General features: G+C 39.7%; 1 protein-coding gene across 1 annotated transcript; it reads right to left on the bottom strand.

Annotated features, from left to right (window-relative positions):
• Window positions 1-2,889: 2,889 nt before the first annotated feature.
• On the bottom strand, window positions 2,890-44,529 carry dusp3a (dual specificity phosphatase 3a). The gene is made up of 4 exons (XM_075457371.1): window positions 44,273-44,529; window positions 27,862-28,076; window positions 13,670-13,902; window positions 2,890-7,323 (listed from the first exon to the last, which is right to left on the bottom strand). Exons 2-4 carry the CDS (start codon window positions 28,056-28,058, stop codon window positions 7,094-7,096), a joined length of 660 nt encoding a protein of 219 aa, XP_075313486.1. The 5' UTR covers window positions 28,059-28,076; window positions 44,273-44,529; the 3' UTR covers window positions 2,890-7,093.
• Window positions 44,530-72,089: the final 27,560 nt, after the last annotated feature.

Below are 72,089 nucleotides of genomic sequence, written 5' to 3' on the forward strand. Positions count from 1 at the left end.
GACCGAGTTATAATCACCAGAAAAAAACGAATAATTCTGATCCAAAATGTGCAAACTACTATGAGTTGAACAGCAGGTGGCAGTGTTTATCTGTTGCTCAATGCATAAAAGAGCAGGAGTCAAGCCGTGAGAGACGTTTTCTTATATCGTTGCAGCTTTGCTTCAACACAGAAGTGCTTTTTGGTCATTTCAGTGGTGACGGAAAACGGCAACGTGGCTCGTTCGGAGTGTTTGTGGAGCAGGTCGGCGCAGGCTGTAAGTACGTGCCCTCATACTGAACCGAAGCCAAGAGTTTCACCCCGATGTGCCGGGTCACTTGTTGCACTTGTATTCAGAGGGAGGGCAGTATTGATGAGCAGATGCAAATATCTGGATGAGTGAAACCCCAAACCATCTGAACGATCTGAATGTTTTGTGCTGCAGAGCAGGTCACTTGGCACAGACTATTTTGGTTTATTGTGTAGTTGTGAGAGAGCGGCGTGGGTCTCTGTCCTCGTGGTGGTGTGGGGTTCATGACGGTGTGATGGGAAACTGAAGGATGACGCATGCATTCGGTCCTAGGTTTGACTTCCTGCGTCCGATTCATCTTCGACGAGAGGAGGAAGTGTTTGTACAAAAATTGAAACGAGCAGCTTTAAAGATCAGCTCGGATCCAAGCGACGGGGGTCAGAGCCGACCGGAACAGCTTGTGCACGAGCCACGACCGACATTACGTCTGCACTCGTGTTCTCACTCACCAGACTCTGAACTCGGCTTTAACTCCCTTGGAGAATATTACCTTATCTGGCTTTTCCTCCAGGCCAATAATGAGTCAGAGGCCACAGCAGCACTTGTACATTTCAGAGGATGTTTGGGAATCTAAATAATGGATTTTACGAGATAAGAGGCCTTTAAAATGGCTCCTCTGGATGCTTTAATTTACACTTCCAGGACTCGGGATGCCGTTGTTCTTTTTATTTATTGATCAGAAGAGTATTTTCTCAGTTATTTTTCAATAAAATTTCAGAAAACAAAGCATTGTAAGCGAGATACGATGCTCAGGTTCAGATATCACTTGAATGATAGTTCAAAAAGTCAAATAAAATGATCTATAAAACCAACACCCTGCAAGCAGAATACAGCCCGGTGTTACTTTCCAACATCTGCAGCTCTGATGCTGCGTTCCATTTGAACTCGGATGTCAAAATGTCTGAGTTCCTGGCAGGAAAAAAATCAGCTGGAACGGCGCCCCAAAGCTGGAAGTCATGACCTCAAAGTCCAACATGGCATCTCCACGCTTACAAATTTGTGACGGCTGCAGCAATAAACTGTTTATTAGCCAGTCTGTCTGTCTTTTAATCATGTGCACACCCACCATAACATCAGCTGCTCTCTTATCCCTGTCCTTTCTGTCCTCCCGGATGGGTTACAGGACATTTTAGGGGGAAAAAGCAGCAACGAGACACAAAAAAAAGGTCATGCTTAAATGTTTTAGGCTTCTGGGAACTGATTTTAGCTTCAGTCTGAAGGAGGTCGTTTACACCAACATATCCGCTTAAACTTAAGGTTCTTTTAAGTAGACACAAATATTCTGCCATGTCAATATAGAAGACCTGCTTTTGGACGTGTAAAATAAAACTTCAGCATATTCCTCAATTGTTTCGAGAGTGATAAAGTGACAAATAAAAATAAAAATGGGCCCTGTCCTGTTAAAATGCTTTTACCTTTAAACATCAGTAGTTCTACCAAAGGTGCTGACTGCCCAACTCTTGCTGAGCTCCTGAGGCAGATAGTTTTTTACTCAAGAAGCCGTAGTTTCATGTTATAATGTCAGTTTGAAAGGCAGAATAAGTTCCTCGCACCTGGAACGTGCTGATTTTATTTAGATTCCCATGTTAACGGACTAAAGCTTCCACACCAGCTGCGTGAGATGGGCAGAATATCAAATTCATTTATTCATGTGGTGGACAGAGGTGGGTAGTAACGAGTTACATTTACTTGAGTAAGTTTTTGAAAACATTATACTTCTAGAAGTAGTTTTAAATCACTATACTTTTTACTTTTCCTTGAGTAGATGTGTGCAGCAGAAATTGTCCTCTTACTCCGCTACATTAGGCTACAATGAGCTGGTTACTTTTCTTCTTACCTCTTTGGTATTCTACGCCTCATTATTTTTATCCCCCCGCGTACGCCTCATTTTAATGTTTTATTCTGACAGAGAGAGAGACTTCCGCCAAAGGCTCTACCACCTGACTGTGTTCCACCAATCAGACGTAGCCGTGCAGTCTGGTCACGTGACCGTACTCAATCTCAGCGGCGGGACGGGTTAGCTTTACAGTTTACAGTCGTAGCAAACAAAGAAAGAAACAGATGAAAAATGTCAGAATCAACGGTGGGAAACGAAGACACAGACGAGGCCTCATACTGAAAGCATGTTTACCTTACAAAGAGTGAGAAACAGCAGCTACATTATGTGTCTTCTGTGTCAACCAAAACAAACGCACATTTCAGCAGAAACTCAGCATCAAACTTGAGGAAACATGTAGCGCTAAGTTTCCTAAATTAGTTTTCCCCATGGATAGGTGAATGTTTGTTTTTTAGGTTACATATGTTTTAAACATTTCCTAAGGCTCTTTTATTTTTTATTGAAGTACTTGAATTTACCTGGATTATTTTAATTTAAGCTATTTTGTAATTAATTTATTAATTTTAATTTATTTTATCGATTGGATGAACTCTAATTTGCCTAAAGATGATTATTTTGTATTTTTGTCTGTCTGATTGAATGCTTGTGTTAACAAATAAATCAGACGTTACTCAACAGTTACTCAGTACTTGAGTAGTTTTTTCACCAAGCACTTTTTTACTCTTACTCAAGTAATTATTTGGATGACTACTTTTTATTTTTACTTGAGTACAATTTTTGGCTACTCTACCCACCTCTGGTGGTGGATCTGTGGGAGCAGAATAATCTGCAGGAGCTAAGATGGTTGCTGTCACTTCTGTCCATCTACTGTAAATGGAGAAGGTTTGAACAGTGGAAGCCACCTTTAGTTTGTGTTGCTTCTGGAGAGGATGTTTAAGCTCCTGCAGAAACAGCTCGTACAGACGGGGCCCTTCAGTCCCAACATGCTCAACAGCCTGCTTATTCCTGCACAGACAAACTGGCTAATAAATCTGCTCTGGATTAGAGCAGCCAATGAGTGAAAGCACTCAGTGAGTCACAAGGTAATTTACCAGAAACAACACACTGAAATGCAAAGCGTGGCATCGGGATCACCTCAGATCTCAGATGGTTCCAAACAGAAAACATCCAAGATGTTTTTAAAGTAACATTCAAACAGGTGATGGGATGAGTGCATGCTGTATGTCTGCAGTAAGTTTAAATGCAGGATAATCCGTGTGCATCTTATGCTGCCACCTGCATCTTGTTGTACTTCGTGAATTAATTACGACAGGAACTTAAACCTGTGCAAAAACACCAGAAAACACGATGAGTGCATGGGGTCTCAGCTGGGAAACAAACAAAAAAAAAAACGGCTTTCATAAGCTGGTTTTGCACAACTGTGATACAAAATATCACAATCACACAGAACATTTTTACATGCACATCATATCTGAGTATTAATGCACATGTAGTTCACTGTGAAAACAGAAAGAATGGAGGAGCTACTCACAAATATAACATGATATTCAGGGACACACTGACACTGATACCTACACGTTATAGACACATTGCTCGTACATTCATATATGTCAACACGTAAATATGTATATACGGTATACATATATATATTCAAATGTATACAGATATATCAAAGGAGGAATAAATAGTGCCTTTAATGAGGTGAGACAACCGAGTTTTAATCTTGATTCACACCAGCATGCCTCAGAGTTTTAGTTCTGGAGAAATATACAATCTGGAGTGTGAGCCGCTGAGGCTGAGCTGACTTTCTCACACTCTGAAAAACGTCTGGAGGAGATATGAAAAACACTCCATCCCTGTCCTTCCTCAAACAAATCTGACTTTATTATGTTAAATACGGCAATCGATAAAAATGTACTATTGAACTGAAGTCGTTATATGTAAACGTACGGCCTGGTTGGTTATACTAAATGTGATTACATTCTATATATCTGATAGTGTATTGACATATATTGCAATGCTTGTAGTGCATACAAACCAAAAAGCCTAAAAATGTGTGTGTGTGTGTGTGTGTGTGTGTGTGTGTGTGTGTGTGTGTGTGTGTGTGTGTGACGATCTGTTTGACACACACATTCAGGAGTGGGACGAGGGGTGACGTGCGTGGACCTGACAAACTGTGTTGATGAAACAGTGGGACTGGATCCTGGCTGAATGGCTGTCAGGGAATTGGCAGTGGACGACTCTCTGGCGTGATGACTGGAACTTTCTGTTGTAAGCAGGCGGCGTAGCTCTCTAGTTTGAGACTAAAGGCCTCTAGTTTAAGATCTGCTTTTGACGTCCCCCCGTTTGAACACGAAAACAAATTCTCTTTAACTGATGAGCACGCTCTCATGCGTATTATTTTGACTCCATTTTGGCCTTTTGTTGACACTAATCTGAAGTTGTGACTAAGTTTGAGCTGACCAACAGAACTGTAACAAAGCATATTAAAGGCAAAGTTCGCCAATATTTCAAATATACATATAGGATATATTTGCTGTGGCAGCTCCTAAACTGTCGAACAATCTGCCTCTCCACGTCAGACAGGCTTCCTCTCTGTCTGTTTTTAAATCCCATCTTAAAACACATCTCTTCACCTTGGCTTTCGACACGATGTGAGATGTTGAATGAATAATTTTTTTATTTTATTATTATTATTCTTGTTTTAAATTATATCACTGTTGTATCTTTTAATCTATTCTTGTATTTTTTTCTTTTATTTTTTTGTTTTTAGTTTTCTGTACAGCACTTTGGTCAACTGAGGTTGTTATAAAGTGCTTTATAAATAAAATTGGATTGGAGGAATATAGTGCTGTGGTGCCGTTCATCCATCCATCACCCGATGTCTGCCTTCTCCTGAACAAAACGGACCATTTTAAAAACTCAGAAAGAAATGTTTTAGTCCAGAAGTCACTCAAGACAGTGTCATCTGTGTAAGATCTTTGTGTTTGACAAAGGCCCGGGGGGTTGAAACGTCAGTATGGGCTATAAACTGAGACGGTTTGCAAGAGTTTTTCTTGACTTTTAACTTATTAAACCATGACAGCACACCTCTGCGAGCTACCAATTTCAATTTCAACCCGAAACTGAAGTGGATGTTTGCATCTGCTGGAGCCAGATGTGGAAATTGGTGGTTCTCATGACATAATAATGTCCCTGAAGGTGTTGTGGAGCCTTTCCTTTTTTTTGTAAACACAGGTATTAAAAACACATTAAAAACCATCAAATCCTCAAATTTATGTTTTTTTAAATGTTGTTACAATATCATTTCATCAGAAATATTACAATTAACTCCATCTGACTCCGAGGCTCAACAGTTGTGTACTGCCAGCTAACATTACGGTGGGTCTTTGTTTGATACAGAGTCATAATAATGGGGTATATTTTACCTGAAATATGACATAATTCAAACTTTTTAAAGATACCTCCCCCAGATATCTTAAAATTAGATCAACCAGACAAGAAACAAGTACATTTGTCTTGTTAAAAGCGATATATATAACATTTTGTCAGTTTTATGCTCGTCAGTGTTCATCAAAACTTAAAAACAAGTCATATTATCTTATTAGGATAATTAGGGACCAACGTGTAAGAAAGACGTCCTTTTAAGAGGAAACATCATATGTTGGTTTCATTTAAATGTTTCAGTTTTTGCAGTTCTGGACAGAAACACTTAGCAGTCGAGATGGATCAAAAGCACCACAGGGCCTAAATAAAAAGTGAATTTTAGGATTAAAATAAGTGAAAATGACCGATTCTAAAGGATAGCTTTGGAATCGAATTGTAAGTATGAACCATTTTATCAGTTCACGTCACTGTGTGCTTTCTTAAATCATCACAGGGATCATTTACAGGCCTGAACGTATACAAGTTTGACCTCTAACTCCCAAGCCGAAGCTGCAGATTGTGTTTGAATTTAGTTTATGCATCAAGCCTGAACTAAACCACATTAGGAAATGGATCTGGTCAAGAAACTAAACACTGCAAATCAGCTCATTTGTAATTGCAGAAGAAACTTTTCCTTGTTTCTAAAAAAGAGGACATCTGATACGGTATTCCCCTCAGATTACCTGCTGTGAAGTCTAACTGGGCTCACGATCCGATCCAGAAGCTAAATGCGGCTGCAACCCACGCAGCTCATTATTTATAATTAGCTCAACCCCTCGTTGTTCTTAATGTTTCCGTCACCGCTGCCGTTGTCAAACTAGAGGCCTGAACAGCTACACGGACCTACAGCTTGCATTTGGATGCGTTAGAGTGTGAGAAGTTTGTTTGTGCATTAAACATCTGCCCCGACAGGCAGGAGGGGGAAGAAATGAGTATTTTAAGGGCTGAATCTGGGCGTCTTTTTCAGTTTTCATGGAATGTTTGGGATTTTCCATAGAATATTTAGGAGCTTGCTTGGAATTCATGGAGCACTCCTGTTGGCGGCGACGTCACTGACATTCCGGCAGTGGAAAACTATGGAATGATTGTGCTATAATCTTCTATTTCATACAAATCTGGAAGGAAGTTTTTAAAAACAGGGGACAAGTTTCACCTTCTTAACTCGTGGCGGGACCTTGAAGGAATGCTTTAAGTAGCTGAGCTCAAATTTAGAGCTCGCCATACAGATGTGCAGCAAAAAATCTGCACGGTGTAGAGTTATAAAAAGAGACATGAGGCCGGGCGTGAGGTTGTTGGTATTGGAGATCACACTCTTAAGGACAGTGACTTCTGTGGACTATTAGAAAGAAAACAAGTGTGTGTGTGCACATGAGGAATAGTTAAGTATGCAGATAATTGCATGTATGTTTCAGAATACCCCCGATGTGTTGAATGGGTGCTGGTTGGGTCAGGGTGGGGTCGGCCTCCCAGAGCAGCTAAAGCCTGTGAAAGGCGGGAGGAGACAGGGCAGAGGGTCCCTCGATATTTGCACCCGTCCTGCTTTTATTTGGACTTTAGTTTGCCCACCTCCCCATTCAGCTTGCCTTCCTTTGCCAGCTTCTCGTTTAGTTGGCACAGTTGGCGAAGGAAGCCGTCATTGGGACCGATTTCTCTCTTATTTCGCACAGTGGCCATCGCCAGCCGGGCGTCCATTTTATGGCGCAGCATGAGGTAGGCAACAACCATGGTAGGGGAGCGGCTGTAGCCTTCTCTGCAGTGTACGTACACCTTACCTGGAAGACAAAGAACAAGACGAGAGCCATTGGTGTTAGGCTGGCTCCACAGTAAAGTACCCCCAACGTTAGATGGCGTTACAACAATATACGGTAAGTGTTCTAGGTTTAAGCAGAAAGGATTGCATGAGCAACTAGATGAGGACAAAACGCAATATCTGTGTTTTATAGGAAAATGTCACCAAGAACACTTATAATTCACAGAAAGATTTTGTTTTTCTGGTTGAAAACGTAGCTGTGGTTGTTTGCTCTGTATGACAAAATAATACAACATACCTGTATTTGGGTTTTGGGTCAACCAAACACAGCATTTCAGCACAAACACCTCACACCAGCTGTCAAGCACGGTGGTGGAGGGCTGATGATCTGGGCTTGTTCTGCAGCCACAGGACCTGGGCACCTGCTACAATGTGGTTCTTTTAACTTGATTCGTCATTCACTGCTTCTCTGTTTTGGCTTAGTTTATGTTAAATATAAGACTCTGTGTAATCTGTAATCTGCTGTTTGCCTGAGGTTGCAGTCACCCAATTTTAAGACCAAGTTAGAACCAGATTTTTATTGTTGTATATATATGTTGTTTATGCATTTGGCAGAAGCTTTTATCCAAAGCAACTTACACTCATATCCCAGGTAGGCAGGGAGCGTAAGGGGTTCTTGCCTAAGGACCCCTACTGGAGGTAAAACCTTTCATGCAAGGGGGTCAGGATTCGAAACCCCGATCCCCCACATGAAAGGCGGCAATCTTAGAGATTAGATGTCACTGCCAAAATGTTAGCTTGGGATGGATTTCTGAGTACTGCACAGAAATGGCTGCAGCGTATTGAATTTAGAGCGATATAATAAGACAATCATAGCAACATTCATGCTGTTAGGACCTTGATTGTGCTTGTAATCATAGCACTAGCAAACAAAGATAAGATCCCTCTGCTAGCTGCTACAATGATGAAATCATCGGATGAGGAATGAGAGGAATGCAACCCAACAATGTTGCCCTACCCTCTGTGTTGCCCTACCCTCTGAGACAGAATGTAGGGGCAGGAGGTTATTTAAATTCATCATAGTCTGAGTCTACCTGATTTATTGATCATTTATCAGACTGAAGATTATGTAAGTTAGAATTTATGACCCATCGGTAACCTAAAAGTGTGTATTGATGAGTCCATGGTGCTGAAGTACCAGATAACTTTGTAATTACACCTTTCTATCTCAGTCCCAACCTTACGTCCAACCTCTAAGAAATGACTATTGGACTGTTTCCTGCAGACAGGTTGGGGACATTGGGAACCATCCATCTGAAGCATCAGAGTTCATATTTAAAACGAGCAACTTCTTTATCGTGGCAGTTTTATGCTCCTCTGCTGAGGAACAAAAGCAGCGAGGTGGAAGAAAACCGAGGCCAGAAAGAGGAAACAAATTAATAAAGAAAACATATGTTGTGCCTAAAGATGCTGAGCGAAGCAGCTTCTCTGCCAGGAGATGCAAATAAAGGACCTGACCTCTGCTGCAGACTCGGCAAAGTCAGCCCCCCTCACTGCACACACACATGCTACAGCCTAGCCACACCCACACAAAGCAGAATAAAAGTGTGTGTCTGCGTGTGGTAGACAACATGATCACCGTAATTCCTGTGTATCCTGATGCTTCCCTGTTTAATTTACACGCTCATTACAGCAAGCTGAAAACCCCCAGGAGGGATTTCAGAGTAGCCGACGAGCCGGGCTCAGGTCAGAACTGCAGATTCTGCACTTTCTTTGAAACCTAACACCTCTGTGTCCCTCTCCTAGTTTATCCCCAACATCTACTATCCTTCCCTCCAAATATATATATCTATACATCGACTAAGAACGAACCTCTGCCAATGACACAACCTCTTCAATACCTAATCACCCAGCCTGCCGTGGCTCAATGTTGAGTCCAATGAATCCTCTTGTTAGACACGCAGGATCTTTGGCTCACAGCTTTATTCGTATTTCTCCCTCTTTCTCCTCTTTTTTCCATCCACTTACTGTGGCTACATCCACTTTAATGCTCGATTGTGCATTCAGAATAGATATTACCGTCACGTCCATGGGGTTTTGTGCCATGTTTTTAGTTCCTGTTTAGTTTTATCATGTTTTAGGTTGTTTATGTTTTGGTTTTTTAATTTCATGTTTTAGCCATGTCTTGTATTTAGTTTACCATTGTCTTCCCCACAGTTTATCTGTGATATGTTCAGAGAATATAAACCCAGCAGAGCTCTTAGATCCAAGGACTCAGGTCAGCTGGTCCAGTCCAGAGTCCAGACTAAACATGGAGAAGCAGCATTTAGCTGTTCTGCTGCAAACAAGTGGAACAAACTGCCAGTGGAGATTAAAGTTTCACCAAATGTAGAAATTTTAAAATCCAGGTTAAAAACATTTCTTTTCTCATGTGTCTATGCATGAAATATCTTTTAACTTATCTAGACTGTTGCTTGATTTTAAATTCATTTAAATGATTTTATTTGCTCTCTTTATATTATTTTATGTATTTTTAATGCTTCTTGCACTCCCTGCTGCAATGCTTTTATTTTATGTAAAGCACTTTGAACTGTTTGTACACGAAATGTGCTATACAAATAAATTTGATTTGATTTGATTTGATTTATGTTAGCTCATTAGTTGTCACTCACATCACCTGTTTGTTATTGTCACCAGCTGCACTCAGTCACCTATCACTCCCAGGCTGTGTTCGAAACCGCATACTACAGACTACATACTACATACTAAATACTACATACTTGCATACTGATCGATCAGACAGTATGCAGAGCGTTTTCCCACAATGCATTTCGTTCCTGCCCGAGCCGAAATCAGCCGGCCTGAAGCTGATTTCGCTTAAGCTCTAAACTCTGTAAACTTTAGCAACATTTGAAACATTTTCAGGTGAGAAAGTAGTCGTTTAGATCGCCAACGTGTTGAAAACCTGACAAAATACCGGCTATTTACAATTTTGTTCCCACGAATTCGGCGCTACTAAAGCTAGCCGCAGTGAGCAGCGCACTTCTGGTTATTTTCACAGAATAAAATACCCGTTGCCTTTTATCACAGGGAAAGCCATTACGATACAATTGGTGCTTTTGTTTTGAAAACCGGAAATGAACCTACCCTCGTTGTAGCTAGCTTGAAACTGCCGTTTTGACAGGAAATGACGATCGGCGACGTCACATTACGTTGCATCTTGGGTAGTTTTAGTATGAGTAGTAACCTCATGATGCATACCCAACATTTCGGCGAATCTAGTATGCATCCGGGAAAAAAGTCAGTACGAGTCGTAGGAGTAGTAGGAGAAGTATGCTGTTTCGAACACAGCCAAGGACTTATCACAATGGCCGGTGTTAAGTTGGTCAAGGACAGTACTTCCTCCCTCTCTTAAATGTTCAATGTATTTGTCCTTTTTATTGTTGCTGGGAACTTAGTACTCCTAGTATGCATCCGGGAACTTCTCAATTACTCAAACTCGCATACTAACTCAAAAAGTTAGTATGAGTAGTGGGAGTAGTAGGAGAAGTATACGGTTTCGAACACAGTCCCAGTTCCCTATTTAGTTTCCAGGTTTCCTCATTGTGTTTCCCAGATCCTACACATCAGTATCATTCATGCCACGCCAAGTTAAGTATATTATGTCAAGTCAAGTTCTTTGTTTTTTCTCAGTCATAGTCATGTTCATGTATTTATTCCACAGTTTAGTCATGTTATCCGGCTCAGCCGCGCCTTTTGTTTTGTCTTAAGTTGATAATAAACCCAGTTTTCCTTTTTACATCTCTGACTTTATGGTCCATATCTCTGCTGTTACCTTTAAGATGAAAGTACAGTGCAGACATGATGTCGCAACTTAAAATAAGCTGCTTATTACAGCTTTGCTTCAAGCGTGCTGAACCTTTCAGCCACTGGCAGATTTAAGTTTTAGTTATCGCCGATTACTTTAAAGGAGCCAGCTTGTAAATAAGAGCACTTAACACACTGCAGCCCCCCTGTCTTTCGTAGGAACAATGCATCAGTGCAGCTCCTCATTAAAATCCCGGCCGTGACCTTTTCAGAGCTCACAGCCGAGTCACAAAATGCCACAGATGATGTTGCGCAGAGTGTTTGCGATGTCGAGCTGCAGCAACACCAGACACAAAGCAGAGATCAAACACCTTCTTCTGCTCGTCAATCTTTCATCCCCTTCCCTCCGCTGCTCGCCCCGACTGTAGCTCCTTACCGGTGATTTATCAGTGATGGTGCACGTTTTGTCACACTGCCTGGGTATTAAGGTGCCTTCGTGTGTCAAAGATGACAATAAATCCTGGACGTGAGGGTTCAGCACACTAATTGAACATCCTTCACATGTGGGGACTAAATTTCGTCGCAGCTTTGGGAAGAGATGTTGGGATGGAGGACGGCTGCAGCCTCCTGGGATTAAATGTTTCTTCAGTTCTGCTTTCTTTTTTTAAACTCTTTATTTATAGTACAAAACATTGAACAATTACACTTTCAAGGTCCGGGGGTGGTCAGTATTTTCGAAAGTCAGAATATCATACACAACACGTTAAAACAGTCTCACTCATTGCCCAAATAAGCCATTTCTGGAGTCGGATTGAGTAAGTCATTTGCTCCAGGACATGCAGTTTGTTTTATACTATCAACAAAAGTATCTGTAGTGGGGGCATTTTTCTGGAGCCAACATTTTGTGATGGCTTTTTTACTTGCTGCCAACAAGACCCTAAGAAGGTAATTATCAGCTTTACTCAATCCATCTGGAATATTTCCAAGATAGAGAGTCAGGAATGATACATTGATATTGAAAGACAGAACCTTTGAAATGATATTTGCCACTTCCCTCCAGAAAATCTGCAGTTAGAAAATATTTGTTAGAAGGAAGCACACCTGACCTAGTAGCTGTAGCAAATATAAGACTCAGCTCCCTGGTGATTCTGGCATTTTGCTTCTTTTTTTTATGAGCTCCTACTGCAGTACTTGTTTTTGTTCTCCAACACAACCTAAAAAGTGTCCCAGCACCGGTTTAATTCAGCTAATATCTACTGCAAGGGTGCAACACAGGGACTCGATCTGATAACGTAATATGGAGCAGGGCTCAGGAGTGTGTCCGATTTAGTCTGATGATCTTCATTTTGAGATCCATAGTGATGAAGAGAGGGCGTTATTAAGACACGTCTGTTAGACGAGCAGCAGGAGAGGAGAGCTTGTTTTCATGTCTCAAACTTCTGAAGCCAGACAAACACCACGCTGCCCTTTGATATTCTCTACATTTGAAGGGTTTTGTTAGAGTTTCTGTGCATTTGGAACCAATAAAAAAGTTTGTTTTTTGTATCAAACAGTGTTAAATATCAGTCATTTTGGCTATACCCACATTAATACATATTTGCTGCTCCATCATTGGTCTATTTTCCACTGACTGAGGGTCAAACTGTAAGAAAAAGCCATCTCTTTACATAAAGAAACCCATAAATTTGATGACCAATTCAGAAAAGTAGGCCTTGCATCATTCAGACACTTGAGGGAACGATAACAACCAACGCAAAAGCCTCATTGATGTCAAGTTAAAGGGATAGTTCGCCTCTTTTGACATGAAGCTGTATGACATCCTGTCACGCCCATGAGATTTTCCCCATGTTTTAGGTTGTTTTATGTCTCGGTTTTTGAGTTCATGTCTTGTATTTAGTTTACCATTGTCTTCCCCACAGTTTCTGTTTGCTCATTAGTTTCACTCATGTCACCTGTTTGTCATTGTCCCCAGCTGCACTCAGTCACCTATCACTCCCAGTTCCCGATTTAGTTTCCAGGTTCCCATGTCTTTTTGTGAGATCTTTTCCTTGATTTTCACCCCTTCATGCCACGAAGCCACAAAGCTAAAGTTAAGTGTTTTGTTTTGTTTTTGTCATGGTCCTGTTCATGTTTTGATTTCACAGTTTAAGTCTTGTTATCTGGCTCAGCAGCGCCTTTTGTTTTGTCTTAAGTTAATAATAAACCCAGTTTTCCTTTTTACATCTCTGAGTCCGCATCCGTGTCCTGCCACCCACCCCGCCTGACACATCCAATATTAGCAATATCATTTATGACATGATATTTTGGATTAACAAACTTAAAAAGTGTCTAAAAAGGGTCCCCGGAGGGTTAATTGAATTAATTGAAGCAGGACCCAAAAGCCAGATGTTGGTGGGTGTCAGTGGGTTTTCTGACTGGTGTGAAAACCGGGCTGAAGTCAGATGATGATTCTCTGAGAGTTCACAGCAGAAAAAGTCCTGGTTCAGCTCATTTTTAATGTTTACAGACTAACCATGAAGGCAGCTCTAGATGAGGATAAAAAACAAACAAAACAAACCCACCTTTGTTGTTATTGTGTGCTAGTGCTTTATCGATAAAATCAGCCCCCTCCTCAAAGAAGGCACTGAGGTTGAACTTTGCCGTATCGTTGGCCTGGATGCCGTGGTACGTGATGCCCGTGCCGGTGTAGAACTCCACGCTCGTGTTGACGTGCATGAAGGAGGTTCCCTCCGCCACGTTCAGGATGTGCGTCACTCCAAGTTTCTGCAGACGCATCGTGTTCTGGGCAACAAACCTGAGTACGAGAGGGGGGGATAGAAGATTACGACTGAAAAATACATCAAAATAAATCACTTAGTGGGTCGCTGATGCCTGTAAGAAGCCTGCTGCGGACCTTAAGGAGCCAAACGGGATGCTTTTTCTCTCCAAACCCACAGTGCTTCTGTTTGGGGGGGGTAATATAAAACTTCTTTGCTTTCTTACGGCACAAAACAATGCAGCAGAACTGCGAATCCGAGACAAATAACAGCTCTAATACAAACACACGAGGAAAAGGAGGACGTCAGCACATTTCACTGACAACAACGATGCAGAAATATCACATTTCTGGATACAAAGTGATAGTGAGTATCTGCAGGGAGTCGTGGATGCAGCTCTGCATAATGCTCAAACAAGCAGGAAATCCCAAACTGCCAAGCCTATCAGCAGCTTCAAGTCCCTCCATGCACGTTTTTCTCAATTCACAAACCGGCTGATTGTTTATTAAATGATTTAACCAAATAAATGAAAGAGAAAGCAGCGTCTCTCGTGAGTTTAAAACAGAAGCTACATGTTCGTAGCTCAGCATACCCACATAAAAGCTGCGTAACATTTGCACTTTGCCTGTTACGATGTGCCAGATATCTTCAGTTAGATCTTTATTTGCATCTTTTATTCGTTGCTATAAGACAGAAAAGCTGCAATGAGAGAATGTTTGGCATTTTAGCTCAATTAATCATTCTTTTCAGCCTTAATTTCACACACACACACACATCTGTTTCTATAATTAACTGGAGTTCATTTTTAAGGCCAAGTGATCCATTATAAATAGGTTTTCTAAACAAATATATTTTGGTGTTTCACCTTCCCGGCTCACTGGGACGGTGAGCGGCGGCTTCATTTACGTGAAACATTGTGCAGATTTTATCTGGGGTTGTTGAACATTCTTACGCATCAGCACGAGGAAGAGCCTCTTTACTCAACTGTCCTTTTCAACAAAGCCAGCTCTATAAATGACTCGTGTCCTTTTGTGTAATTAGTCTCCTCGTCTCCTCTCTCTTCTGTCCTCCGGCCCGCGACACAAAAATCAATCGCAGCTAAATATTTTGAAAACAATCTCACTTCCTGAAACGCTTCCTAAAGATAGAGGATGGAGGAAGTGAGGATGCACCTGCGTATCCTTTAAAGTTAAGTCAAAGCAAACATAAATACACAGTCAGGCTTTGCCACATCATGTGTAATTTAATGCCGCTTTAATGCCTCTTTACCTCCTGCACTCGCATCGCTGGTGGGAGGAATAAGGCTGAGAATATCCTTCCTTTTTTACGACGCATCTGTGGGCTTTTCACAGCTCCCTCATATATCCGGCGTTTGTTGAGCACATCTTCAGAAATCAACACAACGGGCACACAAGAGACAATAAAAAGGTGACCGGTAGAAGCAAGGAAGGGGGAAAGCTCCATGCTTACATGCTTGAAATACACAAGCCCTTTGCTGTGAGTCTGGTATTTAACCTGGTGGGGAAATCCTCCTCTAACAGTCATCGTGCTCAAAAAATGTGAACAATTTACGCTGACAGCAGAGCAGGATCCCTGCATGACCTCACGTATGTTTCACGGCCAGAGACGAACAATTAGGACTAGAAGAAGGCATAAAGGTTGTAGAAATTGAGAAATGGGATAACGGTGTTGGGACCAGTCTTTACGCCTTGCAGTGGTCGACAGACTAAATTGTCTCGACTGTTAACGCACGCATCCGTCTATGTCAACTGGTAGATCAACGCTTTTTATTGTGTTTTTATATAGGATGTATTTTAGAGTGTTATTTTATCTGTGACCTGAAGATTGTTTTGTGGAGATTGTGTTGCACGATGTGTGGTGGACGTTTTGCATGCAATTGACATTTTAATGCTGGACTTTTCTTCACTGAGCTGAAAGCAATTTATCTGACCACACCCTCGCCCCGTCTCACTGGCTTGGGGAGGTGAACGGTGGTGATGAGGGATTTTATCCCAGGACGGCGGCGAGGTGGCGAGGACAAGGGCTATGTTCGAAACCACATACTGCATACTCATCGATCAGACAGTATGCAGAGCGTTTACCCACAATGCATCTCGCTCCTGCCCGAGCCGAAATCAGCCGGCCTGAAGCTGATTTCACTTAAGCTCTGAACTCTGTAAACTTTAGCAACATTTGAAACATTTTCAGGCGAGAAAGTAGTCGTTTAGATCCCCAACGTGTTGAAAACCTGACAAAATACCGGCTATTTACAATTTTTGTTCCCACGAATTCGGCGCTGCTAAAGCTAGCCGCAGTGAGCAACGCACTTCCGGTTATTTTCACAAAATAAAATACCCGTTGCCTTTTATCATAGGGTACAATACAATTGGTGCTTTTGTCTTGAAAACAGGAAATGAACCTACCCTCGTTGTAGCTAGCTTGAAACTGACGTCTTGACAGGAAATGACGATCGGCGACGTCACGTTACGTTGCATCTTGGGGAGTTTGAGTATGAGTAGTAACCTCATGATGCATACACAACATTTCGGCGAATCTAGTATGCATCCAGGAAAAAAGTCAGTATGAGTCGTAGGAGTAGTAGGAGAAGTATGCTGTTTCGAACACAGCCAAGGACTTATCACAATGGCCGGTGTTAAGTTGGTCAAGGAAAGTACTTCCTCCCTCTCTTAAATGTTCAATGTATTTGTCTTTTTTATCGTTGCTGGGAACTTAGTACTCCTCTCTGTCCTTTGAGGTGTAGTGGCGGGCCCGGCCACTTGGCGGATGTTTGCGGACTGGACCTTGAAGCCCATTTGAAGACTCCTTGGGCCGTTGACTGCAGCACTTTATTTTTTTAGCCTCTTACCTTTTTTTATCCTCTTTTATTTGATATTTTAATTAGGGGTGTGCAAAATAATTGTCATGACGATGCATCGCGATTCTAATTTTCGCGATCTACTGCATCGATTCTGGACGCCAAGTATCGATTATTTAAAAAAATATATATATATATTTTTTTTTTTATGCCTTTAATGATAGGACACGTGTAATTGATGCATTTCGCTGCAAGGGATGTTTGCAATATATATATATATATATATTTTTTTAATAGTTTTATAAAGCCTATGCACTTTTTTTGTCTGTACTGATCATCCCTATTTTGTTATTTTAAGTTTTATAAAACTTAATCACTTTTTGTGATGAGTGTGTCCAGTAATAGTACTATTTGTGTCCAGTAATATTTGTTTTAATGGCAATACCTCCAAAAGTTGTTTCAATAAATACAGTTATGAATTGATTTGCTTTGAGTTATGTATCAATTGAAGACACTATCCAGATCATACACAGCCAGTCAGCCACTGGTAATGGCTGTATTTTTTTTTTTTAAGTATGTTCAGTGAAAATATCGCAATGCATCGCGATGCATCGCAATAATTCAAGTATCGTGATGCATCGTGATAGAATCGCATCGTGGCATGTGAATCGTGATTCGAATCGAATCGTGACTTCTTTGCCAATACCCACCCCTAATTTTAATGGTTTTAACCTATAGCTTTTTATTATTTCTGATCGGCGCATTTTATTGTTTTTTTTTTAGCCTACTGCTTATTTGGTTTTAGTCTACACTGGAAAAAAAATCAAAGTCTTACCAAGTATATTTGTCTCATTTCTAGTCAAAATATCTCATTACACTTAATATAAGACACAACTGCCTAACAAGTACTATTTCAGCCAGATATAGGGACTTGTTTGAAGACAATACATCTGGAATATCTTGTTAAATGAAAAAGTCTTGAAAACAAATTATTTTGAGTCACATATCATATAAAACAAGCTTTTTTTTTTTTTACATTTGAAGAGGTTTTTAAGCTAATTTCAAGATCACTTTTAACTCAAAAGTCCCAAATATCACATCTTATTTCAAGAGATCTTGACAAGCCGATTTTCACTAGTTCCATTGGCAGATTTTTTGCTTATTTCAAGCAAAACGTCTTGTATTTGTTGTTTTTCTCACTTATTTTTGGAGGGGCATTTTTTCCAGTGTACTGTCTTTTATATTTGATCTGGAATAAATATCACCGTGAATTCCAAATTTCTGTGGCTGCCCATTTCTCAACAGTGAAATCTCAGGCTGGTGTCGCTTATCTATCGATATTTAATTTTGGAACCCGCATACGTGTGACATCTACTCTCCAGGTGCATTTGAGCTGAAGCCACACTGCACAGCGCTGGCCTGATATAGATGATCCTAAAGCAGTGCATGTTGGCTGGAAAATCGTGCCTGACTTCTGCTAATGCCTGAGAAGGTCATGAGTCAACTCTTCTTTGATTGGCTGAGTACCTAGGTGATGCTTTATTAAGTCATTTTTATTCCCAGCTCCTTCATTTGGTTAGCTTCTCAGAAAACAGATGTAATAAACCTTCTCTTTCTGTCAGGAAAGCTGTCAGAACAGTTCACCTAAACAGTCTCTTTACTGTTACTGGAAAAGAAGTCGAGCCTTTGATGATCCTTTTTCTTAATCTTCTTTAATCGTATTTATTTTCACCCTCCTGGTGAAGTGATTTGGTATAATTCTGCAGAAAAAAAAAATCACAAAGAAAGCAGAGCTTAAGCCGTATTGACCTCAAAATCAGCCGCTTGTTCATGGTAGTAAACTGTGTCCGACTCGTCTATTTACGCCTCTTCTGTCGGCGACAGATCTCATCGGCACTCAAAGTGAGCAGGCTAACCGGTTTGTAACACACAAACTCCCAGATTTACACCAAGTTCTTTTTTTTTTTTTCTTTTTTATTGACATTGTGCATACATCTTGTATCTCTTGTCTGTCCTAAATGCCAAAGTGGTATTTTTGTTTTATGTCTAAACGATGAAAAGAGAACCAAACAACAACAACAAACACAAGAATGTGTAAAAAGTGGGGAGTGATCCTTTTTATATGGCATAGTTACTGATTTGTAAAAATAAAATCAGGCCTATGGGGCGTGACATACACTAGTTGACCCAGTTTTCCCAATATGAGGCAAATTTCTCCAGTTTAAGATTAACAAATGCTGTTATTCTCTCCATTTTATATATATATGTCCATTGTGATGTCCATCCATATGTTGACAGTTGGGCTCTCTTGTGAAAGCCATTTCCTGGTAATATTCTTTTTGCAAGCCATTAGCAGGATATTTATGAGGTGCTTATCTCTTTTCAGCCATCCCTCAGGTATGTGTCCGAAAAACATAGTATTAATTTCGAGGGGTATTTCGCATTTGAAGATGTCCTGTAGGGCGTTGTGTATCTCTTTCCAATAGTCCTTCATGCCCGGGCAGTCCCAGAAAATATGATAATGGTTTGCATTTTGATTTCCACAGTTCCTCCAGCAGACTGAGGAGTTATTGTCATAGTGAGATTTCTGGGAGGGTGTAATAAAGTACCTAATCAGGCTTTTCCAGCCAAACTCCCTCCACTTCTGTGAGCTGGTACACATCCATTGATACCTCCATATTGTTGTCCATTCTTCTTCAGATATAGTTATTCCTATATATAACTATATCTATATATGATGTTGAATGTGATTTCAAATTCGACAGACCCTTATATAAGCATGAAACAGTTCTATCAATAGTTTCAGAATTATAGGCTTTTGTAAACAGTTCAATCAAACATGTGCCAATCTTTGTTACATTTTTCATCTTCGTATCAACGTAGTGCCGCAGCTGCAGATATCGATAGAAGTCTTGTTTTTCCAATAAATGTGTCCTTTTAAGCGTTTCTAAACTGAGCATTTTTCCATCTTTCATTACCCTGCATAAGGCTGTTATACCCTTAGCTATCCAATCTTTGAATTTGGAGTCCAATTTATTAGGTGTAAACACTGAGTCATAGGCGCACCATTTAAGAACTGTAATATCACTCTCGAGTTTATGTTCCTTTATGATAGTTTTCCATGTTTACCAAGTTCTTTCTTAAAGGGATTCTTGTTGGGTTTCCTCTGACTGAAACCGGCCTCATTGCCCCCCAAATCAGCGTCCAACCATAAACACAAGTCCTGCAGTCGGGTCCAGCACGTGCTGGAAGAGTCTGTGAGACGTCCAACAAACCAATGTCAACATTTTAAGAGCCGTCGACAGAGAACAGCGTGAAAACTGCGCGACAAAAGTCCACTCAGAGTGGAATTATGAGGCAGAGAAGAAGAAGGAGGCGTAAAAAATAAAAGTGAAGCACATCTCCCTCTACTTCCCGGGCACAATAAATGCATTTCTGCTTAGCTCCTGCTCTAATAAACGTTTCCTTTAAGAGGTGCAAGGCAGCATATCAGATCTATACAGCAAACAAACTACAACAAAGCGAAACAAGATGTTGGCTGCTCTAGCCTGTCTGGCCCAACGCCTGTGTCCACTGTTACCGTCCAGCCTGGCTGGAGGCGCTGCCCATTGATTGTGAATAAAATGCCTCTTTGAGTATCAAGGAAACAAGTTGTATCGAGCTTTTATGGGGGCACTTAATGTCACTAATTAAACATAATTTATGTTTAAACGGCCCCACGTTGTCGTTACACAGAGGAAAACACTGCATGGCGACACCAAATGTAGAAAAATAAAGACGTAAAGTGGAATGCTTTGTGGGGTTTGTGAGCTGTATGCATGTTGTTTAAAATCTTCCAAAAGCTGCATTTGTGTTCAGAATCATAAATCTGTGAGGCCCTCAGCCTGACAGCTCTGTGTGCTTTTTATTGCTATATCTGCTTAAAGTCGATATGAGGCTGCTGAAGCGAGGCTGGGTGACCCCCCGGGCAGCTCCCAAGAGATGGTGGCAGCGAAGCCCCCCCCCCCCCCCCCCCCCCAATAACTAATAAAAAACCCTGAGATGAAACAGCCCATCTGCCTGTGTGCCAGCTAAAGGGCAAACCTGTGATGAAGCAAAGCAAACAGCCCCTCAATTTCATTCACAAAACTCTCATGTGTGTTCCGTCTGAGCTATTTTCCATAAATGATTCAATAAATGCTTAAAAGCACGAGAGCCTGAATGCAACGTGAAGGAGGCAGAATGTAGTAAAGTGGCAGCGTGCACACTTACTGTACTTCTACGCGGCGCGATGCAGAGGCAGGCCGGGTTTGAGTTGGGTTGGCAGCCAATGGCTTCCCTTCCTGCTCGTGTCCCAGCCTCCTCACCCTGGGAGCCGCAGTCCCAACACATCCATTATTTAAGAGCAGCTTCACAAAGAGCAACCACACCTCGAGTCTGTCCCTGAGCAGCAGGCGGCGGTTTCAGAGTGCTGACTACAACCGATCTGAAAACAGTGCAAGTCGGCAAAGTGCAGTCATAATCCATTTATGAACAGGAGCGTTTCACAGACTAGTTGAATAAACACAAGTGCTGATCCAGTCGATGTCTTATTTATTGAAGTAACTCGCAAAAGAAGAAAAGAAAATTTCCAGTGTGTAACATTTAGAACAGAGATACTCATTGCGCGGCTCCTCAAGCTTTAATTGGCGGCTCGCACTTGCATAGTAGCTTATAACAATATGGTAACAATAACAATACATTTTTTCAAATAACACACAGCGAATACGGCACAGTATTAAGTATTTTTATTAAGTTTTCATTTTTGTAGTATTAAGTGTTTTTATTAAGTATTAATTAAGGCTTAATGGTGTTTCCTAAAGGGGGGGACTGTTAAACCTGGTAACGTAGCCCGCTTAAACCACCTCACACTTGACAGCAGTGCACGCTAGCTCCTTTAGCCAGCGCAAGATGCAGGCACAATGGATCGGTTCTTAATTAAAAAAGGGCAAAAACCAGCACAAACACCATGCTCATCCTGAATGTCTCACTATGATTACAACAACAAACTACAAATACAACATGAAGAAAGTCAAGGACATGCATGCCAGCTTCCGCTCATCCCAGTATTAAGGTCAATGTGGTCTTAATTGAAAATGTATTGGCTGTGTTGTTTCTTTTTTTGTGGGATGTTTTATATGTAGAAATGCATATTTGCAAAAGGGGACTTTAGTACGTTGGTGTAAAAGTGGCTCTTCCCTTGATTTTGCTCTGCCAATGTGGCTCTTGTGGAAAAAAATAGTGAGTATCACTGGTTTAGAGGAACTTATACAAAAACTGAGTACACCCTGTTTTAATTCACACATGGTTGAGGAGGAATCTCCAGCGCTGCTTCAGCTCATTGAGGTTTGCAGCTTTGGTTTCTGCACAGCTCTCTGAAGGTCCCACCACAGCATCTCAGTCAGGCTGAGGTCTGGACTCAGACTGGACCGTTGCAACACCTTGATTCTTCTCTTCTTCACACATTCTGCTGTAGATCTGCTGCTGTGTTTGGGATCTTTGTCCTGTTGATGAGCCAGCTTAAGTCCAGCTTTAGCCTCACATCTGACTCTAGAACACTTTGGTATCCAGAGGAGTTCATGGTGGACTCGATGGCTGCAAGGTGCCCAGGTCCTGTGGCTGCAGAACCAGCCCAGATCATCAGCCCTCCACCGCCGTGCTTGACAGCTGGTGTGAGGTGTTTGTGCTGATATGCTGTGTTTGGTTTCCTCCAAACGTGCTGCTGTGCATTATGAGCAAACATCTCCACTTTGGTCTGGTCTGTCCAAAGGACATGGTTCCAGAAGTCTTGTGGTTTGTTCAGATGCAGCTTTGCAAACCTAAGCTGTGCTGCCATGTTCTTTTTAGAGAGAAGAGGCTTTCTCCTGCAGCCCTTCCACACAAGCCATACCTGTTCAGTCTGTTTCTAACTGTGCTGTCATGAACTTTAACCTTTAACATGCTGACTGAGGCCTGCAGAGTCTGAGATGTAGCTCCTGGGTTTCTGACCTTGGGGTGACCTCTAACCTTTAACATGCTGACTGAGGCCTGTAGAGTCTGAGATGTAGCTCTTGGGTTTTCTGACCTTGGGGTGACCTTGCTGGGACGTCCACTCCTGGGAAGATTGACAGCTGTCCTGAATGTTTTCCACCTGTGAATAATCTTTCTCTCTGTAGAACAATGGACTCAAAATAGTTTGGAAACGGCCCTTTAACCCTTCCCAGATTAATGGGCAGCAACAGTTGCAATAATTTCTGATGTCTTTCCTCCTTGGCATTGTGTTAACACACACTTGACCAGCAAACTGACTAAACTTGCTGATGATCAACTAAAGAAGCACATCGATTAGCAGCACCTGGCTGCTACTTACTATCTTAGTTCCTATGAAAGCAGTAAGACCGGTGCATTTCAACTTAGTTTTTAACCAAATATGTCACGTTTGGGGTTGTTTTTACCTCATTTTAAGACTCAGTAAGAACCAGATGGTTGGTTATCAGCCTTCATCTGTACAGCTTAAAAGGGGTATGACATACTGTACCTTCATCACTTTATCAAGTGTTCGTGTAGCATTATTTTTTCTTTACGTTATATGGCACAAGACTGGAGAAATAGCTACTATAGTACTATACAAGTATATTTAGAAAAGGTATAAGACATATTATAAAACTGGATGGGAACAAAGAATAATGCGAATCATCTGAAAATTCAGCCAACATTTGTGCTTCCCAGTTATTTCAGTGGTGTTTTCCTTTAATTTGCCACCAAGGTTTATGTATTTATTTGCACTAACCGACTCACATAATGAGTGTTGGGAGAAAGGAAGAGCTCGTTTTTAAACTAAAATCCGTTCTTTTGTTTGTCTCCAAATGACTAAAGCCAATAAACTGTGCTTAAAAGTGAATTTGAATGTATTGTCACAAATTTAAGTCTTTTAACTGTGCCATGACCTGAAAGAAATAACCGATTTACCACTAAAATCATATTTTAGAGCCTGAAAACAGTTAATGAGACAAACTTCCTGGGGGAGCCTGTCATAATGAATATTTTCCGGGCCAGATATATATATATATATATATATATACACACACAGTCATGAACTGTAAAAGAAGTATGTGTGATCTACTTTATTCATATCACTATTGCATTGGTTTGAGACCAACCACAGCCTACTAACAAGATACATCAGCACTGCAGAGGGCTTACCGGGTCTCAGAGGCGGGGAGAGTGGACACGTTACTGGCCTTAATCAACAATCAATATCACCTCTCTGTGCCCGAGACACCTGCAATATCACATTGCATTGCACTGCGCTTTAACACCTGTTAGGACGGAGGGTGACACAAATAAACTAATTATATATCCCCTAAGGCCGGCTGAAGAGCATATTCAGCGATTAGAGAAAACTCTGCTCTCCATCAGGCATCAAACCGCCATCCTCAAAGATCATGAAGATGACAGCACATAAGAGTCTCTCGGCTTTTCCAGACTGCAGTTTTTGTCTGATGAGCTTCAGCTGCACACAGGGCTGCCAGCACTTTGTTTGGAGCCTTGGACCCGGCAGACAGGCTCGTTCGGATTGATTTTTGTTGTAGCACCGAGCTACAGGAACATTCCAACACTCGTGATGAACTGCACGGAGACAACAAGCCTCTCAGGGGTCATCTCTGGATATCTCCTCTGCCACAAATACACACCAACAACACTGTGAATCATTCTGTAAAATCTCAGAATTAAAAAACAACAACAGCGTCCAGACAAAGCAAACCAAAGACTGTAAATAAGGCAAAGATGGACCGCTTTTCTGAAGCCTGGAGTAATGCCTCTTGGTTCCTTTTGGAGCAAGAAAAGATGACATTTGGATTGGGAAGTGGTGCTTTAAACGTTTCTTTGAGGCCAAACACATGCTTAATTATAGGAGTATTTTCAAAAAGTTAGAGGAAGTTAACCTGGCCGATAACACCACAATGACACGTGGAAGGAGTTTGGATTTCAGTGGTGACTGAAGCTGGAAGCTGGAGACGTTTTGGTGGCTGTCAGTGTTCATTCATAAAGAGCTGTAATTTAGGGCTTCTGTTCATCTGAACTGGAACACATTTAGACCTTAAGAAACGTTCCATTTGACATGCATCTTGGTTGCAATTTTAAAAAAAACAGGGATCTAATGTAATGTGTTATATGATCATAGAAATAATGCAACGGTTGACCTAGAAGGAGGAGGAAGTCTACATGAAATAAATCTGCAAATAACTTGATATTTGATCATTTTCAAGCAAAATGAAGCTTTGAAAAACCAGAAAATCCATCTCATGCCGTCTCATTTTTCTACATTCTTTCTCTTCAAACCACTCTGTGCCTTTAATGGGTCGGCTGAGCTGATCAATAGTCTTGCTCCCCATCACATCCATCAGCTCTCCAGTATCATTATTCAGCCCATGCTCCTCCACGGACAGCAGACACATCTAATATCATAATTACCCCTTTAAAATTCGGGTTTTCACAATGAAGTGTGATGTTTCTTCAACTTTCCTGCTGCTGCTCTAACGGTTGGCATTTAATATCTAATGCAGGAACAAATAGAGGAACCGGCGCCATGATTTCATCACTGACTTTTGCCATAATCAGAGAAATATATCAATTTTTTGGTAAAGCGATAGTGGGGTCTAGTGTCAACACTCCTAATGAGTCCCTGGTTCATTTCACACCAGTTGAATGCTTACAACTTCAACAAAACATCATTAAGCGGCTTATTTCCAACCAGTTTCCACTGGGACAGACTCATTATGGCAAATATATATAAAAAAAAAATACAATACCTGACATTGTGTGCACGGAGAATGTGGGCTAGAATGATTTTACATTTTATATCCAATCTGTGCAGGAAGCAGCTGAAATATGGTTTTACTGGAACACAAGGTAATAAATTTCTAACAAGTCAGCATGTTCATTACAAAGCCGATACAATCAAACTAACCAACAACGGTGGATTTATGGTTCTGCCAGTAGCAAACATACTGTATATAAACACTACATACACTGCTTTTATTGCATGGTCCATAAGAATGAGGACAGAGGCACGTTTTTTTTTATCATTTTGTGTCTGTTCGCCACCACAGTAGATCTCAAATGAACCAAGATGTGAGTAAAGTGCTTCAATTGAACTATATTGAACAAAAAATAACTTGATAAGTTGTATCCTGGCCATGTGTGGCCTGTTTCCTCGTTATATCACGTTATATCTCTCCGCTTTATCCCACAGATCTCAAATAAATGCAAACAATATAAATTAGAGCGTTGAATCGACATAATTAGCTTTCTTATCTAGAGAAAACCAGAATAATTGACTCTTGATATCTATAAAACAGCATGAAATAATCATTATCGCTTTTCTCAGCTATATTATTCTTAAAGCCCTTTAACCAGAGCTGGAAAGACTTGGTTCTCGGTTGGTTTTTGTTCCCCAAAGCCACAGTTACAATGCGCTGCAAGTGATTCATTTGTGCGATAATGAGCTTATTCACTAAAAAACAGTGGTTTGTGCTTGATGTGTCGAAGAAGATCAGCGGTAAATATTTGCAGCCTGTCAATACGTTTGTAATAAACACAAAGAATCAGACACACAACACAAATATATGCTTTTGACCTTTTTGTTTTTAAGTAAATGTCCCAAAATTAAAAAGTTCTAGGTCTCTAAAACTGCTTTTTGTGTTCATTTTGCTCCTCAGACAAGATAATTCGTGTTCCGGGCCCAATTTTCTGACTTTTTATCACATTTATTAACCTAGAAAATAATATGTAGACTGATAAATTACACATTTTGTCAGCTGAAGCTAAAAAAAAAAACGTTTGTAAATATCACGTTTAAGCTAAAAGTCAAACACCAGTTTATACACCTTATTATGGCTGTATCTGACTACTTAATCTATTATGTTTTCATTTCTAATTCGAAAATCCCTGAAGACGACATCAAAGCTACAAAATCTTCACTTCAAATGGATGCGTTTGGTTTTATTTTGCTTTTTCGCAAGCTGGACGAGGTGATATTTGGCATTTCTGATCGATAAGTTATGAATATTTGATTTATTACGCAATAAGAAGCCAATTAAATTCCTCTCCACTGACCCATCAATTAATCAACACCATGTTTCCTCGCTAATATTTTCAATCTTTTTGCATTCCTTGCAAACACAAACCGATCACGACTGTCTTTATTGATCAGTGTGGTGGTTATTTTTTCCTTTAACTGATTTATGGACAGACTGAAATAAGACAGAAGCCTTTTTTATGGCTACTGTTTTGTTTGTTTGTTTGTCTTATTTTGGTCTAAATTCAGTTTAAGGCAACAGAAAAGCAGAAAATATTAAGAAACCAGCAGATATTTTCTTGGGAAATTGCAAAAAAAAAAAAAATCCTTAAAAACATTTGTAGATCATTTTCTACAATTGTAGAAATACGACCCTTTTCAGATTGTAGGTTTAATAGGTTGTAAAAGGTATGACAAGATATTTAGAAATAATATACAGAAAAGTCTAGGGAGAGAAAAGCATCCACTTTCTTTACATAATATATCTATAAAGTCTTAAAAGTATGTATTGCTTTAAGAAAAAATAAAGATTAACTTCTTTATTTCAACTGTATACCCACTACTGTTACATCTTTTTGCTCCTCTTAGTTCCACATCAGGACCACCTCGTGTTATTTCGTCAATTTGATGTGATAAAAGGTCAAAATAATGCCTTTTAGATGCGATGATCGCGGTGTCCCTGCAGCGCAGCTGGACCGTAAGGGGAGCGGCTTGATGAGGACGTGATTGCACGGCGGTGACACTAATGATGGAGGGGTTTCATTGAGTGAAAGCTGCCCTTAACATCCGAATTTCCCTGCTCTATAACGCTTAGTTTCATTATCCATCATCGTATCCGTGGTTATAATCGGGGTGTTGTTGGGTTACAGTGTCCAACCTGCCTTGTTATTGAGGCACACTTCGAGGACAGCCGGTTGTCCGTATTGGCAACAACAGGCTGCCGCTTCCTCCCCGGTGACAGCGGAGGCACCAAAACAACAAGCCCGCCCTACGTGCGTGCTGATCGGCATGCGACACTGTTGTGACTGTTGGTGTTTGTGGACGGGCTGAAAAAAAATAGAAGATAAAAAAACAAAAGAACAACAAAAAGGGAGGATGACTCACGCGTTGCCGATGTAGATTCTGGGGAAGACCTCGTTGAAGTGTTGTGTCGGCAGCTTGTACAAGCCGCTGCCGTCGGAGAGGAGCTCGTTGAGTTTCTGGACGGTAACCTCGAAGTCTGGAGCCGGGACGTCAGCCTGTGGAGGCGGCGGCGGCTGCGGCTGCTGCTGCTGTTTGGTGGGGCTCAGGTGTTTCTTCATGGCTCCTCTTCACACAGACTAATGTTAGATCACAATTAGTGTCAGACTCGTGAGCGTCTTCACCAGCATCTTCTCTCAGCGCGTGAGTCGTGCGCGCGCTGCTCCCTGTTCAGCAACCTGTCTCACGAGGCGGGAGCCCTACATTTCATTCCAACGGTGTCGAAAAGCGCGGGAGTTTTAAAAAGTGTTTCCGGTCTTACTTTCAGAATAAAAGATTATGTTTATCCAAATAAATAAAGATTTTTCTGTTCACACAACTAACCTTTTGTTTCAGCTTTAGATATTATTATTTTTCCTCTTTCTTGTCAGATTTATCTTTTTAGTACGGTAGAGTATTAGGGCCAGGCATAAGAAAAAATATTTATATTTTGCCTGTCGAGGATAAAGTCGACATGTTGAGATTAAAGTCGAAATGTCGAAAATAAAGTAATTAGATGATGGACCAGAGGAGTTGACTTTTTCGTCAAAAATTCAACTTTATTCTCAACATTTTGACTTTAATCTCGACGGGCAAAATATTATTATTTTTTCTTATGCCTGGCCCTAATACTCTTCCGTATGATAGATAGATAGATAGATAGATAGATAGATAGATAGATAGATAGATAGATAGATAGATAGATAGATAGATAGATAGATAGATAGATAGATAGATAGATAGATAGATAGATAGATATGACACATTAATTTCATATCACTAATCTTTTCCCGTCTTTATTCAACACATTTCCTTTAGGTGCATTTTTGTTTTCATATTTTCTTTTTTTTTCAGTTTTTCATTTTATTTCCTCCATTCAACAGTCTCCAGTCTCATATACTTTATTGCTTGTTTTAGCCTTAATTTTTGCAACTTCAGATCCGATTTCTTGAACAGTTTAAGACTTTATTCAGTTTCAACTATTATATTAACAGTTTCGGAAGTGTTGTGGATGTGATAGCAACAGAAAGGAGAACAGTGTCATGTGCAAATACAAACATGAAGAGGTTTGAAATCCTTACTCAAGTCTCTCTGGATTGGAAAAAATATATTAGTATGATGCAAAAGTCCATCATAGACAAAAGTGCACTGTTTGGCATAGATTTAAGATACCAGTAGAGGAAGAACATAATAATAATGGGCTTAAACAACATAAAATACTAGTTGGTATGTAGATAAGCTTGTTTTAATAGTCGGCAGGGCTCACAGCTAGAGTTTTACATCCTTATGGGCAGTTCAGGAAGGAGTTAATCTTTTTATCACTTATTATCTTTGGTGTCGCTTTGGATAAAAGCGTCTGCTAAGCGTCTGCATAAACATAAACATAAAGCACCAAAGTTTTGTCTTTTTTCTAAATAACAGACCTCGGATTAATCATGTATGACGGCCAAATATGGTGCCTTGCAGAACACCACCGTAAAGAGCTGCAGAGGAAAATGGCAATAAGTATAAGTCAAACTTTCTTTGTCTTGGATAGTCCTGAAAACTAGTGTTGACCTCAACACAATCCAGCTCTTTGTATATCATACCTGCCAACATCAATGTCAGGGTTAATATGCTCTAAGATAATAAAAGGATCTCATTCAAAGCCTGAAAACAGACGAATTGGGGCTTTTACAGTGAAACATTTGTGTCTGTAGTTTTGGATTTTCAGTATCAAATGTTGGTGATCTAAAAAAAAAAAACGAGCAGCAATTTACAATTTTATTTTTATTTATTTTATAAAAAAAAATTATATATTTTTTAAATTATATAAATTTTTATTATTATTATATAATATTATATTCATTTTATTTAGGCTAAAAACCTACTTATTTAGGATTGCTTTTAATACCCAGTAGTACGAAGACACTTTTATCTTATTTTATCTTATTCGATTTTGTTGTATTTTATTGCTTTCACTGTTCTTTTATTGATTTTTCTTATTCTTCTCTTTATTTATTACCTGCTGTAAAGCACTTTGGTACACCGTAAGGATTGGCTGTATGAATAAAGTACATTTACAAACCTACAGCAGCAGGCAATACTGAGCTTTTATTCTAAAGGAATTCTCTAATTTCCGGTTTTTGCTCCTGTGTTTGATCCTGTCTTGACACACCTCCCATCCTCCTTCACTACCTCCAGCAGACACACCCCACCTGCGGTCAGACACTCTGGAGACCGGCGCTAAACCCGAGGAGGACACACAACAGGGGTGAACCTTTAGGTGCTACTCGTAAGATGCTAAAATTAGGCTTTGTGGTCAAGTTTTAAAACGAGATGGGATGTACATTCTCATTAATATCCCAAAGCAGATCATTTAATTATGTGACAACTGTATGGTTTCATACGGAAGTCCTACAACAAGTGGTCGGTTACACCTGAATTAGGACTCATTTATTAATGCTATAATCTGATTATAAAGACAAAGTTTGCCACTTTTAGTGATCTGAACATTTACATTAAATATTTAAATAAGACGTGTCAAGGTGCAAATGTGTATAAACAAAGTTACACTTTCTGCATAATTTCCAGGTGACTTTTATGACCTTTTCATTGTTCCAACACACATTTTCAAACTTCAAACCATACAAACTTCAATAGATTTGGTGTATATCACCTTTAAAAATGTTGTATTTTGAGATTTTCATCCGTATTCATAAGAGCTTACATAGGGGGAAATGGACTTCTTGGAGCTTGAAGACATTTCACCTGGCAATACTTCTTATTGCCATTGCTGGTATTTTTTTAAGGAAGAAGAAGGGGGGGGGAAATGTATGTATATATGTATGTATACACACACACACATATGTATATATATATATATATATATATATATATATATATATATATATATATATATATATATATATATATATACATATATGTGTACATATGTATGTATGTGTGTATGTGTATGTATTTTTTCCTTTTCTTTTTTTTTCTTTACTTTATTGCAACTGTACTATGTACACACATTTGATGGAGAACCAATGATGTAAATGGCGGCGGCCTTATTATTTATTAAGAACTGAATGGGGGTGGGAATCTATAAGCTTGTCTTCGTCCCACTCCTTTCCAAGCTTATTTCAATCTAAGTTGTATAAATGTACTTCTAAAATATTACGAACAAGTTCAGTTTGTGTATTGTACAAAAATTGTAATGTACTTAGCCGCTTGTTCTGTATATTATTTTTGCTTGGAATAAACTAAACTAAATTAAACCTCTCATCCTAAAGGCTTCTTCAGTTCTGGACTGAGAATCTTCATCAACATATTTATAGTTGTTTAACAGCTTTATTATCTTTGGTGATGCAACCAAAGAACAAAAAAAAAGAACTGTATAATTCTTTCCAGACCAATGCAAAACTATAGAAAATGCTGAACTTTTGAGGCGTGGCAACTTAAAACTCACACAAAGAACACACGTGGGGGAAAAAAACAAGTGTATCAGGGCTATCAAGTTATTTGCAAAGTAGATGAAAAGACTAGATAAGAATTGAATGCATGAACCTATTTCCCTCCAGTATCACCATATTTCACAGCACCAACTTAAATGGATTGTCCAAAAGTACAAGGTGATAAGTCACTTTCTTAAGGACATCACTTTCAGATCCTGTTCATCTGCTGTAGATAGTTCTTTAGGCCTGACACTTCTTCTTCTGTCCTCCACTTGTCCAGTTTCCTCAAATGTTTTAAGGACACACTGCACACCATGCTGAGATATGCCAAGTTTTCAGCTAACAGCTCTTTGGGAATCACCTTGTTGCTGCAGAAATCCTGTTTTCTGTCTGTCAGACTGTGTTATCCTTGCTGTTTTTCACACATGCAGCTAAAGAAACGGGAACAAATGATGTGTCTCTGTGACAGGCTGCTGGGAACAAAGTGCCTAAAGATCCAGTTTAAAATGGCTTCTTTGCTAAGTTGTCTGTTCTGTGTGGACACAACACTGGTTCATCCCTTGAGTTAGGAGCCTTTCTTCAGAGTTAAGTGGCCAAAACAAAATACTATCCTGGTATAAAATGGTCAGGTACAAGGACTGGGCTGAAAATAAGTGAAAAAGCAACCGATGTCCAAAGAAAAACTTTAAAAGACCTCCATAAAGCCTGGAGAACTGTTGCTCTAGACCACTTTCAAAGATTACAAGAGAGTCTGGCTGCTTGGAGGGAAAATATTGGAAGGTGGGGGATCAAGGGGATTACCGGTGGTCAGACACTTAACAACATTTCTGGATTTTAATGGAAAATCAGTCCAATCTGAACAATAATTATGCATGCAGGTTAGTTATTGCCATGTTTGTGTTCCTCTAAGACTGTGTTCTCCACCATAAAAGCTTTTTATTTTCTGACTCAGTGTTGTGACACGAAGAAACTTGTTTTTAAACAATATGTACAGTCATCTTACTTTGCATCTCTGGGCCGAATGACAACTTCAGGCAGAATAAGAACCCATTTTAATGTGTAGAGAGACACATCAAAGATTTATAATGAGGCCAAGCTTTTCTTTAGGTGCATATTTTCCACATCTCAAAAGAAAGAAACCCCTAGATGTCAGCAAAAAAAGACAATTTATGATGTGTTAACGTCATAACTGCGTGAGAACACTATATTTATCCCTGACATCACGTGAAAAGTGAAAAGCAAAAACATTTCTATGGAAAAAACCCGACAACACACAGCCTGATACTATTGTTTATTCTCACTGCCGCTTGTCTTATTCAGACTCTGATGACTTACAGGCTGATGATCAAATACAGCCACAAGATGGCGCCACATTTCTAAAAATATCTCTCAGTTATGTGCTTCTGTATTTCTCTGGCACTTCAAAGTAAAAACTGCAGCAGTAATAATTACTTTGTGTTGTGATTAAAGAATCATAGCAGATCAACTGGGCTTGGATCTCTCGCTGTTTATCTGGGTAATCGATCAAATGATAGGCTGTTAAAGTAGGTAAATGAGTTTAAAAAATGATTAAATTAAGATTAATCTCCTCCAGGGGGAATCCTGGAGAGAAACTGTCTAAATTTTTTAACTCATTCCTTTTTTCTTCAGTTTCACGTCAATCACTCCTGAGAGTATGTGTCATCTTCCAACGGTGTTGTGCAACTTCCCTGCTGCGTCACTGCGGTTAAGGTGTCGGCTGTGAGTTTTTATTTCGGCGCTTTTGTTTCCAGATGTGCTCCACTGCCGCTGCACAGCTTGGCCTGGGTCACGTTTGCTGTTCCGCAACTCTTAAATCCCACATGAAACGTCGCCGTAGTTTGACTCGACTTCACTCGGATGCTCTTGACCCACTTCACTCACGATCCCATGCCAGTCATCGTTTTTGTGTTTCCATGGCGATGTAAGGAGGTGCAGCGCAATACCATGGCAACAACAGATCTTGTGGAACAAAATTTGAGCTCCTTGTTGTGTCTAAACCTGTGTGTGTGTAGGACAGTTCTGCACAAAACATACTTTAATACTGCTCCAGTCGTGGCCTTTATTTCAGACCTTTGGGAAAACAGTGTATTAAAGTCGCTGCTTTTTCCAGATTTCCCGACTCTGTGGTGGCAAAGATAAAGAGTTAACAGGGTGGAGTCTTTTTCAAACTCGAAATAAATGTCAAAAAACTCAGGTCTGAGGTGGAGTTATGTTTCTCTGCTCATGATTAGCACTCGACGGGGTGGTGGTTCACCACAACGGCGAGAGAAAAACCACTCGTGACAGAATATCTTCAGGTCGACAGATGTTCATAAAGTCTTTTTATGGAACTATCATGAAATTTAAGACCTTAGATTTGTAAACTGGAAACAAGTGCTCCACAATCATCCCATACTGAAAATGATCAATGCTTTTTAAGAGGATTCGGAAGGATGTGGTTGATGGCATTAAGGCCTTGGAGTAGCAACATTATTATCTCGTTAACGCGTAAATTATTTAACGCCGATAAATATTTTATCGCGCATTAACGTAGTTTTTTTTTTTGTTTGTTTTTTATTTTATTATTGTAAAAGTCTGTTGCTCACAGGCTTTTTTATTTTGTAAAAGTCTGTTGCTCACAGGCTTTTATTCTGTAAAAGTCTGTTGCTGTCTGCTGTGAAACCGGAAAAGAAAGTAATCGGCGGATCCACCAAACATGGAGAAGGGTACGGAACTTTTACTCGGCCGTTTTCATTTTAAAGTTCTTCCAGACGGCGGAGTCGACAGAACCAAAGTCATCTGTAAACACTGCCAAGTTGAATTGTCTTCTCAGCGTAGTAGTTCCAGTCTAAAATATCACTTAAAGGCAAAACACACAACTGATAGCAGCAAGTCATTCAAGGAAACAGACAGTGGAGCGAGGCTTCTACATAAAAACTACAGAAAGATGCTGATGTTAAAAGTGTGTTTGCACAACAAATGTTATGGCACTTTTATTCATATGGCAGCACATTTAAAATAAAACTAAATGCTAAAAGCTATACACTACTTTTGGATTAATTTTTGGATTTTGCGAACAAATGCGATTAATCGCGATTAATCAGGGAAATCATGCGATTATAATTAGATTCAAAATTTAAATCGTTGCCCAGCCCTAGAAAATAGGCATCCGAGTTAAATCCTGTTTACAGAGAAAACAACTGAAAAGAAGTTTGTTGTCAGCTGAATGTAAATAAAGGTCAGATAATCCTGTTAGGGTTAGACTCGAGGTCAGGAATGTTTATGAACATACCATAAACAAAGAACATTTTATGGATCTTTTGCTGAATTAATTTGCTTTGCCATTTCAGTAAAAAAAAACGGTTTGTCGCCGGAAAAACAGAAGCTGCTCGCCTTCTTTAGTCATGTCTTATTGACGAGTTTACAATCAGTTCTGTATTAGTGTTTCATTTTAAAGAGGAACGAACAGAAGCAGCCATGATTAAACACAAAGCTGCAGACTACATAAATCTTTTGGGGTGGGGGGGGTTCTGCTATAGAGGTCACAGTGAGCCCCATCTGCTGGAGGGATGTCAGGACTTTACATTGATTTAGCAGCATTTTATTGACAGTTTGCCCTCCTCGTTTTACTTCCTGATGCTGCACGCCGGTTAATTGGATGAACACCACCTGAGTCCTCCTGCAAATCAGCTGTAAGTGACAGGCATGGGAGTAACACAGCAAGCACAAATCTGATTTCAATGCATCTCTGATGTTAGCTGCTATTTAGATGATTAAAAAGCATGAGAGTGGGTGATGCTTTTATTTTCTAAAGCCTGCTCAGTTGTCAGCTGATGTTTTGCAGTCAGCGTTTGGTGATGATATGTAAAAGATAACCTTTGTGAAACTGATAAGATTGCATTAGACAAAATATCTAGAGGACTTATTGTGTGGGTTGGATTCTCATTGCAGCAATGTTGTGTTTTCCGAAGTCCTTACAAATTTCTCCCACCATCTTCCCTTAACCCAAACATTCAAACAAGGTCGAGGAAAAGAGGCCGCTGTGACGGGAGAGCACGAAGCTGAGCTCAACAGAAAACATGTGAGCAAGGTCTACAAAGGACAATGGAAATAGAAAATAAATAAAAGTGTTAAAGCAAATACTTGTTCAGTCTTTTTCTAACTGTGCTGTCATGAACTTTAACCTTTAACATGCTAACTGAGGCCCGTAGAGTCTGAGATGTAGCTCTTGGTTTTTTTACAGTTGCTTCAGACCAGCATTGAATCAAGTAGACTGATTAGCAACACCTGGCTACTATTTACCTTCTTAAAGAAACAAAGTGAAACAAAGGGAGAGAAAATAGGGCCAAGCGATTGTGAGGTCAGACTTTTTCCTGGAGAACCATTTTGTGATGCAAATGTATTACTCTTTTGAACGCATATTGTTTTGAGAAGCAAAATGCTTTATTTTTTAAACCCCAGCCAACTAGCCGGGCTACCTTCATCAACGCCAAAACGAGGCTGGAACTCGGCTCACAGGACGCAGCAGGGGGTAAGAAAATGTTCATAAACGATGTTGCTAATTTGGGATGTCATACAGCTTCATGTCAAAAGAGGCGAACTATCCCTTTAATTCCTATGAAAGCACTACAGTGAGAGTGTAGCTACTTAAAGTAGTTTTTCACACTCACTGCTTCTGCATTTTGGCTTAGTATTTATCAAATATGTTCCGTTTGAGGTCGTCTTTTCTTCATTTCATTATGTCCTGATACGTAAACCTTGGCATTAAAAGTTGGTTTGCTTTCTGTTTCACATGATTCTGCTACGTTTTAGAACCTCAGCAATGCTGCTTTATAATAATTCATTATCCGAAACAGAAAAGATTTCTCACCATAAATACACAAATAAAGAGGCACCTGGCATTGTAAACACTTTCATGATTCACATCTGGCTAAAAAAAAAAGCGTGTTATCTTGTATCTTCAGCAGCAGAAACACCAGAGCAGATTGATTACAGGTTACCATCAACATGGGAGTGGATTAAATGGGCAGATGCATTTATGCAGCAGGCTTTGGGTGCGTGGGTGAACTATGCATTGGGGAATTTTCACTTTTATCTCTTTATGCTTTCAGAATACTACAGTCGAGAGCCAAAATAACATCACGCATCACTTTCTGGCTGGAAACAGAATCTCAGGAAACATCCATCGAGCTTGGACGATAATAGGTCGATGATTCAGAGTTAACTTCACAAAAGCAAAAGGCATTTTAGTCTGAATTATTTTCTTTATTCTCAAAGATCTTTCTTAGATGGAAGCTTCTCCCCAGCAGCAGCCTTTACTGAGTTATCCAGATGGTCTCTACATGTGCTGTACTCTGTCATTTAGAGCTCTCACTCTTTTGTAATGCATATCTGCACGTGGTGCTTTTAGCCCTGAGCTCCTTTCATACCAGAATCGGTGCGTCTCAATCAATCTGAGCTCCTTTTATTCGCAGTGACCACTGCTTGGTCCGGCTTCAGCCAGAAGCTTTTGTAACCCGTCAGTAGAGGGTTATTTGTCTTAAGTCTGAGGATATGTAACAATAGCAGTTTCTATAGGTGGGGGAAAAAACATTTGTGGTTGATATAACCATCTGCCTGATCATTCTAATGCGACCGAAACATTGTCTAAATCCTGGTGCCATGGGATCATAGAATATTTTGAGCTACTGGTTTCACTTTTATCTCTGTGTTTGTTTGTACGCTGTTTTTATTTTTGTGCTTCTGTAAACGTGTGGGTCTGTCCTGGCTGACCACTCTGTGACTCCTCTGGGTGGTCACTCCGAATCCACATTCATTTCACAGATGAGGGAAGAGGTCCTGACCTCAGTCGTGTTTCTTTCAAGGGAGGTCATTAACAGGCGGACGGTCTGCTCGTCTCTGACGTGACTCGTAAATTCAGAGCTCCGCGCGGTCAGCATTTGTCAGACTATGTTTCCTTTGGGCTTAATTAACTTAGCAGATTACTGAAAATAGAAATATAGATGGTTTAAAAGCACAAATTCCTAGGATTGAGACGCTGTTCATTTGCTAAAATACGGACGCCATTATAAACGTTGAAGATTTCTTTATTTGCTTCTTCTAGGGATGCACCGATACCGATACTGGTATCGGATATCGGGCCGATACTATTCTAATATACTCGTACTTGTACTCGTTAAAGTTAAACGATACCATGAACCGATACCAATTTATTGCATGAAGGGCAGTTTGGGCGGTTTGTCATTTTTGTTGTATTTTTTTAGATTGGCGGCTAAGGGGAGATGTCGAGCTAATCAGGAACAGTGTGGTTAGGCTAGTGAGACCGAAACCTGTCTTCCAATTCATTGCATTTTTTTTGTGGTAGAAGTATCGACATCGGTGCTCGGTATCAGCAAGTACTCAGATCCAAGTATCGGTATCGTATCGTTGTGAAAAAAAGTTGTATCGCTGCATCCCTAGCTTCTTCTCTGACGTCTTCACTTTCCTCACATTTGAAATCAGGAGAGAGAAAAGCAGAAACTTCCTAACTTCAGTATTAATTCATTTGTTTTACTTGCTTACATTCAGACTGAGCCTATCCCAGCTGTCCCTAATTAACCATATATGTATGTTTTTGCACTGAGGGGAAGCCAGAGTGTAGTGAGAAAACCAAAGCTGAGATTTGAACCAGGAGGCTTCTTTCTGTGATGCAACGGTGCTAATTACCAAACCACCATATCCTCTTTTCTTAAAGAGAGGGCACCTACATCACTGTTCTGTGTGGACATACCACATAGCTTTGAGTTGAGTTGGATGAGCTGCTCACATCCTCTGAAGGGTGATTCTAAATTAAGCACAGGTGTTAAGATTTAAGATTACTTTATTGTCATGTAGTCACAAGAAATTTATCCTCCGACCCATCCAGGTCGGTACCTGTTGAACATATACATAAACTCATGGAGACAGATGCCATAGACTGGAGCGGTGGGCAGCCAATCACACCATGGGAGTATGGTGCCTTGCTCAAGAGCGACCCCTGCCACCCCTCCAACTGTCAGTCCGCCAACCTTTTTTGAGCAGCAAGAGAGGGAATTGAACCACCAACCCTTCTGTTTATTGGAAAACCCACTCTAACCACTGAGCCTCTAACCACTGGTACTGTTTGTACTGTGTACTGTCGCCCAAAGAACCCGTACTGGAGCGGGCGATAATGGTTCAAAATCCAGCAGGAGGGGTTTGGAGTGGAACTAAAAGAACTATCCAGTGTGGCTCTTGAGAAACTGACCTATATTGTTAGAAAGAGGGCTTCTGAATTTTATGATATTTGGAGGATATTTCTGGAAATGTTTAGGGAGGGAGAATGAGATAATGAAAATTATTTAATTTGTTGTTGGGAGTGCAAGCTGTAACCTACATTTTGAATACTTTTTTTTATTTATTATTTTTATTATTATTTTTATATATATATATGTGTGTATTTACTTATTTATTTTTATTATTTTCATTATTTCATATTCATTACACAGTAATTTGCTGTCTAATTACTGCGGTTTATTGTATCTTTTTTAATCATGTAATTATTATTTTCTTCACTGCCATATGTTTTGGATGTTTAAATTGTTGGACTATCCGGTGTGGGGTTGTCTAAAAACTCCATCACATATTACAAATCCCAATTTTCCCTTCTTTGGCAAAAGACAGAAACATGCTGCATCCCACTCACTTCAGTAGGGCTGGTTGTCCAAAAAAAACAATTCTTATCCATCAACATGTATAATATGCCTTTCATTTTCATGCCTACTCCAGATTTTGACATGAAACCAGGGTGGAGAAACAGACCGAGCCAGAAGCGCCCGCAGTATATAACTGTATATAATATAAAACAGGAGCTGGAACAGGTAATGTTTGGCTTTTTTGTTTTATCTGAAAACATTCCCCCGATGATCAGATCAGTAAACTACATGGAGACATGTCATTTTCAGACACTCCCAGAGGGATACCACAGCAGTAGTGCCCCCTTATTGAATGACGTCTCTTCAGATAAGAGCACATTTTAGGATTTGTTTTTCGGCTGCAGTTCGACTTGTTTCTTCTTCAGTTTTCTCTTTAATGTATTCTTTTTGAAGATGAATGAGCAAACATGGCGCCCCTCCAGCCTTGTTTTCCTCCAGTGATATTAATTATTAACATTATATATCAAGAATGCATTTTTTAGTGAGATAACCCGATAAACCTGACCACCTCCCCCTCCTGCAAACGCTCTTCATTGTTTCATATTTCACTGAAATAAGGTTAAACCTTGACTGAACACCGGTCTGTTTAAGCTTACAGCGATTAGAAGCTCGGGCTCAGAGCCTAACCTGCTGACATCTGGGATAACTGATAACATTCTCCCTCTACTACAAACACTCGTTCTCGCGTTCCACCTCTAACAAGCCTTTCGTCTTACAAGCAGAGTGGCATGTTTCAGGAGAGGATCTCCAATGAGATTTACATCCAGCATGTTTGTGCTTCTCTTACATGGGCCTCTTTGTCAAACTCTGATTAGGTCTGATGTTATTTCAACCACAGAGTGATAATAACCATGCAGGTGTTTTCTCCGGTAATCCATGTTTGGGCTCAAATACTCAGGAAAACAGCGTGAGGCCATAAAGAAGTGAGATGAAACCAACCAGAGTGACTCTGAACACTTATATTTAGGGCTGGGCAATGATTAAAATCTTTAATCTAATTAATCACATGATTTCCCTGATTAATCACATTTTTACGTAAAATCCAAAAATTCAAAAGTAGTGTACAGCTTTTAGCATTTAGTTTTATTTTAAATGTGCTGCCATATGAATGAAAGTGCCATAACATTTGTTGTGCAAACACACTTTTAACATCAGCATCTTTCTGTAGTTTTTATGTAGAAGCCTCGCTCCACTGCCTGTTTCCTTGAATGACTTGCTGCTATCAGTTGTGTGTTTTGCCTTTAAGTGATATTTTAGACTGGAACTACTACGCTGAGAAGACAATTCAACTTGGCAGTGTTTACAGATGACTTTGGTTCTGTCGACTCCACCGTCTGGAAGAACTTTCAAATAAAAATGGCCGAGTAAAAGTTCCGTACCCTTCTCCATGTTTGGTGGATCCGCCGATTACTTTCTTTTCCGGTTCCACAGCAGACAGCAACAGACTTTTACAATAATAAAATAAATGGCTATAGAGGCTATAGTCCTCGCTGCAGCTGGCCCCGGTTCAAGTCCCGCATCACACATCCCTGTGCTGCATGTCGTTCCCCCTCTCTCTGCCCCCTGCTTCCTGTCTCTCTGAAATCTCCTATCCAATAAAGGCACAAAAGCTAAAAAAAAATGGGGTTTTTTTGTTGTTTTTTTAATTAAAAACAATTTAATTTATAAAACCTGCACAATAAAATAATTATCACGTTAAATAATTAACGAGTTGACGCGATAATGACGAGTTAACTCGCCCAGTCCTACTTATATTATACATTAAAACTATATAAAGTGGCCAGACCGCCAGACCGCTTTAATTTGTAATGTCATGAAAGTGTTAAACCATCATGAAACTGTTGAACTGTCAGGGTCTGTTTGACTCCCTGAAGAAGGCTTGTTCACCAAAATATGTCAGAATTGTGTAGGTCATGCTTAGAGTCGGGTTTCCATTCTCATCTTCCCTCTGATCGCCTCCTCCTATCCGCATTACCTGTTGATAAATCGGAACAATCGAATGGCATTTTCTTGTCGTCATTTACTGTCTGTGCAGTTGTGTTTGTGTCACTTACCACCACAGAAAGATGAATGTCAATCTTCACCTGTAGAGCAGCTCTCTGTGCATCAGTAAAATGACAGCAAAGAATAATATGCAACACATCAAAGGGATTTAGGCTGATCTGGAGCCATGTAGACTGGTGGTTTCAGCCTGTACTTCCCCTGCACACTGAATCAAGGAGGCCTCCGAGGACAAAGCAACTACTATTGACAGAGAGTCACAGAAAAGTAGAACTAATGCTTGGGAAAATTCTCCTTGATTAGCCACAGTTTTTCAGGGATAATGACTTACTGACAGAAGATACCAAAGTAGATCCCTTTGGGAATGCAGCTCTGCTAAGGACATAAAAAGATTGCGAAGACATTATAGAGGAAGAGTTACCCAGCGGAGATAGCTTTCGGTCGTTCAGTTGGGCAAACCACCAACATTCAAAAGTAACCCATGGACCCCCAAACTTTTCCTCAACATGATCCAGGACCTGTGTTCCAGATAATAACCACCCTATGACCCCTTTTGTCTTACGGTTACTGTGCACAGATGAAAGAACTAAATTATGCCCGCGACTGCCAAGAAACAAAGCATACTACACAGTATCTCACTGTATGAAATTATTCCAAGCCAGCAGAGTTTTTAAAATTAGTAAGAGAGGCAGAGCCTTCAGCTATCAGGCTCCTCTCTTGTGGAACCAGCTCCCAGTTTCGGTTTGGCAGGCAGATACCCTCTCTGCTCTTAAAACCGGGCTCAAAACATTTCTATTTTTAACCAAGTTATGGTTTGTGCTGGCTCAAATGACCCTGAAACACCCCTCCGTTATGCTGCCAGAAGCACAGGTTATATAAGCATGCCACCCCTGGCTGACATTAACATCAGGAAGAGCGCCTCTCTGCTGTAGTTGGGGCTTTGCTCATCCTTCTGTGTGTACTGTTATTGTTATGCAGGCATCTCTGTTTCTGCATGTTTCTGCTCTCAAGTTACCGCCCTGACCAGTCTGACAAGTATTTATTGCTACATTGTTATCTCCATGTCCTGCTCTTTTCTCTTTGCTGTGCATTCCTTCACCTAAACCAGTCGAGGCCCCTAAACCTTTCTCTATCTGAGGTTTTTTGTCTGTCAAAAAGAAGTGTTCTCTCGGGGTTAATTCAGGGCCTGTGACTCCAGAGCCCTAACATGGCCGTCACCCAGACCTCTGGTGAAAATGTTTACTTACTATCATGTGACAAAAGTGTGCTGGAGGTAAGACGAAGGTCTGTTTTTTTTTTTTTATGCATGTCAGGAACAGATAAAAGCTACAAACTGGTTAAAAGGAGCTTAAACCTGCTGTGTGACTGACGGCCAGGCTGTGATTACAAGTCTTTTCGACAATGCCCATTCATTCAGCTCTATCTTTAGACCCAAAATTTTACTAAGCTGCACTGAGTTGGCAAGAAACATTGACACGTGGCCGAAGGGAAGTAGATCAACTTGGTTGCCTCGGTCAGTGATGTAATACCTGAATAACTTACAACTCAGAACTCCCATTTAGAACGACAGAATTTACTCAGAAAAGAACTATAAGGCAGAGGAATACTCTCACTTTCTTGTGTTTAGGCTTCCTCACAGATATAGGGGATATAACCACGATTTCTGGTGGATGCATGAAATGTGTTACAAGCTATACCTGCATTGACAGGAGCATGTAAAGTAGTCGGGTTCATATAACATCTGTAACTCAGACCCGCCTACTTCTACTGCTGCGTAGTGTTGCCCGAAGTCTCACCCTTACACCCCCCACTTCTGTGTCATTCTGAGGAGAGCTGAAATGGATTTGTCTTGTTTTCCAGATAACACCGGGCTGACCAAACCATTTTAACTTTTCCTAATTCCTAATTTGCCTAATCCTAACTAAACCCCAAATAAAAATAAGAGCGGTGCCATGCCCTCCATCCCCCGACTTTGTATTTATTGGGTCTTTAAATTCAAATCAACAAGTAAAGACATGCATTCATTCATTCGTCCAACATGAGTAATCAGCTGATTGACTTAATGTTGGCATTGTCTCTATGGTACCAGCCCACAATTTCAACATAGTAACCTATGTGTCACCACCATGAAAGACATTGCAAGACAGGTTTGCTCTCACTTGGCACATTTGTGTGAAACCAGCTTCTCATCCTGTCATAGAAAACAAGTCAACTGGTGCGAAAAGAGAAACTTCTAACACCTCTAACACAGGCAACTAAAGCTTTTGAGTTAGGTTTAGTCTGAAGTTTAAATGTTTTGCAAAGTATTGTTGACCCGATTCTTTCATTGGAAGCCTGAGAACAAACTGGAGAAATCTTTAGTTCTCACAGGGCCTGATCTCTGGAAATAGTTCGTATTTATCTTCTTCACATTTATCTTACAGAGACCGAGTATAATTGGCCAGTTACCAGCGACAGGCCGACCACTGTTCAACGTGTGTGTGCATCTAATGTAACAGGCCTATCTGACAAGATAGAGAGGCTTCATCTGTCCCTGTTATTCACTCCAGTTCTAACCAGTTATGCTTATCTTACAGCCTTGGGCCATTCAGGGACATACATTGTGTAGTATGAATAGGGAACATCGGCTTATTAGAAAATTACAGAATATGAATTCATCATGTCTAAGAACAAAGCCAATTATGACAGTATAAATAAATAAAGAGTAATATAACATACAAACAGACAAGTGTTAAAATGGTAAAAAAAAAAAAAGGCTTCACATGGCAAATAAAAAAGAGATTTCACAAATAGAGATATTTAATTACCAATGTGTTCCAGTCCAAATACATTAATGATACAAAAAGCTTCTGATCCCTGTGATTGTGCAGTTATTTGATGTCCCTTTTTTTTAAACAACATTCAGACATTAAAGTCGCATGTATACAAGGTTCTTCCCATATTGATCTTTATTCTTGCAGTTTGTAAACGATATGAATATTTACCATTATGTACACAAGTGGAACATCAAAAGAAAGAAAAATGAAGGCTCACTTATCCGCGAGGACATGAGGTTTTTCTTCCTTTGTTAAAAATCAGTGTTTACAATAAAAAGGAAAATGTCTCAGAACTCAACAAAGTGCTTGGAGGAGCAATCAAACTCACTTGTTTGTTTCTTCTCAATTGTTCCTCATGTCCTCATGTGGCAGAACGAAATACCGACTCAAAGATGCATGCCAACACCAACTCTACTTGACCTGCAGGAGTTCTGAGTAAGGTCTGTTTTTGATTAATGGATTTGCATGTCTGTAAAAAGGATTGGTGACCCGTGCCTCTCGCCCAATGACAGCTGGGATAAGCTCCAGCCCCCACATCCATATCTGAAGTTGATGCCATGAAGTTGTAGCAAAATATTCACTGATATGGTTATCAGTCTGCTGTGACAGCCCTCTCTGCATGGTGGGTGTTTATGGACAGAACTGAAGCACAGCAGAGTGGGAGGAGGAGGGACCTACGAGTAGAAATTGATAGTATTTCAAGTGAAGTCAACACAACATTGAAGCACAAACAAAATGAAACAAAACTTTGTTTTGTGATTGTTTCACAGCATTTAACTTATAAAGCAAAATTATAGAGCTTACAGCTCAGCACAACACTTTGGGAAGGTGCCACACTGCCAGACTGTGCGACCACACCTCTCCCAGTGCTCCATCTGTAGCTCTGAATCACATCTCAGAGGAGAGATGAGGAACATTTTTACCTTATTATTTTGATTCAATTCCACAGAAGTTTAAACAAAGATGGAAGCTAAGACCAACACGTTCTAATGGACTTTTGAAAAGTGTCTCTTAAAAGGAATTAATCACAGTTTTGGTCAAAATGCAGTCTTTGAGGATTGTCCAAGGAGTGTGGTTGTTTTTCTGAAGGTTCACTTTATTTTATCAGCAGTTTACAGCAGGAAATGCTGATAAGACATTATGTCAGAGAGGAAATTAGGACGGTACTTTTAAGCTCTTTTGGAGGTGTTCACATCAATCCATCCATTTTCCTCCATTTATGAGTCAGCTTGCAGGGGCAACAGGTCCAGGAAGGACATCCAGACATCCCCCACCCCAGCAACACTCCAGATCCTCCTGGGAATCCCAAGGTATTTCCAGGCAATTATGGATATATAATCCCTCAAGCGAGTTCTGGGTCTGACCCGGGGCCTCCTCCCAATTGAATGTGCCTGAAAAACCTCCAAAGGGAGACGTTCAGGAGACATCCAGATGCCCCAACCATCGCAGCCGACTCCTTTCAATGCAGAGGAGCATCAGCTTCACTCCAAGCTCCCCCCAGATGTACAAGCTCCTGACTTAATCTGTAAGGCTGAGCCCAGCCACCTTCTGAAGGAAACCTTATTTCATCTACTAGTATCCGCGATCTCATTCTTTCGATCACTACCCAAAATTTCATGACCTTTCGGCTCAGCTCCCCCTTCACCACAACAGACCGGGGCAGCGTCCTCATTACTGCTGATGAAGCCACAATCTGTCTGTCCATCTATTGCTCCAACTTGCCATCGCTCGCGAACAAGATCCCGAGATTCTTAAACTCCTATGCTTGGGGCTAAAGGCTGATTTATGGTCGCCTACGGAGATCCCTCTCCGTTGACATCCGTCAACTGAGACCCTCCCGGAGACGCTCTCCATCGCTTGCGTGCGTCGGCCAACATTCCTGTCTATCCGTCGAGGAGACGGAGACCGCAAGGGTTGTGATTGGTCGGCTAACAACATAATTTCCGGAATCACTTTCCCGGTTTAGCTCCTTCCTCTCAGAACAACAACACCGCCATTTTTAAAAGAGTTTACAGTGTGCCGGTCAACATTTGGTCAAAATTATTTGCATTTCAACATCAACAAGCTCCAACTCCAACAACAGTCTTTCTCTCTCGGTCGCCATCGTTCACTGTGAGGAGTGGAACGGAGCCGGAAGGTGAACAATCAATCAACGACTTTCACGATAGACGTCGCGAGATTGGGTCGTTTAACGTAGCGACGCCTACTGATCGGGAGGTGAACTGCCTTGCGTATCCGACATCCCGACGGAGAACTTCGAAAAGTTTAATAGCCTCTCCGTGACCACGGACACGTATTGGCGGATAGCGACGGAGAAGCATACTGAGGCCTTAAACCTTAAACCATCCCTGACCCAGAGGGAGCATTCCATCTTTTTTTCGAGTTGAGAACCATTCTCCTCAAATTTGGATGGGGTTGACTTTCTGCTCAGCTGCGGACTGTACATTGGAGGTCATGGCATCAAGCAGCCAACCGAGCTACGTCATCCACTAAAAGCAGAGATGCAACCCTGATGCTACCAAACCAAATGCTCCGCTTTCCTCGACTACACCTCCAGATTCTGTCCATGAACGCCACAAACAGGATAGGAGCCCTGATAGAGCTCAGCTTTGTGCTGAGGATGCAGACTCAGATCTTGTTTTGGTTATTCAGGGACTGAATCACCAAATATCTCATACTTCAGTGCTTTTTAAGTTAAATAAGTAACTGGTCATGCAAGGTTAATATCTGGCATGACTCATAAACTTTCCATGCTTTGTTCAATAGAATGAGCAACACCACAGATTTTCCATAGTACCAGATATTAAATCCCCAGATATTTATTTGGGACAACTTTATTAGACCGAGCCAGCACATTTCTGTAATTGTTTGCCGATAATATGGTAAATTATCCCAAATGTTGGGTTACCTGTGAGGTGGTTTTACTTTTTCTGTTGCACAAGAGCTTCTGGAACACTTTCAGGCCCTTGCTTTCCGTCCTTCTGCATGTGTATGTGTGAGTGTGTGTAACCTTGACAGAGAATGCTAAGCTTTGCTGAGTGCCTGCAAGCACTGCGCTATCTTTAGCTTTTTGTTGAAGCTTTTACCACTGGCCTCCTCCCACTCCTCCTCCCTCCTCTTCCTCCACAGCCTACTCACTGTTGGCTGCACATGCAAACATGCACACTTATGCATGCTTGCACACAACCATCAAACTCATGCACACTCACTAACTTGCACACAGTCTAACTGTTACCGGGCAGATTAGAGGAAGCAGCCTACTTCTGGGATGAAAGCATGAAACTGATGTTTGTTTTTCAGAGCAGAGTGAAAAGACTGATTCTTTCTCCCCGAGCTCCACTGATTCCAGCCTGAAGGCAAGTTAGAAACGGGGGGGGGGGGGGGGTTTGCTGGCCCCAAAAATGTATTAAATTCAGGAAGTAGTGCGCTCTCGGATTATAAAAAATAAATTAAGAATATTGTTCACCAGTGTAATGCTCCAGCACCTCTGTTTCTCTGACAGTGTATTTAAATGGCACATTATGCACATGAGCTATTATGCTAATAGTGTGGAATGCATTCTGACTGTTGATGCTTATATCAGAAACTGCCTTTCAAATAGCTTGTGAATTTATTTTCAATGTTTACGCTTAAAGGGATAGTTTGCCTCTTTTGACATGAAGCCGTATGACATCCCATATTAGCAATATCATTTATGAACATTTTCTTACCCCCTGCTGCGTCCTGTGAGCCGAGTTCCAGCCGAGTTTTGGCGTTGACGAAGGTTGTCCGGCTAGTTGGCTGGGGCCACAAAAATAAAGTGTTTTGCTTCTCAAAACAAAATTTATTCAAAAGAGTAATACATTTGCAAAATCGTTCATCCAGAAAAAGTCAGACCTCACAATCGCTTGGCCCTATTTTCCATCCCTTCGTATCAGTACCTACTACTAGCCGGACTACCTTCGTCAACGCCAAAACGAGGCTGGAACTCGGCTCACAGGACGCAGCAGGGGGTAAGTCAAATTTAATAAATGATATTGCTAATATGGGATGTCATACAGCTTCATGTCAAAAGAGGCGAACTATCCCTTTAATATACAGAAGCACCACTGCTTTGTAAGTAATCATGATGGAAGAATAAGTAACCATATGTAGCAAATGAACATGTTACATAGTCTTAATGTTTTGCTAATCTAACCATTTAGAAATATAGTCATGGCTAGTCATGCTAACCAGGTTAACTGCTGGCATATGGAGGCTACTGTGAGGGCAGTCATGGTGACATGGCCAAATGAATGCAACCAGTGGCGTTTGTCCTGATGAACCAGTTCCCACGAGGCTTTGCTGTTTGTACACATGTTTAATCTCTTCCTAAGTATTTTAACTCTTAAGACACATGTTAGTAGGTTAAACCTGTAGGCTATGCACACACTCAAAGTTGACATAAAATAAAACCTTTAACTTTAAGGTCTCTCCTGCTGCTTCAAAGTGGTCAAAGAAAACCGACCACACACACGGAGAGTCGTGCAATAACACTGCAATGTCTCTGTCTACAACACTTCAACTCTTTAATTGTTTTCACGCTAGATTTTTCTGACAGAAGCAAATTCAATCAGATGGAGGACTGTGGATTTGGTGTTTTAAATGAGAAACTAAACTAACAAAGAGTGTGGTGTCGTCATGCTTCGATCTAAAGAGCTTTCAGAAAAATCCTGAGTATGTTTACAAGTGAAACAACAGGTTTAAAAAGTTATTTAAAGTATTTGAATTCAGCCATTCCACTCCAAAGAAAGAAGATCGAAACAGGGCGTGAATTTCAAACTGCTGCCCATTTGTTCAGGCCTGGCCACCCCAATGAATTCAGCCCATGGACAGACTGTTTGATGCTGAAGCAAAGAAGTCTCCAAGATGCTCAAAGTATCCTTACAGTGTCTACAAATAACTAATAAGTGCTGCCTCTACCATCAGAAAGAGATTGCAGCAATTCACTTACATGGAAATAATGCAAAAAAAAACATCCAGGGAAGGCCGTTTGACCACAGTTAAAGTCATTCCAACTCCCGAGCACGGTGGTGAAAGTGTTATGGTTTGGGGTTGCTTCACCGTCTCAGGGACTGGGCAGCTAACAATCAATAAAAGCAGGTCCAGTGCTGGTTTGTCGCCATTTACCATTTCAATACCACCAGTTGCATTTCTGAACGCTGACCATGGAGCAGCTTTAACAACTGTTGTTTGCAACTTTATGGATAAACAGGGTTTAGAGCTACATTTTCTCATTGTTTAAACAGTACCACGAGGTCCAAAGAGATCCTTTCATGGTGATGTACTTGCTCCTTTAGTAGATTTTTTTCTCTGCAGCTCTGCTCTTAATACCTTGATTCCACAAACATGCATGTTTGTGTGCAAGTTGATTGAGTGAGTGGTTAAAATATGGATTTTGCATCATATCACATCGTGTATAATGATAATGTGAGACCATCTGTCAAAAAGCTTAAGTTGAACAAGAGGTGGACATCTTAACGGTCCTCAAATATGGTGGAAATTGACCTAAAAAGCAGAAATTAAAGATTAAGTTAAAGCTGAATCCCATTGAAACACACGAGAGAAGATGAGCAGGAAACCATTTCAATGAAATGAGAACAAAAGAAAAGTTGTGATACGATTTGTGGGAGGATTTGCTCTCTGAAGGTGAATTAATGGGGGTTTATGTAGAACTTTTATGTGTTGTCATACTGAACGTGCACTTATATTCAGCAGAGCAGGTATATCTCCTCCTCCCAGAGGTTGGAAATCACCTGGGAGCACATCCATGCATTTTAACATCCCTTCAATTACGTTGCCTAATAATAGTCCTTTTACAGCACAGAACGGGCGGTATTGGTGTCAGTGTGCACCTGTAATTGTGTCCTCCTCCCCCTCTTTTCCATTTTTCTGCAGTGCAGAGTCTGAAACTGTCAGGTGTGCACGAACCTCGTGTCATCACCGCGTGCCATCTCTTCCCTGCGCAGACCGGGCGTCACACTGGGGGGAATACGATGTTTTTTCTGTCATTCACCCTCTGAACTGTGAGCTGTGCTGCAGCTGACACGTATGAGAAAGTACTGCTTCTGCCTCCCTTTGCCCTCAGAGACAGAAAATCTGTTGGCACTGAAGTAACTCTGCTTATTCCACTTCTTCTTGGATATCCAGTGGATTTTCCCCGCTAACCTCTTGGTGTTTTTCGTGCAGCTGTTATTTTTCTAAGACCCAGCATGTGCGCTTTAACACAGATAAAACGCAGCTGGTGAATAATGAATGGAATAGCAAATTGTGGTCTCTGCTGGTTTTAGTACATCCCAGTAAAAAGATGAACGAAACGCCGCAGTCTCAGATCCTCCGAGTTCCCCTAAAATTGAAGTGTGCCCTCCACAGAATGACAGGGTATTTAGTCGCATTCATGTTGCCTGAGGCCATTTGTTTTAAATATGTCACACTCTCCAACTCTCCATTCAGGTTTAATAAGTTCCAAATGAAAGAGGGCCAATGAAAGCTCCTCTGTATGGTTACAGATCATTGGATACTCCATGGAGGGCGATTTAAACGGGCACCATGGGACATATTTCAAATAGTGGTCACACAATGGTTTTCCATTTGCTTTCCTCCTCCTCTTGTAGTAATTGAGTTGGGGGTGTTTCAGGGAATAGACAAAAGGAAGCACGACGGTTATGTGCCTCTCTTCTCTTGATGTTTTTCAGGTGGTTAGTTTAGTGCATCGTGATCTCAATGTAAAACAAAGCTTTAAACTAAATTCTCAGGATTTCACCTCATTACACCACAAGAGAGAAAAATCAAATGAAAGAAAGATTGTGAAACCTGAGAGGTTTTTTTTTTTACGGTCTTTCATCAAAGGTGTTCGGCTCACATTGAGCAGGAAAAGAAATAAATATGAAAGCCGTTTGATGCCGAGTTCTTCAAGATAACGTATTCTATCCTCACAAGTTGCTGACTTAAAGAAATCGTTGGTATACATGAATAAATGCACTATTTATGGTGTTTAGTGGTCTGAGAAGCGAATCTTCTCTCCTTCTTCTGCTATCGAATACATATAATAATCATTGTATTTTTTCCCTAAAAAATACAAAGATAAAACGCAAACATGGAGAAGAAACATGGAGAACAAACCTGGAGAAGGGTACGGAACTTTTACTCGGCCGTTTTCATTTTAAAGTTCTTCCAGACGGCGGAGTCGACAGAACCAAAGTCATCTGTAAACACTGCCAAGTTGAATTGTCTTCTCAGCGTAGTAGTTCCAGTCTAAAATATCACTTAAAGGCAAAACACACAACTGATAGCAGCAAGTCATTCAAGGAAACAGACAGTGGAGCGAGGCTTCTACATAAAAACTACAGAAAGATGCTGATGTTAAAAGTGTGTTTGCACAACAAATGTTATGGCACTTTCATTCATATGGCAGCACATTTAAAATAAAACTAAATGCTAAAAGCTATACACTACTTTTAAATTCATTTTGGGATTTTGTGTACAAATGCGATTAATCGTGATTAATCAGGGAAATCATGTGATTAATTAGATTAAAAAATTTTAATCGTTGCCCAGCCCTAATAAATAAGCATTGTATTTTTCCCTACACACACATATATATGTGTATATATATATATATATATATATATATATATATATATGTGTTTACACCCAGGCTACAGCAATAATTTCCATAAAGAAAGAGAAATCATTACAAAGACAAAGAGAGAACGGTAAGTTTTCATCCATCCATAAAGACAGTATTTAATCAGGAGTCACTATGGACCAAACACATTTATGTGGAAATGAGGCACAAAGCTTAGATTCAAATTGATTAGCACGCACAAACAAACACCAGAGCTGTATGTAACATCTGCTGATTTTCTGAAGAACTAATGTGTGGAAAAGCTACCAAATCTGTGTTTACTGATAATGTTACCCTTAAAAAGAAACTGGCATTTTGCCCAAGTTTTTATATTCATGCAAATTGTTCATTTAAAAAAAGCTCAGTTTTTATTAATGTCTTTGAATGAAACACCACAGAATGATCCCGTTTCTCCTGCTTGACTCTTTTGTTCATCATTCTACAGTTTGGAAGGACATGGGTCTGCACATGCAGGGTGTTAACATTCATTAGCTTTCCTGTCTAGACGGGAATTAAGGCTCTTTGCGACCTGCTGGTCTCATTCCACTAGTGATTTCTGGCAACATTCCCAGTTTAAGGCCATTCTTCCGGGATTAAATCAATGCTGGAGGACTGTCTGTGTCACCTACAAATGTCAGATGACTTTAGACATGTGCCACAACATGGCTGACGTGAACTTAGCTGGCACAAACCGCTGAGAGACAGTCGCTTGCTTTGCACAGCAAAATAAGCCTACTTGTTTATAAAAAATATAATTTTTCTATCTGTTTTTTATCCTACCAAAAGACTATTTTGCCCACTTATCAAAATGCAAGGTCCAGGAGATCATTAGCTTAGCATAAAACTTTTCCATAATTGTTCAACTACCATACTAAAGGCCATTATAAATCCTGCTTTTTATTAAATACTGTAACGAATTGCTGTATATTTACGGTGGATTTACAACAGTATCCTACTGTATGTTACAATAATTGTGAAATACTGTTGAATATTCATCCCTCACATGTAAATTAACAGTTAAATCAGTCATTTAACAATATCAGTAGATAACTGCAATTTAACAGCATAACACACTGGCATATACTGTAATCCAAAATACGTTATTATACTGTTAAGTAAATTAAATAAATTATGGCAGATGCACTGTAAAATTACTAAAAACCAGTTATCCTACCGTCATGTACTGTAATCCAAAAAAACTGTAAAATACTGTTAAATAAATAACAGTAGTTGCACTGTAAAATAAGCGCAGTTCAACTGTCACGCTATGATATAAGCTGATGGAAATGGTGGTTTGTCAGGTGCTGTACAGAAATTTAGGATGTGAACGTGTTACCTGAGCTGTTTTCCTTCAGTTGAGAACAAAACATTTTCAATTTGTGCAGAAAAAATAGATCGAAACAGCAAAACATTTTAATCTTTAGTAGAGGTGGGCACCTGTCATTAGATTAAAGGTAAATGTGACTATGTGCAGTGGACACAGGTTTAGTGAATAAACATGAATGTACAAATCACATGAAGATAAATGGACACAGTTACAATCAAAAGTCAGAATTTCCACCATATTCAGTGCTCAGGCAAATTTATAAATTTAGTTTTTTTCTGGGAAATTAGCATAATTTTAGCGTTTTTTTTTAGAAAATTCTGTTCCAATGTATCGTACGTTTGTATGGACATCTATGGAGGTAGATTTGTTTCTTTATTATTCAATCAAAAAAAAGGTTGCTTCAATCAAAAAATATATTTTCAATCAAAAAAAACCGTTTCAATCAAAGAAAAAAAGTGTTTGAATGCAAAAATATATTTGAGACTCAAAAAAATGCATTTGAACACTATTTTTTTTTGCTTGAAAATGTTTTTTTTGATAGAAGTGAAGGTTTTTTTGTTTGAAGCAACTTTTTTGATTGAAGTATTGTTGTTTTGTGTTTGGGCCATATTATGGGTAGGACATTTGTGTCTTTATAATTCAATCAAAAAAGAAGTTGCTTCAAACAAACAAAAAATATTTTCAATAAAAAAATCACTTCAATCAAAAAATAAACCTTTTCAATCATAGAAAAAATGTTTTTGAATGCAAAAAAATATTTGAGACTCGAAAAATTGCACTTGAACACTTTTTTTTTGATTGAAAATGTTTTCTTTGATTGAAGTAATCTTTTTTGTGTTTGGACCATGTTATGGGTAGGACATTTGTGTCTTAATTATTCAATCCCAAAAAAGTTGCTTCAATCAAAAAAAAAACATTTTCAATCAAAAAAAAATATTTTCAATCAAAGAAAAAACTGTTTAAATGCAAAAAAAAAAAAAATCATTTGAAGTGTTTTTTTTTTTGATTGAACTTTCTTTTTTTTTGAATGAAGTGAAAAAAGTTTTGAAGTCGTTTTTTTTTTAAATCATTTTGACACAAACGTACCGCAGTGGGCGGGTGCTTCCCCATTGGTCAGACATGTTTGAGTGACAAGTGTCTACACCAACGACGTCTTTCTGACAAGCAAGTCATGGTCGCCACTCGCCAGCGAGCCAGGAAGCAGTGGTCAGGCAGTGGTGGAGTTGTTGTTAAGTAGATAAAACCGTATTAAAATGATTGGTGTCACGTTATTAGCCTACTCTGTTTGATATTTCGATTAAACATACAGCTTGCTAACTTAGCTCACGTTGACTAATTTGTGTGATTGTGTTAGATATCTGACGCCTCATATTGTCAGGCAGGCTAGCAGGGTGCGCTAACGGCTAATTGAATTGTTTATTTCACTTAAGTAACGTTACAGAGGCTTGCTATGTGCTAGTGCTATATTGTGTTATAATACGTAACGTCATTAGTGGTCAAACAACAGTCCACAGGCCAACTGTTGCCCACAGCGCTGCCTGTTTAGCAGCAACAGGTCATGCAGAGCCTGAGTCTATCTTCTCACACAGCCCACAGGATTACACGACGCTGAAGTTGGCATCCGATTCGCCAGCCTCCGATTCGCGCATTAAAGGGGTGGGCATAAAGGGCCATTTCACTGCTTTTTTGCATTTTGATCGACCAAAACAAGGTCCTATATGGAAACTACAAAAGTTACACTGCTCAAATCTGGATGGAATTATTCTAAAGAGGCTATAGATTCATTAAAATCTTGTTTGGGATTTGTGAAACCTTTTTCTGATTTGTAAAAATACAGAACAGGGCCATTTCACTTCTTTTTTGTTATTCTGATCACCCTGAACTGGGTCCTGTATGGAAACTACATTACTTAGACAGCTCAAATCTTGATATAATTATTCTAAAGAGGCTATAGATTCATTAAAACCTTGTTTGGGATTTGTGAAACCTTTTTCTGATTTGTGAAAATACAGAACAGGGCCATTTCACTTCTTTTTTGTTATTCTGATCACCCTGAACTGGGTCCTGTATGGAAACTACATTACTTAGACAGCTCAAATCTTGATATAATTATTCTAAAGAGGCTATAGATTCATTAAAACCTTGTTTGGGATTTGTGAAACCTTTTTCTGATTTGTGAAAATACAGAACAGGGCCATTTCACTGCTTTTTTGTTATTCTGATCACCCTGAACTGGGTCCTGTATGGAAACTATATTACTTAGACAGCTCAAATCTTGATATAATTATTCTAAAGAGGCTATAGATTCATTAAAACCTTGTTTGGGATTTGTGAAACCTTTTTCTGATTTGTGAAAATACAGAACAGGGCCATTTCACTTCTTTTTTGTTATTCTGATCACCCTGAACTGGGTCCTGTATGGAAACTACATTACTTAGACAGCTCAAATCTTGATATAATTATTCTAAAGAGGCTATAGATTCATTAAAACCTTGTTTGGGATTTGTGAAACCTTTTTCTGATTTGTGAAAATACAGAACAGGGCCATTTCACTGCTTTTTTGTTATTCTGATCACCCTGAACTGGGTCCTGTATGGAAACTATATTACTTAGACAGCTCAAATCTTGATATAATTATTCTAAAGAGGCTATAGATTCATTAAAACCTTGTTTGGGATTTGTGAAACCTTTTTCTGATTTGTGAAAATGCAGAATAGGGCCATTTCACTGCTTTTTTGGTATTCTGATCACCCTGAACTTGGTCCTGTATGGAAACTACATTACTTAGACTGCTCAAATCTGGATGGAATTATTCTAAAGAGGCTATAGATTCATTAAAACCTTGTTTGGGATTTGTGAAACCTTTTTCTGATTTGTGAAAATACAGAACAGGGCCATTTCACTGCTTTTTTGTTATTCTGATCACCCTGAACTGGGTCCTGTATGGAAACTATATTACTTAGACTGCTCAAATCTGGATGGAATTATTCTAAAGAGGCTATAGATTCATTAAAACCTTGTTTGGGATTTGTGAAACCTTTTTCTGATTTGTGAAAATACAGAACAGGGCCATTTCACTGCTTTTTTGGTATTCTGATCACCCTGAACTGGATCCTGTATGGAAACTATATTACTTAGACTGCTCAAATCTGGATAGAATTATTCTAAAGAGGGTACAGAGTCTTTAAAACACATTTTATTATTTGTGAAAACTTTATTTGGTCATTGAAAATTCAAAAAGTTCCTCTGAGCTTTCTTTCTTCTTTTCATTTGGACCATCCAAAACCAGAACCTGTATGAAAAATGATTAAATATGGGTTTAATCATTGATCACATGATATAAATGATATCAAACACACTTTAGAATTTGTGAAACCTTTCTTTGTCCCAAAATTCACTGGAGTCCTCGCCTCTCCATGTTCATTTTAATTTCCATGAGGATCTCCTGTCTTTCACTACATAGGAAAAAGAAAAAGTTCATGCATTTTACGTCACTAACTACTTACAAGAGTCTTCTTTACTTGTTGACTTTATTATCATGTTCTTTTATCTAGAAACAATGACTTCTCTCACCTTTCTTCCATCTGCCCGTGGTCAACCTCTGCCACCGATTCAATCCGTTTCATTTTTCTGACTACTTCCAGAGCCTTTATTGTTGCCTGCATCAGACATCCCATAGTCCAACCATTAATATGCTCTATTCTGTATTGGATGCTTTGATGAAATCTGCATCACACATTTATTGCTGTCATCTCATGAATCTTTCCACTAACATGTGCTATCATTTCAGACCCTGCTTGTCTTCTCCTGCTCCCATCATAGTCATCTTACCTCCCATCTGAGTGCAGACAGGACCTTCTTCATCCCATTATTAACACTATCTTAGATACTGTACCACAACTTCCTGATTATATCGTCTATCAAACCTGTAGTATTTTGCCATTATGTGTATGTGCACTGATGAATTGGATATTAAACATTACATTTTGCTGTTAGAGTTCACCCTATACCAGACAATTTGTGAATGTAAGGTTGAAATACATTTACTTAATCAAGATTTGTCTTTCTGGAATGTTGAAGATGTCTTTTGGGTTAAACTATTTCTTCATATCTCCAAGTGGTTGCCAGTGAGAAATAAACTTCTTGTTAAGTTGTTGTAATATAGATAGAACAGTGTGTAGTTTGGTCAGTTAAAAATGTGTAGTGTTGTTGTGGCTCCAGAGTAGAGTAAAATAAATTACAATGGGAAAATGGGCTACTGTAATGAAGGTAATCTTCATTACTGACTTTTGGTCTTTGAGGTCACATGAGTAGTATTTTTAATAATGTGGCATAAATAAATTGTCAAATGTTTTATTGAATGTGTATATTAACAACAGGTGGGTGTGCAGGTCCTGTGTTGCCCTCAGCGGGGAGTGAGGGGGGACCAGGCCTGTAAAGGGAAACATCCAGTCAGTTAGTAGCCTGAAATGCTCTGTGATAAGGATACGTGTAGCTAAAGGATGTGATAAACTGTGAGGTGACTATGCTGTTTGGAATTGTGAATTCTGAAATTTGTGTGTAAAGTCATTCACCTATGTCTCCTCTCCAGGGTGCTCAGTCAAAAGAGTCCCTACATTCAGTCTGCAGCGTTTGAAGGTTCCGGGTCGTACCATGTGCTGATTAGTGTAGGGGGGAGTGCACCAGAATCAGTTAGGGGAAGTCTTTGGTAGATTTGGTACTTTTGTTTAGACATGCTAGGAATTGATTGATTTTATAATAGAGGGTAAATGTATTTTAAGGTTTTTGTGTGTTGTTGTTATGGGGATGTGTAATGGGAGAAGCAGAATCCCCTACGGGTTTGGTTGGTGGAGCCAGAGTAGGATATAAGGCTGCCAGTTGGACCACGTGAGAGAGTTGGTCCTGTTACTACGAATGCTGCTAGGACCACAGTGCTCCTGGTCCGCAGTATGTGTCCATGTTAAAGTGTATGATTGATGTAAATGTTGGTGAATAAAACACCCGGTTGGTTCATCACTACCTCTGCCTCAAGCCTCCTACCTTGCGTATCCAGCTGCTACATGGCCATCCTAACAGATACATATGTCCATGTACAGTATTCTAAATCATGTAAGCACAACCTAATGATTACTGTTGGTCTTAACCACCCATTATTTTACATTAAATATGTCAAATAAAATTAATTTTTATTTTCTTGACGTGTCTTGTAAAATGGCAACTGGAAACAAACTTTAGCCAAATAGACAGTTTTTAATCTCATTATTACAATGGCAGGTTATCACATTCACAAATAGGCTAAAGGGCTGCAAGGCAAAGACAATGTTGAACAGTTGTTTTACAGACATCTAAGATAGTGTTAATAATGGGATGAAGAAGGTCCTGTCTGCACTCAGATGGGAGGTAAGATGACTATGATGGGAGCAGGAGAAGACAAGCAGGGTCTGAAATGATAGCACATGTTAGTGGAAAGATTCATGAGATGACAGCAATAAATGTGTGATGCAGATTTCATCAAAGCATCCAATACAGAATAGGGCATATTAATGGTTGGACTATGGGATGTCTGATGCAGGCAACAATAAAGGCTCTGGAAGTAGTCAGAAAAATGAAACGGATTGAATCGGTGGCAGAGGTTGACCACGGGCAGATGGAAGAAAGGTGAGAGAAGTCATTGTTTCTAGATAAAAGAACATGATAATAAAGTCAACAAGTAAAGAAGACTCTTGTAAGTAGTTAGTGACGTAAAATGCATGAACTTTTTCTTTTTCCTATGTAGTGAAAGACAGGAGATCCTCATGGAAATTAAAATGAACATGGAGAGGCGAGGACTCCAGTGAATTTTGGGACAAAGAAAGGTTTCACAAATTCTAAAGTGTGTTTGATATCATTTATATCATGTGATCAATGATTAAACCCATATTTAATCATTTTTCATACAGGTTCTGGTTTTGGATGGTCCAAATGAAAAGAAGAAAGAAAGCTCAGAGGAACTTTTTGAATTTTCAATGACCAAATAAAGTTTTCACAAATAATAAAATGTGTTTTAAAGACTCTGTACCCTCTTTAGAATAATTCTATCCAGATTTGAGCTGTCTAAGTAATGTAGTTTCCATACAGGACCCAGTTCAGGGTGATCAGAATACCAAAAAAGCAGTGAAATGGCCCTGTTCTGTATTTTCACAAATCAGAAAAAGGTTTCACAAATCCCAAACAAGATTTTAATGAATCTACAACCTCTTTAGAATAATTCCATCCAGATTTGATCAGTGTAACTTTTGTAGTTTCCATACAGGACCTTGTTTTGGTTGATCAAAATGCAAAAAAAGCAGTGAAATGGCCCTGTTCTGTATTTTCACAAATCAGAAAAAGGTTTCACAAATCCCAAACAAGGTTTTAATGAATCTATAGCCTCTTTAGAATAATTATATCAAGATTTGAGCAGTCTAAGTAATGTAGTTTCCATACAGGACCCAGTTCAGGGTGATCAGAATACCAAAAAAGCAGTGAAATGGCCCTGTTCTTTATTTTCACAAATCAGAAAAAGGTTTCACAAATCCCAAACAAGGTTTTAATGAATCTATAGCCTCTTTAGAATAATTCCATCCAGATTTGAGCAGTCTAAGTAATGTAGTTTCCATACAGGACCAAGTTCAGGGTGATCAGAATACCAAAAAAGCAGTGAAATGGCCCTATTCTGCATTTTCACAAATCAGAAAAAGGTTTCACAAATCCCAAACAAGGTTTTAATGAATCTATAGCCTCTTTAGAATAATTATATCAAGATTTGAGCTGTCTAAGTAATATAGTTTCCATACAGGACCCAGTTCAGGGTGATCAGAATAACAAAAAAGCAGTGAAATGGCCCTGTTCTGTATTTTCACAAATCAGAAAAAGGTTTCACAAATCCCAAACAAGGTTTTAATGAATCTATAGCCTCTTTAGAATAATTATATCAAGATTTGAGCTGTCTAAGTAATGTAGTTTCCATACAGGACCCAGTTCAGGGTGATCAGAATAACAAAAAAGAAGTGAAATGGCCCTGTTCTGTATTTTTACAAATCAGAAAAAGGTTTCACAAATCCCAAACAAGATTTTAATGAATCTATAGCCTCTTTAGAATAATTCCATCCAGATTTGAGCAGTGTAACTTTTGTAGTTTCCATATAGGACCTTGTTTTGGTCGATCAAAATGCAAAAAAGCAGTGAAATGGCCCTTTATGCCCACCCCTTTAATGCGCGAATCGGAGGCTGGCGAATCGGATGCCAACTTCAGCGTCGTGTAATCCTGTGGGCTGTGTGAGAAGATAGACTCAGGCTCTGCATGACCTGTTGCTGCTAAACAGGCAGCGCTGTGGGCAACAGTTGGCCTGTGGACTGTTGTTTGACCACTAATGACGTTACGTATTATAACACAATATAGCACTAGCACATAGCAAGCCTCTGTAACGTTACTTAAGTGAAATAAACAATTCAATTAGCCGTTAGCGCACCCTGCTAGCCTGCCTGACAATATGAGGCGTCAGATATCTAACACAATCACACAAATTAGTCAACGTGAGCTAAGTTAGCAAGCTGTATGTTTAATCGAAATATCAAACAGAGTAGGCTAATAACGTGACACCAATCATTTTAATACGGTTTTATCTACTTAACAACAACTCCACCACTGCCTGACCACTGCTTCCTGGCTCGCTGGCGAGTGGCGACCATGACTTGCTTGTCAGAAAGACGTCGTTGGTGTAGACACTTGTCACTCAAACATGTCTGACCAATGGGGAAGCACCCGCCCACTGCGGTACGTTTGTGTCAAAATGATTTAAAAAAAAAACGACTTCAAAACTTTTTTCACTTCATTCAAAAAAAAAGAAAGTTCAATCAAAAAAAAAAACACTTCAAATGATTTTTTTTTTTTTTTGCATTTAAACAGTTTTTTCTTTGATTGAAAATATTTTTTTTTGATTGAAAATGTTTTTTTTTGATTGAAGCAACTTTTTTGGGATTGAATAATTAAGACACAAATGTCCTACCCATAACATGGTCCAAACACAAAAAAGATTACTTCAATCAAAGAAAACATTTTCAATCAAAAAAAAAGTGTTCAAGTGCAATTTTTCGAGTCTCAAATATTTTTTTGCATTCAAAAACATTTTTTCTATGATTGAAAAGGTTTATTTTTTGATTGAAGTGATTTTTTTATTGAAAATATTTTTTGTTTGTTTGAAGCAACTTCTTTTTTGATTGAATTATAAAGACACAAATGTCCTACCCATAATATGGCCCAAACACAAAACAACAATACTTCAATCAAAAAAGTTGCTTCAAACAAAAAAACCTTCACTTCTATCAAAAAAAACATTTTCAAGCAAAAAAAAATAGTGTTCAAATGCATTTTTTTGAGTCTCAAATATATTTTTGCATTCAAACACTTTTTTTCTTTGATTGAAACGGGTTTTTTTGATTGAAAATATATTTTTTGATTGAAGCAACCTTTTTTTTGATTGAATAATAAAGAAACAAATCTACCTCCATAGACATCCAGCTATGGTTCTCCATTCTTTAAAAGGCCAAATAAAAATCACACTGTGTCAGTAAAACCAGGAAAAAAAAGCTGACAAAATACATATCAGGCAACAACATGAGCGCCAAATCGTTTTGAAGCCAACTGTGCGTAAAATACAGGCTGATCCGAGTCAGTGGCCACATCCTCTGATGTCACATCAACACTGTTGTCGGGGGAAGTCACTGCCACTGGAGACCGGAGAGTTTTCACCGCTCACCTCCACAGCCTTCAGTCATCCAGTCCTGATGTGTGACCAACAGACTATCAAACAGGGAAATATTTGATCGGATAAAAGCAACAAAAGGAATGCAGCGACGGCTTGTGAGATCCTGCGACACTGCTGGGATGAACAAAAAGGCCTCTGTGGGTGCCTCGTTTGGGAGACCAAACCCCAAATACCAGATCTCATCCGCATGGGTTACCCCTCACAATTATGGTCCAGAATCCTGGTTCACTGCAGTTTTCAGTCCACTGTACACAGATAATTAACGTGTGTCGCTTGCTTTCATGGGAGACATGTTCTTCACTGAAGAAAGACATTTTATAAACATAATATTTAGATATATTTACACGTGAGAATGATCTGGTGTTCTATGGCTTTCTATAGATACTCATACTGTTTTAAGTGTGTTTCTGCAGGCATTTAACATTTTGCTGTCCAACACACTATGCTGGTGGATCCTTGTATTGAAAGAGTGTCGTTCAAGTCAAGTTTAAATTAGATTAGATTAGATTAGATTCAACTTTATTGTCATTGTGCTGAGTATAGGTACAGAGCCAATAAAACGCATCTAACCAGAAGTGGAATATACAGAATTATTTACATAAAGTGCAGTTGAAATCTTATAGGAAATAAATATCTATAGTAAATATATGTACATTGTTAAGAGAGTGCATATATATGGATGAGGTATGCACATACAGTGAGTGGAGAATGCAGATTGCATGCACTAAGAGCTGCATGTAGACAATATTGTAGTATGAATAATATGTACATAGGTGTAAGGCAGAGATGTCCAAAGTCGGTTCTCGAGAGCCGTTGTCCTGCAGGTTTTAGATGTTTTCCTGCTTCAACACACCTGATTCAGATGAAATGGATCTCTTTAAATGATTGTCAAGCTCTGCAGAAGCCTGTTAATGACACATTTATCTGAATCAGGTGTGTAGAAGTAGGAAAACATCTAAAACCTGCAGGACAGCGGCCCTCGAGGACCGGATGTGGACATCCATGGCGTAAGGCCTGAGTAAGACACATAAGCAGTGCAGAAGGTGCAAGGATGCAGTTAAGTGACGGTGCAGAATTCAGGAAAAAGTTGTTATTCGTGTCAGTCAGGTTGTGTTTACCCTGTTTTGCCGTTTGGAATTCCGGCTTTTTGTTTAAATTGTTTGAATAAATCAAGTTTTACTTCGTAAATATGATTCGGGTCCTCTCGTCTACACCACACATTGTGACAGAAGGATCGGAACAATGGCTGTGTTCGAAACCGCATACTTCTCCTACTACTCCTACTAACTTTTTGAGTTAGTATGCGAGTTTGAGTAAGCGAGAAGTTCCCGGATGCATACTAGATTCGCCGAAATGTTGGGTATGCATCATGAGGTTACTACTCATACTCAAACTACCCAAGATGCAACGTAACGTGACGTCGCCGATCGTCATTTCCTGTCAAAACGAGAGTTTAGAGCTAGCTACAACGAGGGTAGGTTCACTTCCTGTTTTCAAAACAAAAGCACCAATTGTATCGTAATGGCTTTCCCTATGATAGAAGGCAACGGGTATTTTATTTTGTGAAAATAACCGGAAGTGCGTTGCTCACTGCGGCTAGCTTTAGTAGCGCCAAAATTCGTGGGAACAAAATTGTAAATAGCCGGTATTTTGTCAGGTTTTCAACACGTTGGGGATCTAAACGACTACTTTCTCGCCTGAAAATGTTTCAAATGTTGCCAAAGTTTACAGAGTTTAGAGCTTAAGTGAAATCAGCTTCAGGCCGGCTGATTTCGGCTCAGGCAGGAGCGAAATGCATTGTGGGTTAACGCTCTTCATACTGTCTGATCGATGAGTATGCAGTATGCATGATGGAAGTATGCAGTATGCTAGTATGTAGTATGTAATTTCGAACACAGCCGATGACTGTAAACAACGGGGAGAGTGATTGGTGACATGGTTCAGCTGAGGAAAAGTGGGCACAGGTGAAGGAAGTGGAACTAATGACCGCGAGCTGAGGAAAAAGGTACGGACGTGGCAAAACTAAAGACTAAACAGAAACACAGAACATGACAAAGAGCCTGATGGTACATTTACATGTGTGCCTGGATATTGCTTAAAAAAAAAGAAAGGAGGAGATTCAGTCTTGTCACGATGACTCTGTGATACAGTTGATTCATTCATCAAGAATGAACTGTTCACTTAAAGAATATTACAATTCCTTGGTGGGAAATTAAATGCAGGCAGCTTGAGTTTGTGGCAGATATCATGGATGTAGCAGTAAAAATATTCTTTATTTCCATAAAGCAAAGAAAGTGGATGCAGAGAGTTGATCAAAACGGATATGCATGAACTACCAACCCCTTCTGCATCAGAAGCAGAGAAAAACTCTCTACACACACAAATGGCCAACGCTTCGCCACGAGCTCCACAGCTCACGTGCACTCTCACTCCCACGTGCAACTCCTTTCTGTGTACAAGACTGAACAAGACCTCAAACCGGCAGAGCCACAGCACAGGTGGCCCACATTAGAGGAAGGTCTTGATCTTCCCGGCAGTACTGTGTCAATGACATCCTTGTAGAGACTCAGTATGATCTAAAAGATACTAAATTTGTTCACCAAATCCTCAATTTTCTTCAGATACAGCTTTCATTCACTGGATTTAATTAGTTCAAGTTCAGCTTGATGAATGGTTGACTGCGTTTGACCTTTTTCTCTGAACAATAATCTGAAAGCTTACACTGTGGCAGCATTACAATAGAACATAAATAGTTTTAGTTGCTTTTGGTCTGCTTTTATATGCATTTCATACATCGACAGTACACTGATTTGACTAATATTGTTTCAAGTTACTTTGCAGATGAACGTTTTAACAAGAAATTTCTGATTAATTGGTGAACTACAATGTAATGTTATGGATTAATCCAAAGAAATAATAAATAAAGTGCTTAAATTTGCTCTAAATTCCTCAACCAAACTATATAAATGTTCCTTACATGTTAATAAGTGTTAATGTATCAGTGATAATGATCAAAAAAGGGGTCGTGGCAAGCTGGATCAGGTCTGGGCTAAAACATATACAGAACGATTGGAGTAGCTGCCATCTGAAATGACCAAGAAAGTTAGTTTTTAACAATAAATTATCATTTATTGACATATTCAGCTAAGCCAAAGCATTGGATTCTAGTTATTTGACAGGACACTGTATAGTAATATATTTTACACTCTCAGACAATCCATAAAAACAGTGACACCGCATGTTTATTAAATGCTTATTGGTGCTCATAAGCAAAGCTCAAGCTGGCTAGAGCAAGGAGCCAACAACCGATTTCACAACAGAGGATAGAGTGCCAATTAAAAAGGGGAAACACTCGACAATCCTCATTATCTTAACACTTAATTTCACCCTGTCACAAAGGAGATCTTTGTCCACATTGACTTCTGTATTTTCCACAACAGAGCAAAGCTAAAGCACCAACAACAGCACCAACACGACTAAGAGCGGCCCACAGTCAGTCCCCCAGTGGCAACAAGACGTCATAACAACGTGTGTTTGTGAAGCACCAAAGGATATTTATTTTCAGCTCATACCAACCATGTTGCGGCGTAAAACTCCCACATGTAGGTCTTCCTCAAACCACCATGAAATCTTAGGTTTGAGTTGTTTAAGACAGCAGACAGTTTGCTCTTCTGGTGCCCGCCTACTTTGTAGTTATAAGCTTCGGCTCAGCCATTAGGAAAAGCCTCTAATTCTCCAAACAGAGGGCTCTGATTGCTGTTTACTGCAGCCAAGACTGACAGCTCATAAGTTCTTCAAACAACAAGAGAACAAGAGAAACATCTCTTTGATGCTTATGAGTTTTCTACAGAATGGTGTAGTCTTTGTGAAAGGAACTACGTTCTGCAACCAAAAACATGTGAGAGTGAAGCAAAACATTTGGGGCCAGACAGCCAACAATGAGACTGAAATCCCTTTACAATGTTATCACTGTTTTCACATTCTCATTTAAAATATTACTACAATAAAATAGTGACTCGCATTCTGTTTTACACTCTCAGAAAATAAAGTACAGAACTATACCTTTAGGGGTACGATGGCTTGTCACTGGGGCAGTACCCTCAGAAGGTATAGTTTTGTACCCTCATGGTTTGTACCTTACAGAGACCAATCTTGTACCCTTTTACTGAAGTAGCCTAACACAGACTGTCTATTGTACCCCAGCATGTAGAAAAAAAGGTACATATATGTACCTTTTGGACCCTCAAAAAAAGGTACATATAGGTAGCTTTTACCACTTGAGTACATATATGTACCTTTTGGACCATCAAAAAGGTCCAAATACATTATACATTAGTATAGATTGTACCTCAGGGTACAAAAAAGGACTTGTACTGTACCCCCATTTCTGAGAGTGTATGATACTATTTGTAATCTAACAGCTGTGATTGCTTTCTCAGTCGTCGTTATCTGGTTTATCTGTCATGAGCTAATCTTAATAAGGGGTAGTTGTGTCTCATTTGTCATATTAAAGCATTTTGAGGCAGCACATTGAGTCGCATCCTTCCCTCGTCAGCACGCATCCAGATGCGACCACTGCCAAAACGTGCACGGATAACCAGCTCTGATCACCTCGCAGCCGTGGCCTAGTGGTTAGGGAGGTGGACTTAAGATCAGAGGGTTGCAAGTTCAAATCCCGCCATTACCTCTCCCTACACCTCTATCCATGGCTGAAGTGCCCTTGAGCAAGGCACCTAACCCCACATTGCTCCAGGGGCTGTAACCAATACCCTGTATCTAAATAGCTGTAAGTCGCTTTGGATAAAAGCGTCAGCTAAGTGTAATGTAATGTCTGTTCCACATCGGTCTGGGATGCAGCTCAGAAGCCTGTCTGCTCGTAAGCAGCAGTAATAGGAAGGATTAACAGGAGCTGATGTTTCGTGACCACTGGGTACTGCTCATGTACACCCCCGCTAGCTGGCAAGCACCAGATGGGTTTCTGGGTAATCCTTGTGTGGGATCAGGGGAAGACCTAGGTTGATGGTGTGGGCGTGCAGAACCAATCTGGGATTAACTATTGAAGACAAAAACATTCATGTACCACACAAACCCTTTCAGAGATGCAAAGAAGGTATCCTACTTCTAAATTAACGAGCAATGACGCCATTTTGAAACATTTCATGAGCTCTGTGCTTCAGGAGAGCACAAGAAGAGGTAGCTCTTGAAATACGACTGATTCTCGATTCTTTGTGGAGGCATTAAATTATGTGTGTAGTCGTATTTATATATCTCTCCTGCAGCTGAACAAGTTATGAAAAAGTTTGTCCACATAATTTAAATCATAGGGAATTTACGACCCATTGTTTCCTCGAGGCTCCTCCGAGCAATAAATCATTCTCCCCTCCGAGTCTGCTGGAAAACAAGTGTACATAAATTCAAAATAAATACCCTCAGATCCCAGACGTGATATTGTTTATTTACAAGAAAAATGAAAAGGTCTCTGTCATTAAGCGAATGGAAAAAGGGTGACGGAAGAAATTATTGGATCCATATGTTTTGGAATGGGTTCAACTCGAAGATAAAGGCAATATGCCACAAATATTTGAGCTTGTCCCACCGTGACATTGTGTTTTTCCCAACCAAGAAATACATCCCCTTCGTGTTATTTCTTTCTGCATTTATAGCCCCGGGCGTAAAAGAATTGAAGCCTCAGCTTCCTTTTCAATCCATTCAATCCAAAGGCTCGACTCTAAAAGAAGGCCAAGTGGCAGCTTTATGACCTTTCAATAAAAGCTAAAGCGACAAATTCAGCCCTCCCACAAACACAGTCCCTTTTGAACCCCCCAAAGACCTTCACTTTGCACCATGTTTCCTACAAACGACCAGCTTTGCTCTGCACCAACCTCCCCCTACTTCCACAGCAAAGCTATCAAGGTTGATGTCCTCGAAAGGCTCTGTTGGTGGTGAAATCGGAGATATTTCATAGGCATTTACATCAATACAACTAAATACAAAGTTAAGGATGTGAGGCAGCAAACTAAACTGGGATTATCAGCAAAACTTTGAAACTAAAGATGGAAAAATGCAGACAGATGGAGGCTGATAAAGATGAGAAAAGGGCTGAAACAGAAAGAGACAGTAAGACTGGTTGATCTCAGGATTCTCGTATTGATCCAAGCTTCTTTTTCTCATTTCCCTGCCCTCCCGGTAACCTCAGCTGGATTGAACAAACAGCTACAAGCAGCAATATGACCCCCACTGCTGCCCTCCCAGGTCACTCTTTAGTGACTGCTGACATCTGGTAACCATGGTGACAGAAGATTAAGTTTAAGGCCTGGGTGGACATGTTAAGAGGTTGGATTTGTGCCCAGCTTCATGGCGCTTTCAATCATAGTGGCAATAAAGAAACTGTATAGCTCTGCTGTTATTTATGTGGATTCTTTATTCATTTCATGACTCTTTTGGGTTGATGGAAACTAGCTGCATTTTGGTTTGTTCACCAGCCGGTCCTCTACGTTGCTTCACACGCTATATAATTTCACCACCATCAGATGAATCCAAATTACTTTGACTATCTACAATTTTTTTTTTGTCCACTGGCAACATGGATGCCTCACTATTTAATTCCTTTTCATATGTCCACTGAAATTTTTAAACATCTACCCACAATCTTAAAACATGTGGGATATTTATGGTCCGCAGGGGATTAATAAAGACAACTTTGGCCCTTTGTTTATCTTTCCACTGGAAGTATTATCCTCCACAACCATCAATATGTCAATTCACTAAATACTTTAATCCATGATGAAATATCAGCAAAACTATTTCCTTCACTGTTAAGTGCTACCCAGGAATGTTTGCATGCTAAGATGATAAATCTGATGAATTTCAACATCTCTATAAATATATTCATGACTATGTTAGCGTACTAGCATTAGCATTAAAATGAAACCTAGTGCTATCATTAATTGATGTCCTGTTTAGCTCCTTTAATCTTAATTTAGCTGTTTTAGCTACATCTTATTGGGTTAAACATATCATTTTGTCTCTTGGGAGAATGTTTTTCCCCATTAATGTACCTTTTTCTTGAAAAAACAAACAAACAAACAGTCAAATATCAGCATGTTAGCATGATTAGCATGTTAGCTACCATTTCACCAGTTTCCCACAACAGGTAACTTCGGAATTCATAGTTTATATAATTTCTCATTGGGATAGATAAAGTTTTTTTTCCATTTATTTAATCTTACACATTAGCGCTGCAAAAACAACATTAGTGTGACTGTCTTCATTCTTTAGGCCTACAATGACGCCATTTTGAAGCACTTCATGATCTCTGAGCCGCAGGAAAACACTAGAAAAGAGAGCTCTTGAAATACGATCGAACCTCGATTCTTTGTGGACACACTGAATTATAACTGTTGTCATTTATATCTCTACTGTAGCTGAACAACTTGTGAAAAAGTTTGTCTACAAAATTTTAATCACAGTAAATATATGACCCACTGTTCTCTCAAACCTCTTCTGAGCATACCAACATTAGTTTTTAAAAGAAACTTCTGTCAATAGTTGTCCTGTTTTGTTCCTCTCGTCTGTATTTAGCTGTTTTAGATGCATTTAAATTGCAAATATTTCAACATCTACCTAGCCTGGGAATTCCCATGCTGTTTGCGCGCGATTTCATTCACACTACAAAGGAAGCCTGTAAACCTTATTTTTGCCCGAGTTAGGGAACCAATCACAGAACGGGGGGGGGGGCGGCAAGACGATGTCGACGTCTATGTGCGACACCGAAGCTTGTAGAGTGTTAATCCAACATGGCAGCAGACACAACGTTACCATTACCGTTCGATGCAGCCTTAGAAAGTGTTTTAAGTAGCTTAGAACGCAAGTTTACTTTTAAAAAAGAGCAACGTTTGCCGTTGAAAGATTTCATTGCCTTCTTCCTCGTCGAATTTCTGTCGCTCTACATACATCATCTGGTATAAGTGATACAATTGGCTATGAATCGCGCGCAAAGCAGCAGAACTAGACGCCATTTGATAGACATTCGTAGCGCCCAATAAACGGCTCCAGGCATTCGTAAACCACGCCTCAAATACGAGAAAATGCACACCTAGTTCCCAGACCACCATCTCATCGAGATGTGGACGCATCAGCCAGGCTAGGTGTAGACATTAACCGGCTTGAATTGGAGCCCGATTTTAACATTTAAGATGCATTTACAACCACACATGGAGCCGAAATGCACCACAGACCAGAAATTATAACCAAAAAATTCCAAAAAAAACAAAAAATTCCTCGTCGAATTTCTGTCGCTCTACATACGTCACGGGAAGAACCAGACGCCATTTGATAGACATTCGTAGCGCCCAATAAACGGCTCTAGGCATTCGTAAACTACGCCTCAAATATGAGAAAATGCACACCTAGTTCACTATCTTAGCGTACTAACATTAGTATTTAGATTAAACAGAGTGCTAGCTTTAATTGATGTCCTGTTTAGCTCCTTTCATCTTAATTTAGCTTTTTTAGATACAGCTTATTTCCTTAAAGATATATCACCCATTCTTTCCTCAAGTCTCATCTGGGCATAGCTACTAACATTAAAACAGCAGTTCTAAGTTCTAGCAATAGTTGTCCTGTTGTTTTTCCCCTCTCATTCAATGTTTTAATCTAAATTGCTTAAACATGTAATTTTGTCTTTTGGGAGAAATATTGTCCTCCATTCGCTTCAAAAACTGGAGGATCATGAATCAGTCTTCCATACAAGCTAATATTGGCATGTTAGCATGATTAGCACATTAGTTGCTTGAGCTTAAATGCACATGGACTAAATGAAGGGTTATTTCCCCACAACAGGTACATTTGGAAGTCAAAGTTTAATCTTATTTTCACACACTTTTAGTTATTCACAGCCAACTGTGCACCAGGGTCCTGGCTCAGTGACGTCTGATGTCTCAGCACACTACGACAGATAAAGACAAGTGGACTGATTAGAAACACAACACAGCTGTACTGATCACGCTCACCTGGCACTGTTCCCTGAATCACTACCTCACATCACCCTCCTGTAGCTGAGCATCAACTAACCCCCACTTCCACAGTCTCCTTTGTTATTTATAACCTTTTTACAGGTGGTTTCTATTGCTGTTATTGCAACACTGGAAAAAAATGCCCCTCCAAAAATAAGTCAAAAAACAACAAATACGAGACGTTTTTGCTTGAAATAAGCAAAAACATCTGCCAATGGAACTAGTCAAAATCGACTTGTCAAGATTTCTTGAAATAAGATGTGATATTTAGGACTTTTGAGATAAAAGTGATCTTGGAATTAGCTTAAAAACCTCTTTGAATGGAAAAAAAAAAGCTTGTTTCATGTGAAATATGACTCAAAACAAGATGTTTTCAAGACTTTTTCACTTAACAAGATATTCAAGATGTATTGTATTAAAACAAGTCCCTATATCTGGCTGAAATAGTACTTGTTAGGCAATTGTGTCTTATATTAAGTGTAATGAGATATTCAATGAGACAAATATACTTGGTAAGATTTAGATTTTTTTCCAGTGAATATGATTGAAAATTCTACAAATGCAAATACTGAAACTCGAAAATATCCATCTTTATTCTGAATTTGATGCTAGCAACACATTTTGGGACACTCTGTTTGGGAATTGAAGGGACTGAAAGTGTACTTTAGAAAGTGAAATGTTCTTGGTCTCCATATTTTCTGTTTCACAAAGCAACTCAAGCAGACTAGTCATTGTGTACAGATTGTGCTTTGGCATGTTTACACTAGAAACAATCTAAATGACTGTGTTAGTCTGAACAAAACTGGACTTTTCAAATGCATGTGTTAGACAAATTTAAGTCATAGAAAGCTGAAGGTATGAAAGCTAGACTAACATACCCGGATAATGCGATTAGGGGTAGAATCCCTCCACTAAACTCCACTAGACTATACACTCCAAACATCTTCCAAAGTTCCATCTTTTTCCATCTTTTTTGACTGAAAATCAGCCCATGAAGACTATTTGTCTACTAACGTTCACTTTTAGCATTTCCAGACATGCTGTTTGTACTAATCCTGATTTTTTTTACAAGCGCAGCATCATCGAACAAATTAACAATTTAAAGAAGTTAAAGACAACGCCTGTGCAGTGACTTAAAAGAACTTGCATGTACAATGATCTCCCACAGAGAAGCTTGAAGCAACAGAATGTTTTGAATGTTTTCTGGTCCAGTATCCATCAAAAATCTGAAGAAAAAAAAAAGCCAAATCTGCAGTTTATGTGGCCCGTTGGTCCCTCGCGACCCTTTCCCACAACTCACGTCAAAGCCAGCATAGAATGTTAGGGCTAAAACCGGCCCATATTTGACCCCAATTTGACCCAGCTCATCACAC

Source organism: Odontesthes bonariensis, chromosome 23 (genome assembly GCF_027942865.1).
Source record: "Odontesthes bonariensis isolate fOdoBon6 chromosome 23, fOdoBon6.hap1, whole genome shotgun sequence".
Lineage (NCBI taxonomy): Eukaryota > Metazoa > Chordata > Actinopteri > Atheriniformes > Atherinopsidae > Odontesthes > Odontesthes bonariensis.

Bases quoted from the DNA above. Each gene is read 5' to 3' on its own strand.
- dusp3a (XM_075457371.1), bottom strand. From the start codon at position 28,058: ATGAAGAAACACCTGAGCCCCACCAAACAGCAGCAGCAGCCGCAGCCG. The intron at 13,903-27,861 runs GTGAGTCATCCT...TCTCGTACTCAG, and splicing joins AGAATCTACATCGGCAACGC to GTTTGTTGCCCAGAACACGA. The intron at 7,324-13,669 runs GTGGGTTTGTTT...TTTGTCTTCCAG, and splicing joins AGCACACAATAACAACAAAG to GTAAGGTGTACGTACACTGC.